General features: G+C 44.9%; 1 protein-coding gene across 3 annotated transcripts; it reads left to right on the top strand.

Moving 5' to 3' along the window:
• Positions 1-30,304: 30,304 nt before the first annotated feature.
• TRIM67 (tripartite motif containing 67) lies at positions 30,305-67,546 on the top strand. Of its 3 annotated transcripts, XM_040967897.1 has the most exons (12): positions 30,305-30,429; positions 30,541-31,057; positions 31,112-31,339; positions 51,076-51,171; positions 57,548-57,670; positions 58,799-58,909; positions 59,907-60,064; positions 61,946-62,093; positions 63,336-63,474; positions 64,951-65,254; positions 66,571-66,733; positions 67,481-67,546. In XM_040967897.1, the coding sequence occupies exons 1-12, from the start codon at positions 30,305-30,307 to the stop codon at positions 67,544-67,546; spliced, it is 2,178 nt and encodes a 725-aa protein (XP_040823831.1). The 3 variants fall into 3 exon arrangements, with proteins under 3 accessions (XP_040823831.1, XP_040823830.1, XP_040823829.1); XM_040967896.1 differs by having other exon boundaries at positions 30,305-31,339; positions 59,907-60,060; positions 61,948-62,093; XM_040967895.1 differs by having other exon boundaries at positions 30,305-31,339.
• Positions 67,547-72,089: the final 4,543 nt, after the last annotated feature.

The following is a 72,089-nucleotide window of genomic DNA, read 5'->3' as shown; positions in this document are numbered from 1 at the left end:
TCAAAGAAAGTATCTATTTCTTTCAATATATCATGATGACTGTGGAAAAGTCCTAAAACAGTTCTATGAAAGTCAAGAACATTAACTCTCACTATTATTGAACAATGTTTGAAGATATTAGGCAAAAGAAAGAGATGGTAGAGGAAAATGAGTTATAAAAATTAGAGATGAGGGGCAGTGCTGTGATGTAACAGGTAAAACTGCTGCCTGGCCCCAGCATCCCACATGGGTGTTGATTTGCATCCTGGCTTTTCCACATCCAGTCCAGCTTCCTGCTGCGGTACCTGGGAAGGCAGTAGAGATTATCCAAGTATTTGGGCACCTGCACCCACATGGGAGACCTGGAAGAATTGCTACCTCCTGGCTTCAGACTGGCCCAGCTCCAGCCTCTGCAGGCATTTGAGGAGTGAGTAAACCAGTAGATGGAAGATTCTCCACGTGTCTCTTGCTCTCTATGAATCTTTTTGAAAATTAACTAAAAATTTAACACAATGGAATAAACTAGTAAGGCAAACACAGAATTATAAAAGTAAGTCAGTAGACTGCAGATGTATCATTCATATCTAATTAGAAAATGCAACTGACTAGAAATAAGCTTAATTGGAAGTGAAAAATAATTATAGAAAGATTGAAGATACCATTGAATTTGCCCTAAAGAAGATTTGAATATATGGAAAAACTATCCTACATTCTTTTAAAAAATGTTCATTTATGTATAGGGTAAAATTACAGAGGGAGAGGGAATCTCAATTGATGATTTAGTCCCTAAACAGTCACAATAGCTGGGGTTGGACTTGGCCAAAGTCAGGAGCAAGCAGCCCTAATGAGAAGCCAGGAACTCCATCCAGGTCTAACACATGAGTGGCAGGAGCCCAAGCACTTATACTGCCTCTGTTGCTTTTCCAGATGCATCAGCAGGAAGCCAGGTCAGAAGTGGAACAGCTGGGACTCAGACTGGTACCCAGTTAAGATGTTGGTATTTCAGGTTATGGATTCACTTGCTGCCCTACAATGATGGCCCATGCACCTTATCTTCTTGAAGAGAAATTCAACTTCCTAAAGATGTCAGTCATCCTAAGGTAGTTTATCTATTTACTGTGATCCCAGCAAAGATAACAACATGGTTTGTATTAAGCTGAGTATAACCATCTGAAAAAATAAACAGATATGGAAAGCCAGATAAAATCTGCAAAAGAAGAGTGAAATTGAATAACCTGTCCCATAGATATCAAATGTGTCAAAGCCCTGGGTTTAGGACAGTGTTGTCTTGGAGCATGAACCAGCCCACTTGGATGTCTTTGTTTTTGCAGTCTTCCCCATGTTGTTAAAGCACCTCTGTTCCACATTTGCTCATTTCAGAAACACTGCAGCCATAGTTGTCACTCTCTTCCTCATTAGCCTTTACCTTACTTTATAGTATTACACTGTGCAAACTCTACCTGTAAAATACTTCAAACAACTGTGCGCATCCTCTGACATCACCAGCAGCCATCATTGTCTGGTCCGTGCCCGTGCTCACCTGAACCTCCCCTGGAGTTTCTTTGCTTCCTGTCTCCCCCACTTCCACATCATTTTGCAGGAGTTTTTCTGGGTCTCCCACATGGGTGCAGGGTCCCAAGGCTTTGGGCCGTCCTCCACTGCTCTCCCAGGAGAGATAGGATCTCATCGCTGTCCTGCATTTGCCCCAGTGACCTGTGAGAGGAAAAAGAGGACTGAGAGTAGATATCATGGAGACACACGTGTCCCGGCCTCTTGTTCTGAGCTGAGTCTGAGAGTGGGAAAGCACATGGCAGAGAAAAACTGGTCCTGTTTCCTTCTTGGGACTTCGAAATGAGACCCTGTCACTGAACTGGGGGCAGCTGCAGAAACACAGAGGGAGCCACTCAGCAACCAGGTGCTGGGTAACAGGCAAATGGATTCTTTCAAAAATAACTGGATTTCAAAGTGCTGGGTCAGACCAAGGTTAATGATAGGGATGATTTTTTCATTTTTATTTATTCAAGAAGCAGACAGACAGAGCTCTCATCTGCTAGTTCACACCTTAAGTGCTCACAATGGCTAGGACTGTACCAAGCAAAAGCAAGAAGCCAGAAACCCAATCCAGATCTCACAAGAATATTGAGGGGCCGGTGTTGTGATGCAGCATGCTAACCTCCAACCTGTGATGCCAGCATTCCTTGTGAGGACAGATTTGAGTCCCAACCACTTCACTTCTGATCTAGCATGCTGCTAATGACCTGGGAAAGCAGCAGAAGTTGGCCCAAGTCTTCGGGCTCCTGGTCCCTATGTGGGAGACCCAGATGAAGTTCCAGGCTTTTGCATTTTGTGACCATCTGGGGAGTAAACCAGCAGATGAAGATCTCCTTTCCCTCCACACCTCTGAAATTCTGCCTCTAAAATCAATACATAATTTTCTCCACATAAAAAGAATATGGGTATCTGACCACTTTTGCCATCACTGCTGCCTCCCAGGATCTGCATTGCTAGAAGCTGGAGTCAGGATCTATGGATGGGTACTGAACCCAGATACTGCCATGTGGAATGTGATGTCTTAAGCACTAGGGCCAAATGGCCTCACTGGAAGGGGTTTTAAATTGTCTCTGAGATGCAGCAGAGGGCTTTGGAGAAGGTCAGAACAGGTTTGAAAAATTATGCAGGCTTTTTGTCCCCCCCATGTCTGAGTACACAGGGATTTGTGTGATTATTTGTTTGAAATCTGTATTTCTTCCTCAGTTACGAGTTTCACTAAAAGAGGAACTGTTCCGTGGCTCTTGTGAATCCGCAAATCCCAGCTTGTGACAGGCACACAAACTGTTTAACGCAAAAACGAATGGATGCTTATAGACTCAGCTCTACATTTTATTAATGATTCACCCATACCTCTGTCAAATAGATTCTAGACACTTCAAGTGCCCTGCAAAATGAAAGGTTTCACTGGCTTTGCTTTTCAATGTAAAGCTAATCAAGCCCAGTGCTTGCTATTGTGCCATACATAAAACATAAATGGCTACTGACAAAACAAAGTCCACTTGCTACTAAGATAATACTACATGGGGGCATGCTTCCCAAGGTTGCGTTAGGAAGCCCAAAGCCTGACCTTCAACTGACTTCAATAAGTCATGCATCCTGTGGGTGAGGCAGCTCACAGTTTACAAAGCAGTATGGCAGGACAAGGGCAGCTGTGGAGGAACTCAGTGGTGACAGAAAATTTTCTTCTTAGCAGAAGCCATATGGACTGTGAACTGGCAACCGCCAAGCAGCCGCCTCTGCTCCACAGGAAAAAAAAAAAAATCACAAACCACCCCGAGGCGATGGAGCTTAGTTACAGAATCCAGCATGGCACAGACGCTGTTTACTATAAGAGCAGAGCTTCCCATCCAAGGCATGGCTGCCTACGCCTCTTGCTCTGTTCCTGTAGGTGAGTAGCAGTACCAACGCAGAGGAAGCGTTTCAAATGATGAAAATTAGTCTTTCTTATTTTTAAAAAATTTAGCAGTGAGTGCATACCCTTGCAGAAGACTTCTCAAAGATATGCTAGGTAAACGGTTTTGCTTTGCCTGTTAGCAATAGGGTGTGATTGGATTTTCATGAAATAATTGATATGTCTTTTTAATTTTAAGATTTATTTATTTTTATTGGAAAGGTGGACATACAGAGAGGAGGAGAGACAGAGAGGAAGATCTTCCATCCGATGATTCACTCCCCAAGTGACCACAATGCCCAGAACTGAGCCCATCTGAAGCCAGGAGCTCTTCTGGGTCTCCCACACAGGTCTCCCAAGGCTTTGGGCCATCCTCTACTGCTTTCCCAGGCCACAAGCAGGGAGCTGGATGGGAAGCCGGACTGCCAGGACTAGAACTGGCAACCATATGGGATCCTGGCACATGCAAGGCAAGGACTTTAACCACTATGCCATTGTGCTGGGCCAGATTGATATATTTTTAAGTTACTTGTATGCAAGGGACTATGCAATCCGTGAATAATAATAAAAAAATTTTGAATATCCTCTAGTTTGGTCAGGGGTCTTTGGGCTGCAGGTAAGGAAGATTCACTCAAATTAGTGTCAACAAAAACAAAAGAAATAATGCTGGAATCAAATACAAGGAATTGGACTTCCTATGGAACTGGAACCAGGCCCTAGAACACCAGAGAAAATTCCTGTTGCTTTTTGAAAGTTAGTTCCCCATTTCCTGAGTATCTCCTGAGTTCTCTCTGAGCATCTACTGAATTATTTTTTTTCTCCACCATCTCAGTTTCTTGGCTCCTGAAAGAAAACAGACCTTTCAGTCATCTTTGCATTCTCTCACTTCCACCAGTCACAAGGAAACCCTTTGTGCCAATTACACATCCCCTGGAATGAAAACTTGTACTTGTCCAGCCTCTTTGTCAATTTCCTTTGATTAAAGGTGTACCCCCAGGTCCATGTGGATTTGGTCAGTGAAACAGAAGCCATTCCATATATGCAAGAATGGAGGTCTTTATTAAATGCAACAGGAAGATTGCACATCCGTTATAAAGAATCATGGAGGGATGGTGGGGCTAGCAGTTGCCCATCATCTCAACCTGCACAGGCGACCTGGTAACCTCAAGCCATTGTGACTCCTAGGGACTTCTCTCCTTATGCATCACAGCTTGCAACAAGGTGACTCTCAAGAAGTTCAGTGAGAAGTAGTTTCAATGATCAAGAGCCTCTTGGAAGCTGTCACCCTGTGTTAGCCTTCACTCCTAGATACGTGGTTCTCAGAGTGGCTGCCAGCTCCATTAGTGGTTGCACCACAACACCGGCTCACAACTTACTTTTGTGTGTTGATTTTGTCTTTTATTAAAAAGATTTATTTTTAAATGTTTTTATTGGAAAGTCAGATATACAGAGAGGAGGAGAGACAGAGAGGAAGATCTTCTGTCCATTGATTTAGTCCCCAAGGGGCCAATCTGAAGCCAGGAGCCAGGAGCCTCTTCTAGGTCTCCCTTGCAGGTGCAGGGTCCCAAGGCTTTGGGCCATCCTCGACTGCTTTCCCAGGCCACAAGCATGGATTTGGAAGGGAAGCAAGACCACTGGAATTAGAATCAGTGTCCATATGGGATCCCAGCACATGAGAGGTAAGAACTTTTAGCCTCTAGGCCACCACATTGGGAAACCCCCTACTCTTAAAAAAAAAAAAGACTTGTTTATCTTTATTGGAAAGGGAGATTTACAGAGAAAAGGAGAGATAGAAAGATCTTTCATCCACTGGTTCACTCTCCAAGTGGCCACAATGGCTGGAGCTGAGCTGATCCAAAACCAGGAAACCAAGAGCTTCTTCTAGGTCTCCCACATGGGTACAGGGCCCCAAGGCTTTGGGCCATCCTCGACTGCTTTCCCAGGCCACAGGCAGGGAGCTGGATGGGAAGTGGAGCAGCCGGGACACAAACTGATGCCCACATGGGATCACAGCCCATACGAGGCAAAGATTTTTGCTACTAAACCATCCTGCTGGTCCCATTTTTGTGCCTTGTCACTTCACTGATTTTATTTGTTAGTTCTAACAGTATCTGATGGACTCTTAGGGATTTTCTACATGAAAGGTTAGGAGACAATTTCACTTCTTCCTTTCCATTTTTTTTAACCTTTTATTTCTTTTCCTTGCTTAATTTTTCCAGATGGGATATTCAGAATTGTGTTATATAAAAGTGCAAAAAGTGTATATCCTTGTCCTATTCCTGATCTTAGAGAAAGAAAAGCTATCAGTCATTCACCTTTGAGTATGATGATAATTCAGGTATATTGTACCTGGCGTTGTTTAGTTGATGTGACTTCTTTTTCTCCCTAGCTTGTTGACTATTTTTTATGATAAGGAGGTTTCCAATTTTGTCAAATTTTACATTTAATGCATCACATGAAATAATGAGGTTATTTACAACATCACCATCTTTTAATTCCAGGAATGTATTCCATGTGGTCATAGTGCAAACATATTTGAATGTGCTAAGGAATTCCCATTTGCTAGTGTTTTATCAAGGAATAATCTCAAATTTCATATATGAGCCAAGTGCGCTGCAAAGAAATAAGTATTTTTCTGTGTTCATTTATCTAACAGGTAGTTAAGAGTTGGGGTTTCAGTTTAAGTTGATACAATTCCAGACCTCATACCATTTTCAATATGCCAGCCTGCCCCATTATGATTCTACAGTAGGACAAGAGACAAAGTGCAGACAACCAGACACTAGCTCTTTGATTTTAAAAGAAAAGAAAAACTGAACAATTTCCAAACTTCATTTTGCTAATCTGTAAAATGGTCCTGGAGCATCATGAGCTTTTAATAAACAGTAGCTCTTGTAACCTTCAGCCTCATGTTGGGAATCCCACCTCAAACCGCCTTGCTCTGAGACTCTGACTAGAGACTTCATTTGCAGCCATTTGTGTAAACTAACAAATACTCCCAAACATTAAAGGTTTCAACAAGTTGCCCTGTGATTTTATTTGCTGACCAACAAGCAGGTTTTCATTTCCTCTATGACTCATCTTTTCCATTTTGCAGCTCCCTGTTAAATACCTCCAGCCACAGACATATCAAATATCCTTCTCTTCTGGCTCCCCTTCAGTTTTTACCTTCTTGTTTTTCTTTTTGACTGGGGCTGATAAATTAATGACAAGATCACTGCATCATTGCACAGGAGAGAGCATTAAGTATTTCTAGGAGTGTCCCTCCCTTCCACATTCATCAGAACAACTCTACACACACCGTTTCTGAGCCCAGTGGGCAGACAGGGTAGCTGGGATTCACATTGGTGAAAAGATTTTCCAAAACATTGTCAGGAGACAGAAATTGGCAAATTCACAAATCCCACTCTTACTTTTTCCTTTCCTTGGAAATGAGAAGCACAAAGCAACAGTCCTGAGAAAGCCTTCGCAGAGTTGCTGGTTGAGCGAGCTGTGTGCTGACCCTAGGAAGTAAGCTGTTAGCTTCCCGAGGAGGCAGACATCAGATCTGCTCATCAAACTGGGCTTTATGTGCTGAACTCTCACAGAGAGCTTTGTCCCAAGCTCCTAAGTTGACAGCCTGTTTCCCATCCAAAAGACCCAAATCCTTCACCAAAGTTGTAAATACCAGAGCATTTCATCTTTGAAATGCTGCCAGTCCGAGGACTTGCTTCAATAGCCTGGGGCTGGAACATACAGTGCATGTGTGTGTGGTGAAAGGAGCCTTTATGATTTGGCTGCTGCTCGAGGTCAAAGGAAGAGGGGATGGAATGTACTGGAATGTCTGGCACATAGCACAGGCAGATTCTGTGACTACACGATGCAGCAGACCCTGCACAGTTAAGTTTTAATCTCTATCACATGTGTGACTCCAGACTACCTACCTAATCAGCTTCTGTACTTGTCACCACAGCCAGAAAGAGTTGGCACGAAAGAGAGAACTCCCTTCAGCTGGCTGCTGCCAGAACATTGGAAGGTATGATCTGTGGTACCTGGAGGCTTTAAGCATTCGCAGCTCTGGCACCCTCCTGAATTTCAGGGAGGTCTCTCTTCCTCCCAGAGCCTGCCCCCAGCCTCCTGCTTATGTTCAACAAAGCAATTGGGAGCATCACACCAGGTGCTTCGACTCACTTACTTATCTGTCACTGATTCTCACACTCATTCTGTCTGCAACAAATGGTGTTGAGGACCTACTCTATGTGACATACACTCTGCTAACTTTAGGAGACAGAATCCTGAGTAAGACCAACCAGGTCTCTGCTTTCTGATCAGAGGGGAAAAAATAAACAATGAGCAAAACTATTGCAGACTGTGGAAGTTTTCTTCAAAGGAAACAAACAAACAAACAAGGGCCAGAACTGTAACTCTGGCACCTTGGCACCTTTTCAGCTACCGCCGATGAGTCTGGCATCCCTTATGAGTGCCAGTTCAAATCTTGGCTCCTTCATTTCCTGCCAGCTTCCTGTTATTGCACCTGGCAAAGCAGCAGAAGTATCTGAGCTCTCCCCACTCATGTGGGAGACTCAGATGAGATTTTAAAATCATGGCTTCAGCCTGGCCTAGCTCCAGCTGATGTGGCCATTTTGGGGAATTAACTAATGAATCAATGTTCTCTCTCCTCTTTTTTTCTCTATAATTCTGTCTTTCAAATAAATAAAATAAAACCTTTTAAAGATCTATTTAGGGGCCCGGTGCGATGGCGCAGTGGTTAAGGTCCTCGCCTTGCACGCCCGGGATCCCATATGGGCGCCGGTTCTAATCCTGGCAGCTCCACTTCCCATCTAGCTCCCTGCTTGTGGCCTGGGAAAGCAGTCGAGGACGGCCCAAAGCTTTGGGACCCTGCACCCACGTGGGAGACCAGGAAGAAGTTCCTTGATCCTGGCTTCGGATCGGCATAGCATCGACCATTGCGCTCACTTGGGGAGTGAATCATTGGATGGAAGATCTTCCTCTCTGTCCCTCCTCTCTGTATATCCACCTTTCCAATAAAAATAAAATAAATCTTAAAAAAAAAAAAGATATAGGGGCCAGTATGATAGCATAATGGTTAAGGCCCTCGCTTTGAACATGCTGGGATCCCATATGCTGGGCACCGGTTCTAATCCCGCCAGCTCCACTTCCCTTCCAGCTCCTTGCTTTTGGCCTGGGAAAGCAGTCAATGACGGCGCAAAGTCTTGGGACCCTGCACTCGCATGGGAGACCTGGAAAGAAGCTCCTGGCTCCTGACTTCGGATTGGTGCAGCACCAGCCATTGCAGCTACTTGGAGAGTAAATCATTGGGTGGAAGATCTTCCTCTCTGTCTCTCCTCTTCCCTGTACATCTGCCTTTCGAATAAAACAAATAAATCTTTAAAAAAGTAAAGATTTATTTATTTTTATTTAAAAGACAGACATACAGGGAAGAGGAGGGACAAGAGAGGAAGATGTTCCATTCATTGTTTCACTCCCCAGATGGCCACAATGGGCCGGTGCAAAGCTGATCTGAAGCCAGGAGCAGGGTCCCAAGGCTTTGGGCTGTCATTGACTGCTTTCCCAGGCTACAAGCAGGGAGCTGGATGGGAAGTGGGGCTGCCAGGATTAGAACTGGCACCCTTATGGGATCCTGGCACATGCAAGGCAAGAATGTTAGCCACTAGTGCATCATGCCAGGCCCCAAAACCTTTTTTTTTTAAACAAAGAAAAACAAAAAACCATAGAGTAAATAGTAGTAGATAAGTAAACATGTGGGTGTTCAGAGAAGACTGTTGTCCATCTATGAATGAGTGGGGTAGGCACAGGGAGATTCTAGGCAATGGAAATCTCGCTGTATGAGCAGAAGCTTAGAAAAGGGCTTGGGGGGAGAATCAAGATGGCGGAATAGGGTAAGGACATGTTCAAATGTACAGAGAAACATTTAATCAGGATGAAGCACAGAGGGCACATTCCAGAAAATAGGAGAGGACAGAACAACAGCAGAAGGATACCTGGAGACTTACAGACACAGGAAAGTAGCAGACACAACAGTGTGGTGTTGCAGTGACTGATACTACAGCAGCATTCAGCTAACAGCGATCTGAACTCCACCAACAGCCGGAACTCCACCAGCAACCAGTTGGGAAGGGACTTTCACTGGGAGATCGGGAGGTGAACCCAGACAAAGAACCATACATCCTGCTGGTATGTTTTACTTGAACAGGAGCAGAGACAGAGCAGCAGATCCCAGATGGGCAGTGTGAGAACAGGATGGATTCACAGCCCAGTCAGCCCCATAGAGCTGAATTGAGTGCCATTTTGCTTAAGGAGACAAAGGCAAGGGAAAGGACTGAGCATACGCTGACCTGGGAGTAAACTCATTTCTGACTCAGTGAACTGCATCAACATGGCATTCTACAGGTTCCACCCAAGACAGGTCTGGGTAGCCCTCAGACCTGACGGCCAACAGATCAAGAACTCTAGCAGTGGTATGTCAGGTGCCATTTTGTACACTGTGAGAAAAGATTTAGGACTGCAGGGGACAACAGTGAACTGAGCATGTGCTGAGTTCACAAGAACTCACTGAGTTCCGTGGATTGCACTGGTTCTGCAGGAAAATAATACCGGCTGTGGCATTGTACAGGTCAAAATAAGTCCATGCAGTACTCAGACCTAAATCCAACAGGTTCCAGCAAGATCAGCACCACCAAAAACCTAGCTATATAGGATACCCTAATCCTGGGACCTGCTCCAACCGAAAGTGGGAGAAAGGTTGTACAGAAAATAGTGCAGCCTCAGCAGATATCACAGGAGGTGGAGACTGATGAGCCAGGAGTTGGGGCTACGGAGTTCTTGGTGGAAATGTAACATAAGAACCTAGTCCTGGAACTCGCTGGAGGTTGTGGCACAAGTGGCTGCAAGCAAAGAGTTGTGTACCAACTGCAATAAGTAAAATAAAACTGTAGACCTGTGGGTGACACAGCTTAGAAACCTGCCCCAAGGAGAAGAAGTACTAACCAGAAGTACAATGACTAAGAGCAAAAGAAGAGACAAAGGCACAATGAGTATTATTGAAAACTGCCCCCTGAAGGAGCAAAACTCTTTGCTAACCTCAGAGTTAACTGAAGAAGACATCGAGAAAATGGGGAACACAGAATTTTGAAAACTCATTTTAAAGTTTCTGATCAACGATGAAAAGCACATACAAGAGTTCAAAGAATTTAAAGAATATTTTCACAAGCAATAGCAGCAATAAAGCAAATCAAGGCTGATATATCAGAAATTAAGAACACAGTAGAGCAAATTAAAAGTATAGTAGAGAGTCTCCAAAATAGAATAAAGCAAGCAGAAGAAACAATCTCAGAATTGGAAGATAGTGCCTGTCATCAGGGGGAAGCAAACAAAAAGCTGGAAGCAGAGCTGGATCAGGCCAAAAAAAGTATTCAAGAATTGAAAGACACTATTAAGAGGCCTAATGTAAGAGTTATGGGAATCCCAGAAGGTGTAGAAAGAGAAACTGGTTTTACAAATATATTTAATGAAATAATATGGGAAAATTTCCCTAATCTAGAGAAAGAATTGGGAAACAACATCCAGGAGGGGCACAGAACTCCCAACAGGCCTGACCAAAAGAGAGCTCCACCAAGACACATGATCATCAAGCTCTCTTCAATCGAACATAAAAAAAAGATCCTTAAATGGGCACATGAAAAGAATCAATTGACATATAAAGGAATTCCAATTAAACTCACAGGAGATCTCTCACAGGAGACTCTACAGACAAGAAGAGAATGGAGTGATATATTCCAGAATCTAAAAGAAAAACAAATTATTGGCCTAGGATAACATATCCAGCAAAGCTTTCTTTTGTCTTTGAAAATGAAATAAAATTCTTCTACAGTAAAGAAAAGTTAAAAGAATTTGCATCTTCCAAACTTGCCCTACAAATGATAATTAAAGATGTTCTTTTGACAGAGAAGAGGAATAGCACCCACCAAAAGCAAAGGCAAATGGGAAGAACACCCCAGTAAAATGACAACAGAAGACTAAACCAATGAACAACTCATTCCTAAAATGACAGGACCAAAGTACCATCCATACATATTTACCCTGAATGTAAATGGCTTAAGCTCAATTAAACATCATAGATTAGTAGACTGGATTAAAAAACAAAACCCATCTATTTGTTGTCTAGAAGAGACATTTCACCAACAAAAATCAGCAAAAACTATATCGCATGGGTTTTGATGTTTTTGGTTAGTTTCATCTCTTCAAAATAGTTTCTTCTGATTAAATTCTTCAATGACTCATAGATAATACAGTAGCATCATTTTCTTCAAGAAGGTTCTTGATTTTCATTTCTTCAGCTACACGTTAGTCATTTAATAGCATGCTATTTAACTTCATGGTGTTGTTGATTTCTTTTTTCTTCTTGATGTTGATTTTGTTTTGTGGCTTTTCATTTAAGGGGATGTATAGTAGCTGTGTAATGGAGACTGTGATATCTAGTAATGTGTTATTTAACTTCATGCATTGTAAATTTCTATTTTTCTTTCTATTGTTGATTTTGTATTATGACTTTTCATTTGAGGGGATGTGCAGTAGCTGTGAAATGGAGACTAACATATCCAGATGTGAGGATACAATGTAGTATGCATTTCTACTTCCAGACAAAGATGGACTTACAATGAAACTGTTTACTGTATTTTGAGAATAGGATTCTGGACTCTCTGCCATTGTCCATGCCCACAATGATGGACATATGACTGTGTATGAAGAACTATACTTTAGTAATGATATAGAGGAACTAGGTGGAGCGGGGGGGGGGGCGGTAATTGGGGCTGGGATAAGGGAAATGCCAGGAGCCTATAGAACTGTATCATAAAATCATAATAATAATAACAATAATAATAAAAGGTTTAAAAGGGGGGAGGGGCTTGGAAGATTTGGCAACAGCAAGGAGGTCAGTAGGGCTGCTACTGCAGAGCAAAGGGAGAACAAAAGCTAAATTTTGTTTAGGGGTGTGTCACACAAGGGGTGTGTCCTCACATGACTCAAGTTGGTATTTAATGGAAGAGAATAGGGAAGCAATAGAAATTTTTTCCCTTTATTTTTTTTATTTGAGTCATCACTATAAGCATAGGTAGTTATTATACAGCAATATTCTCAGATGAACAACTGTGCAGTTTTCTCCATTTGCTGAATAGCTGTAGACTGGTATACCCTTTAATTTCAATTCCTACTTTTTATATGTGTACTTTATTCTTTCATTATTATATTTATATTTAGCAGTTTATAGTATTCAAGTGAGATTTTATAGAACTTTGTGCATTTTAGGATAATCAAAACAGATTTATAGTTCTAACAAGCCATACATAAACAGTTGAGGAGTAGAACAGTCTTAGGTAGGTGCACAGAGAAATTTCCAACAACTTAGCTAGTGAGGAATAACTGAACTCTGCATCCTACTTAGTGAGTTCTAGGAAAAGACAAGTCGGGAGCCTGATTGGTAAGGTACAGACTGAGCAGTTACAGGCCAGCTGACTTTTTCCTGTCTGTTCAAATCATTCTATATTAGTCTCTCTCTGTCTATCTGAGCTAATTGTGGGGCTCTTGAGTGACCCTGATGTTCATTGCAATAGAGGATGTGGAACCAAAGTTGGAACTAAGTAAGGACCAGAGAAAGAAACAATAAAAATTAAGCGGCAGTTAGAGTGAGGTGCTGCTTGTGTGTGTGACATCACTGCAGCTGTTGATGGAGAATGGATTAAAGGGGCAAGAGTAAAAGAAGGGAAATCACAAGTGTATCAGAATAGTACAGGGAAAAAGACAATGGTAGCATATACTACAGGGGTGGGTTATAAATTGGAGAAGTGCTGATTAGAAATTGAGTCAGAGATTTGAGAGGAAAGTGGGAAATCCAAGATAAGTATTAGGAGTTTTATTTGAACAAAACTGGTAGACAGCACCAGATTCTGATGTGGACAAGCCTGGGAGTGGGAGGCATACATGTTAACAAAGCAGTGATAAGGTGAATAGCAGCTTTGGGGAGGAAGAATGACCGACAAGTCCTCTGTGGCTCCTCAGAGGGAGTTTCTTACTCAACGCAATGCAACTGTCCCCTCTGACCGGACCCGCGCACCCCAATCCTGAAGTGCACTTGGTCTGTGCCTTGGCCGGGCTCCTGCTCCCTGTCCATTCAGGGACTCCTCCTCATTACTGACGGCTCCTTCCCGGCTTCTCCAAGGGAAGACGGAGATTGTTGGCACTTACATGTGTTAATTATTTATTTTATTTTCTTTTTAGCCCTGTGCTGTCAGAACTGAGCAGATGAAACTGTTCTGAGATCTGGCAGTATACAGTGGAGAAGAAACCAGGGCCACAGTGCTAGCAGGCCTCTCCTAAGTGCAGCCACCAGCACAGCAGTTCCAGTCCTGAGACTGAGGGCTACAAATTAGCTAAGAGAGCTGGGGTCAAGATATAGTATGTTTACGGTCACCTGTGATAGTCTTATTGGGTAAAGAGTGTCAGTTATCAGCCACAAGGACAGGAAATGTAGTCTAACCTTAAGGGAAAATGAAAGGAGACCAGTAAAAACTGGGCAGGGCCCACAGCTACTATCATACTCAATGATTTTCCTCTAAAACTATGCACAAAATAAGAGTGGCCATTTCCATGACTTTTCAATACTGCTAGAAATTCTTACCAGCATGACTAGGCAACAAAAAGAATTAAGACATCCAAATCAGAAAGGAAGAAGTAAAACTATCTCTAATTGAAGATAAGAGATTTTATATAGATAACCCTAAAAACCCTACTAGAAAACATGCTAGAAACAATAAAAAATTAAGCAGAGATTAAGAACACAAAATCAACACTAAAAAAATTAGTACCATTGCTATACACTAAGAACCAACAATAGAAAAAGACAAGGGTGGATATGTTCCGCAGACATTATTTGCCTCTTGGGATACCTGACTCCAGTGGTGGCTATTCCAATTCTTCATTATTATTTTACTTTTTAAAAATTATTTTTATTGGAAAGTCAGATTTACAGAGAGAAGGAGAGACAAAGATCTTCCGTTTGCTGGCAACAGAGCTGAGCCAATATCAAACCAGGAGCCAGGAACTTCTTCTGGCTCTCCCACGCAGGTACAGGATCTCAAGGCCCTAGGTCATCCTCTACTACTTTCCCAGGGAGCTGAATGGGAAGCAGAGCAGCCAGGACACGAACCGGCACCCAAATGGGATCCTGGTGTGTACCAGACAAGGATTTAGCCACTCTCATAGTACGTCAGGGCCCAGCTCCTCTGCTTTCACACTGGAAAGTGTAACATGTGAGAGGAACTGAAGAAGACACAAATGTGAGGGCATTTCATATAATTTCTAGGAAATACAAAATTAAAAGGTAAGTTTATTCTGGCACATAAATTTTTTTGAAACCTAACCTATGGAATGGTAATAAAAAAACATTTTGAACCAAAAAAATTTTTTATTACAAAGTCAGATATACTGAGAGGAGAGACAGAGAGGAAGGTCTTCCGTCCAATGATTCACTCTCCAAGTGACTGCAATGGGCAGAGCTGAGGAAGATCTTCCCTTCTCTCTGCCCTTTTCTTTTTCTCTGTTACTGACTTTTCAAGTAAAATCAATAAATCTTTAAACAAGACCCAGCATGGTGTGGCCTAGCAGCTCAAGTCCTCGCCTCGAACACGCTGGGATCCCATATTGGTCCCAGTTCTAATCCTGGCAGCCCCACTTCCCGTTCAGCTCCCTGCTTGTGGCCTGGGAAAGCAGTCGAAGATGGCCCAAAGCCTTGGGACCCTGCACCCACATGGGAGACCCAGAAGAAGCTCCTGGCTCCTGGCTTCTGCTCTGCTCTGCCTGTTGTGGTCACTTGGAGAGTGAATCATTGGACAGAAGACCTTCCTCTCTGTCTCTCCTCTCTTTATATCTGACTTTGAAATAAAAATAAATAAATGTTTAAAAAATAAATCTAAAACAAAAGAAGGCAAGAAATAGAAAAAAAATTTAAATGCTCAAAGGATCTGAATAGACATTTCTCAAAACAAGATATAAATGTTCCACATATATATGGGAAAAAATGTTCTTCCTTACTAATTAACAGAGGAATATAAATAAAAACCACAGTGATATCATCTGACAACCATACCAAACAGTCCAGCTCTATCCTGCCCAATGATGTGTCTCATCCTTTCTTCAGCATTTTCCCACAGGCTACCTACCCAGCAGTCACCTAGCAGCTATCTAGATTATCCAATTGACAGTTGTGCCCTGGCAGTACTGGTATTGGAATAACCCCTATTTCACAAAAATGCCCCTCCCCCTCCCAGTGGCAGAAATGAAACAAGAGGGACATCAGGGCATGAACTATCGGGGGAGCAATTAGTTCTAGATCGATCCAGAACACCATGTAGATACCGAAATCCATGGAGGCTCAAGTCCTTTACATAAACTAGTATAATATTTGCAAATAGCCATTTATATCTTCCAGTGCACTTGGAATCACCTCTAGATTACTTACAACACCTGGTACAACATAAATACTATGTGAATAGTTGTTATGCCATCGTAATTTACAGAGAAACGGCAAGATAAATGTTCCTGTTTGGTGCAGAAGCATTCTTTCGGGCACTTCCATCCACAATTGGCTGAATCAGTGGATGCAGCCCTCTCGGTGGCAGAACCCATAAATACAGATGCTAACCTATGTGGCAACGCTGTAGGGAATGTGAGAAAACACAGGAACCATAAAGTTTGCTTTCATCCATGCCTTCCACAGGGGATCTTGGGATGCATTCCCCTTATCTAAGAGAGACTCGTACGCATCAAAACATCTATCTGCCAAGGGTCTGCAGCTGCTGGCCAGAATCGGGCCACTTCTCTCCCTAAAGCGCCTAAGAAGCCATCTACTGGGCAGCCGCCTGTGGCAGGAACACAGGGAAAGGCTGTTGCTGTGCACGTGCCCGTTAGAAGACCCTACACAGCCAGACAGCTCAGGCCAGTGGTCAGAGATAAGGACTGGGAGGCTTCCCTCGCATCTACTAACTGAGCTTCCTGCTGTGCCATTCTTCCTTTAAATGCACTATTCAGGTATTTGCCATGAACTTAAAATAAATCCACTGCCTATTGTTTCATATCTGATACACAGAACTTGTTTCTTCCTCCTTTCCTCCTCTATTCTGCCTCCCAGGATCACTGCCCGCTGTATTTGTGCCCATAGCTAGGTGCCTTTCATATTGCATTAGGACAGGTTGCTAGCTGCTATGGTACTAGGATCCCCAATTTGCCTAGAGCCTCTCAAAACTTTACCTCACACCTGCTATCGTACCACCGTGTTTGTTATTTCCCTATGGAAGTAAACACTACCACCAGTCCCATTATATGGATGTGGACGCTGAAACTCAGACAGGTTATGCTCAAAGCTGTCTGTGGTGGAATCAGGACAGGATCCCAGATGGTTCTAACTGGGAACTCTTACCCTTTCCACAACAACACCTCACCTTGGTGCAGCTTAGTTCAGGATAGGGTAGAGTTCAACATGCAGGCAAAGGCAGGTGTGCCAATGCCTGTGGGCCTTGCAGACAGGGGAGCGGGCAGTGACAGGCAGCTTTCTCGCTGTCCAACCTGCTCTGCCATCTGTTGGAGGGCCTCGCTGTGGTCTGCAGAAATCAGGAAGATTGTCACTGGCCTTTAGTGCTTCAGTACCTGAAACCCAGGACTTTGTCTAGGTACATCCTTCTGTGGGATAGGGTAGACCCCCACTGCTGCCCTGCCTTAAGAGGCAAATTCTGTTCTGCCAGGTGCTTTGCATTTCCCCCTCTTCCATGGAGTCTTACAACCCCTGTGCCAGCACTTCACAAACTCTTTTTTTTTTTTTACCAGATAGCATATTTTTAAAACTGACATTGGTAGAACTTGCAAGTGACACACTGGGCTGGAAGCTCTGTCTGAGAAGCCTCATTAGGAATCACTGATGCCTTTGTCTCTATCATTTCCCATTTGGAGTTTGCCTCTCCACTTGGCTGCGGACATAATGCCAGAAGGATTCAGCTCTGCCTCCTGACAATCACAGTCCCAGTTCTGCACATTGAAAATTGTGTCTACTCTTCCAACTCTCTCGGCTCCCTACCCTCTGCCATTTCCTTGGAATTGAGGGTGATTTGTGCTTTATATATGTAAAATGTCTAGCATGTGTCTGGCACATGGTTGACATTTGAAACATGCTGGCCAGGTCCCCCTGTGTCCTATCTTAACATATGCAGCAAGGCAATAACTAGATCATATGGCAAGCAACATAGCCAGCCCAGATTGTCTGGGACAGAACCAAATGCAAGTAAGTTACTCCTTTGCAAAAGGGTAACATTTTAAATGTCCAAATTGCAGTAAGTTTAACTTTTTAAAAAAGATTTATTCAGATACTATGGTAGGTAGAATTTAAGGTGGCCCCTGGGGAATCCTTGCTTCCACCACCACCCCGTGTTTTGCATAATGCCTATGATTGTATGTGGGAGGGAATTTACTCTCCTAATTAAGTTTTTCAGATGGTACAGTGAATTTAAGATGTGCAATTATCTAAATGGTGCTGAGTTCTGAAACAAGCCCTTGAAAGCCAGATTTCTTTGGCTTGTCACAGAAACATGAAGACCAGCAACGGTTCATTGTGCCCCTGTTGACGTGAAGATAAGAGATGTGGCCAAAGAATACAGGAGTTTAGGAACTGAGCCCATTCCCACTGACAGCCAAGGGGAAAGTGTACCTACATCTTACCATGGCAAGGAACCAAATCCTGCCAACAAGAACAAGGTTGGAAGTGGCTTCTTCTCTGGAGTGTCCAGCCAACAACTTGACTTGGTCAATACCTTGGATTCACCTTTGTAGCCCATTGGTAGAAGTATGAGCTCAGTCGCTGTATCAGTTTATTCTCTGTTGCTATAGTGATATACTAGAAAAGGGGCTAATGTTGTGGCAGATTAAGCTGCTTGCTTGCTGTGCTGGCATTCCATATGAGAGTGCTCACTTTCTAACCCAACTCCTTGCATGTACTTGGGAAGGAACAGAAAATGACCCAAGAGCTTAGGACCCTGCCAACCATATAGGAGGCCAGGAAGAAGTCCCTGGCTCCTGGGTTTGACTTGACCCAATTCTGGCTGCTATAGCTACTTGGAAGTGAACCAGTGGATGAAAGATTTCTCTCTCTCTGCCCTACTTTCTCTCTGTAACCTGCGTCCATCCTGCCCACTGCCTAGGCAGTTGTACTGCTTTTCAAATAAATAAATAAATAAATCATTCAGAAAAACATTTTAAAATCTTGAAACAGAAAAGAGGGTTCCTTAGCTCACAATTCTGGAGGTAAATGCATGGTCCCAAGCATTAGCTTCATCCTGATAAGGTCCTCATGGTAGATGCTGTCACAACAACATGCAAGGGAAAAAGATCACCAGACAAAAGGCCATGGGACACAGGGCCAGCAAGTTATTATCCTTTTACAGCACTCCTCTTGGGAAGCAAACCAAGTCCCATAATTCTAAGGGGAGCCCTCTCAATGACCTAAACCTCTTCTATGAGGCTCCTCCTCTTCAGGAACCCGTCACTTCTCAATACTGCCACCCTAGGGCCCAAGATGCCAATACATAAATCCTTAAGGTACAAACTCAAACCACAGCAGTGGACATTTTAAACTGCTGGATTTGTGTGATTCCTTACACAGTAATAGAAACTAACACAGGTATAAAATAAGTTATATAAATGCATAAACAGCATCTAACTTGTAATGCTGTAAGATTACTACTTTTAAGTGAGAAACTCAGTGCAATTTGACAAATATGTGCAGTCATACAATCACCATCTCAATCAGCATATAGAACATTTCTCTCACTCCAAATGTTTCCACATAACCCTCTGCTTCAATTCTCTCAGTCCCCAGTCTGTTTTGTGCTCTTATTCCCCACCCCTTTTTTTTGCCTCCCCCCCCCAAAAAAAATCATAAAATGAAACAGAGGATAAATAGTCTTTTTTTGCATATCTTTTAAAAACTATTTTATGATACAGTTCCATAGGCTCTGGGATTTTCCCTCACCCTCCCCAAACTTCCTCCCTGGGTTAATTCCCCATATATTATTACAATAGTATAGTCCTTCGTAAATCATAAGTCCATCATTCTGTTATTTAAGTATATCCTGACATTAGGTATGAACACTGGCAGAGTCCAGCATCCTATTGTCAAGATATATACAACATTCATTGGCAGTACGTCTTTGATTTGTTAGTAGAAATGAATACGACGTTGTGTCTTCACATCTGAATATAATAGTCTCTATTACACAGTTACTGTACATCCCCTTAAGTGAAAAGCCATCAAACAAAATCAACAACAGGAAGAAAAGTAGAAAATTTACAACAACATAAAGTTAAATAACATGTTACTGAATGACCTATGTGTCACTGAAGAAGTGAAAATCAAAAACCTTCTTGGAGAAAATGATGCTACTATATGACATAAGTGTCACTGAGGAAATCAATAAGAAAAACTATTTTGAAGAAATGAAAATAAAAACAAGAACTTTAAAACCCGTGAATATCAAAACCCATCTTTAAGATGAACATAACAAACTTCTAGCCAGACTAGCAAAGAAAAACGAAAAAAGAGCAAGTAAAATTAGAGATGAAAAGAAAACATTTTAAAAAATTAGTACGATGATCTCTTAAATGGATCCTTTGATCATTACGTGGTGTCCTTCTTCATCACATTTAATATTTTTCACATCAAAGTCTATATTATCTGATAAAGAATGGCTTCACCAGCTTGTTTTTCCTTTTCACTGGCCTGGAATATCTTTTTCCTTCATTTCATTTTCAGTTACTGCATAACTTTGTTGGTGAAATGTATTTCCTGTGGGTTTTGTTTTTTGATTCGATCCACTAACCTATGATGATGGCTTGATGAGTTTAAACCATTTACATTCAGGGTTAATATGGATAGGTAGCAATTTGGTCCTGTTGTTTTAACAGTGGGTTGTGGGCCCGGCGCAGTGGCGCCGTGGTTAAGGTCTTTGCCTTGCATGCCCGGGATCCCATATGGGCGCCGGTTCTAATCCCGGTGGCCCCGCTTCCCATCTAGCTTCCTGCCTGTGGCCCGGGAAAGCAGTCGAGGACGGCCCAAAGCTTTGGGAACCTGCGCCCGCATGGGAGACCTGGATGCATAACATCGGCCGTTGCGGCTCACTTGGGGAGTGAATCATGGGACGGAGGATCTTCTTCTCTGTCTCTCCTCTCTGTCTATCTGCCTTTCCAATAAAAATATAATAAATCTTAAAAAAAAAAAGTGGAACCAGGGCTCAAATTAAAAAAAAAAAAAAGAGAGAGAACATCTTTAAGTATTATTTGTAGTGCAGGTCTGGAAGAGGCTTTTTTTTTTTTTTAAGCTTTTTTCACTATGGAAGAATTTTATTTCACTTTCAAAGACAAAGGAAAGCTTTTCTGGATAAGTTATTCTTGGTTGACAATTTTTTGCTTTTAGAATCTGGAGTATGTCACTCCATTCTCTTCTGACCTGTTGAGTTTCTCTGAGAGGTCAGCTGTGAGTCTGATTGGGGTTCCTTTATATGTTAAATTAATTTTGTGTGCATATTTAAGGATCTTTTTCCTGTGTTCAACTGAAGAAAACTTAATTATCACGTGTTGTGGTGAAGGTCAGTTTTGGTCAACCCTATTGAGAGTTCTGTGCCCCTCCTGAATGTTGTTTCCCAATTCTTTCTCCAAATTAGGGAAGTTTTCCTTTATTATTTCACTGAATATGTTTTTAAATTAAGCTTCTCTTTCTGCACCATCTGGAACTCCCATAATTCTTACCTTCATCCTTTTAATAGTGTCCCTTAATTCTTGAATACCTTAATTAGTTTGACTCAGTTCCACTTTCAGTTTTTGGATTTTTTTCCTATTGTTGAAGGAAATGTTTTCCAATTCTGAGATTCTTTCTTGTGCCTCACTCATTCTATTATTGAGGCTTTCTATTGATTTTTTTTTAAAAAAATTATTTTATTTTTATTGGAAAATTAGATATACAGAGAGGAGAAGAGACAGAGAGGAAGATCTTCTGTCTGTTGATTCACTCCCCAAGTGGCAGCTGTCTCTTTTTTTGCTCGTTGTCATTGCTATTCTGGTTAGCAGATTCCTCTCCTTACGGCATGTTCCTAAGCTGTTTTTTCCACTGGCCTAGAAGTCTAATTTACTGATTGTGTTCAGTACCTGGTTCTTTGTTTGCAATTACTTGGGTCACTATCTCCAGCGAGTTTCAGTCCCAGGCTCTTGTGCTGGGCTTCCACTACAGTCTCCACTGTCTCAGCTCCTGGGTTACCAGTTTCAACACCCACCCGCCCCACTCCTGACCTCACCCCCCCCACCCTGTGATCCTGTGCTGTGGCTTCACCGTTGCCTGCACATCCTTCCTCCCACTCCTAGTTTGAGCAGTGCCTAGGTGTAGGGAGATGCCAGCTGTCCTAAATCTATGGGTTATCAGTGGTGCTGGTCTTGCTGGAATGGCCTAGCCATTAGGTCTGAGGGCTGCCTGAATTTATTTCGGGTGGAACTCACAGGATACTAAGTCAGAACTATTTTCCCTGTGAGTCCAGTGCAATCCATTGAGCCAGAAGTGAGTTCTCTCTTGATTCAGTGCTTGCTCAGTTTACTGTTATTCCTTCAGCCCCCACAGTTTTTTTTTCCCTCAGCACACAAAATGGCACCTGATGTGGCACTGGAGGGAGTCTGGACCTGCTGGTTACTAGATCTGGGAGCCATCCAGACCTATCTTGGGTGGAACTTGTAGGATGCCAAATCAATACTGTTTTCCCTGTGGGACCAGTGAAATATGTCAAGCAGAAAATGAGCTCGCTCCTGGCTTAGCGCATGCACAGCTCACTGTTGTTCCTCCAGCCCACCACAGCATTTTTCTCAGTACATAAAATGGTACCCAATGTGGCACTGGTGGGAATCTGAGTCAAGAAATCCACCCTCTTCCTGCACCTGCTTGCTTGGGCTCTGCCAGTCTGCTCGTGGTCCAATCAAGCAAATCAGCAGGACATGCAGTTTTATGTCTGGGTTCACCTTTTGAGCTCCCGGTGAACTCTCCTTCCCACTTGGCCACTGTTGGATTTCCAGTTGCTAATTGCCAGTCACGGCTGGGGTATCTGGTCATTGCAACACCACTCTGCTGTCTACTGATTCCCTGTGTCCATAGGTCTCCAGGTTTCCTTTTGCTGTCGGCCTATTCTCTATTTCCCTGGTTCACACCCTCTCTGCTTCACCCTGGCTCATGATTCTCCATCTGTTTAAATGTGTCCCTACTCTATTCTACCACCTTGATTTTCCACCAGGATATACAGCTTTTTATGTCCAATTTCTTCCATTCAACAGAGCGCATTTAGGATTCATTGGTGTTATTGAAGGTCAGTGGTTCATTGCTTTATTGCTTAATAATATTTTGTGTATTATAATTTATCAACTCACCTACAGATATATTCTTGGATTATATTCAATTATTGGTAATTATGAGTAAATGTTTCTTTCTGCAGTACACATCTTTACTCGTGAATAAAAGGACCCCCACAAATAAATATTTAGTAGATAAATATTTAGTAGAGATGCATACACATGTGTCATGACATTGCAAGATGCTTTTTTTGAGCAAATATCTAAATGCGTAATTGCTGGATTGCAAAAATTTTCACTTTTTAAAGAAACTACATTTTAGGGCTTGGCATAATGGCTCAATTGGCTAATCTTCCCCTTGCAAGTGCTAGGCTCCCATATGGGAGCTAGTTCATGTCTTGGCTGCCCCACTTCCCATCCAGTTCAATGCTTGTGGTCTGGGAAAGCAATATGATGGCCCCAGTGTTTGGGACCCTGTACCCATGTGGGAGACTCAGAAGAAATCTCCTGGCTTCTGGCTTCAAATTGGCTCAACTCCCACTGTTGCAGACATTTGGGGAGTGAACCAGTGGATGGAAGATCTGTCTCTCTCCGTAAATAAATAAACCTTTTAAAAAATTGTGTTTTTCTTTTGTTTGAAAGGTGGATTGACAAACACAGAGAGATCTTCTAATTGCTGATTGACTCAAATTCCACCCCCCGCCGCCCCCCCCCCCCAAGATCTGGGGCTTGGGCAGCTTGAAGCCAAAGAACTTGAAAGGTCTTCCACTTATATGGCAGGGACCCAATTAGCTGAGCCAGTGACTGACACTGCATGTGACTAATAGGAAGCTGGATCAGAAGCAGAAAAGCCAGAACTTGAGAGAGGATCTCCAATATGGGACACAGACCTCTCGAGGAATTTTACCCATGGAAGCAAATGAATACCTCTAGGTTAGTGTTTAACTTAACAAGAAAATTTTGAACTGTATTTCAAAGTCACTGTTCCATTTCACATTTCCATTAGAAAAGTATGTAATACTCTGTATTATCATCCTTGTATTCTTACACATTTTAACCAATCATGAGTATGTAGTAATTGTTTATGGGTTAAAATTAACTATGAAAGATTGTCAAAAATAAAGAAATAATAATACAAAAAAATGCCCTGTCTAGTGAAACCTGTGCTTCCTCTCTGCCCCACTCCTCAACTCTTCTGATAAAGAGCTGTTAGAGAGACGGCTGAATAAAGCTTTCAGGGTGTCTTTGCTTCCACATTCCACACCTTGTGTTGTACTGCCTGTTTCTTATTCCCATCTAGTAACAAGGAACTTGTTATCCCCTGCATTGCACTCTTCCATTAATAACCCTTGGTGTTCTGTTCTTCATTTTAATAAGGGAGGATGCTGGGTTTACAGCATCCTCCTACCAAGTGTGTTCTAACATCCTATTGATTTCCTGTCAAAGAAGATATTGAGTGGGGAGACTAAGCACATTGTGGAACCATGGCTCCTGTTGTGGTTAGAGAGAAAGAGAGAAAGAGAAGGCAGCAACCCAATAAAGGGGAGTAAACAGCCCATTAGAGCTTCTGTGTAAGACTGAAAGCACCCAGAGAAACCCAATGCAAGAGACCAAAAATGTTGGGCTCTGGATACGAAACAGAATCAAAGAATGCAGGGGGAACAACCAACAGGAAGGTCACAATTCAACAGATACTCTGAGATGCAGGACTATTTCTTTCTTATTCCTTTATTTTTGACAATCTTTACATAGTTAATTGGGGCACAAAAGGTTAAGGGCTACAGGAAAGTGGGTAAGACTATTGTTTCCACATTATTATTTTTTTTTTCTGTATCTGGGGTAAAGGAGAAGATAAAGGAGAAGCCCCACCGTCAACCTCCCACCCACCTCTGGTCCCCAATGTGGGGCATGCGCCAAGGGTCTTGCTCAAGTGGCTTTGATAGTTCAACAGTTCTGAATTGCTGTCAATCTTGCCATTCCAAGCATGATGAAGTCGTTGCAGAATCCAGTGGCTCACATGGTCCATCTTAGAGTCTCTGCTTGCCCAGTTTTTCATTGCCAACATATGGCTAGGGTAGTTGATTGATTCATTCTGTCCTCTGACGTGGTGCCAGGAATCCTCTGCAGGTTCTGATAGACTGCCATATCCTCCATGTGCACCTGATTGTGCTGTCCACCACTCTATCTGAGCCTCTGAGGAGGCTCGGCTCTGGCATTTGCACTCCATGGCAGACCATGGAAGCTGCACTTCTCTTCATGGTTGGGCTTCTGAGTCTGACAGTTCGATTAGGGGGATGGCCAAAGAAACTTGGTCTGAGGTGATCCCAGACCATTCTTGTGTGTACTTGCAAGTATAGGGCCCGGTACAGTCCACTGCCCCAATTAGCTGGTGGTGAGATGCAGGAATATTTCAGCACACAGACAGAGCGACAAAAGTATCCAGCTACACAGTTGTTTAAATACCAGATGTATCACCAAACCCTACTTTTCTGAATCACCCTCCACCTCTGCCAAAACTAGAAAATTAAGAAAAACACAGCCAGAAAAGAGAAAAGGAAGGAAGGAAACTGTAGACATCACACCTCTAGAAGGGTGTTTTATGAACACAGGGAAGCAATGTAGCTGGATCTCAGGAACATGCAAAGCTACGAGAACTTCAGGAGGCCTTCTGTCCCGTCTGTGCTGTTTATTCTACATCCTTTCTCTCACTTTTCTAGAACCCTTAACTTCTGCCTTAGAAACCCATTCAGGGCCCGGCGCGGTGGCGCAAGTGGCTAAGTCCTCGCCTAGCACGCCCGGGATCCCATATGGGCGCCGGTTCTAATCCCGGCAGCCCCGCTTCCCTTCCAGCTCCCTGCCTGTGGCCTGGGAAAGCAGTCGAGGACGGCCCAAAGCTTTGGGACCCTGCACCCGCGCGGGAGACCCGGAAGAGGCTCCTGGCTTCGGATCGGCATAGTATCGGCCCGTTGCGCTCACTTGGGGAGTGAATCATTGGACGGAAGATCTTCCTCTCTGTCTCTCCTCTCTGTATATCCGCCTTTCCAATGAAAAAATAATAAAAATAAATCTTTAAAAAAAAAAAAAAAGAAACCCATTCAGATCCTTCTCCTGGATCCCCATTCCATAACCCAGGAAGGAAAGAGTCTCGTCCATCAGGTGGTCACTGTGTGCAGGTTGGGCTGTTGTATTTGGCAGGGCTAGTCAGAGTCTGCCTTGTGGATGAGGACCCATCTTTTGGCTTCACTGTTTCCTAGGATAGTATATGCTGTTGTGAGGATCAAATCAAATCACATTTATGAAAGAGTGCCATGAAAAAGGAAAATTTAGTTGTAACTCATAAGACTAGAGTTGGTAACCCATGGAAAGAACATGGAATCCAAACTGGTTTTGCAGGTGTAGTACCTTCCATGCGATGTAAATTTTATAGATATCCTGGATACTTAATAAGCCCTATACATTGAAATCAATCATTTACCTTATCTGGGGTTTAATTCTAGAAGGGGAGGGCAGGTCTTTTTGAGACCAGGTCACCTATTCTGAAGAGAAGGTGTCTGAGAACAATGGTGGTCATTACTTGGTTTTCTAAAAACTAATACAGTAAACAGCTAGGACTAAACCAAAGATGTCTGAAGGGGAAAATGGCTGGATAGGATCTGTTTCTATAAAGTAAGAGTGCCTGTAAAGAGTGCCTTATGTTGCTAGAGATACTTTGTTCTCATTAACCTTGTCACAAAGAAGCTCTGATGAGTATACTAGATGTATGCATGCCATAACACTTGAGATCACGCTGTCCCTCAGCTGAACACATCTATTGAATTCCCTGCACCTTCCTGCACTATTAAAACAAGCATGCAAAGGAAAAATCACACACACAAAGGAAAAATCCTATAAACTTTCATTTAAATTTTTGTTTTAGACATTCTTGAGATTACAGCATCTATTTTATTCAATTAAAGCCTTAAATTACATTCTGTTTCAAAGGGTTCAGAAGGCAACACAGACTAGCTGTCTTAGTTCTAACCTGCTGTGTAGGCTGGAGTAAATTATTTAACTTATTTGTGCTGTTTTTGGAGGAGAAGTAACATGAGTCTGCTTCTTGAGTGTTCCTAGAACACTTAAAAACATCTTGGCATTCATTATCTAGAGTAACTCGTGGCTGAGTGCTTTCCTTTGATGGCAGTGGGCTTCAAGGTTTCAGTCACAAATGTTCTTGGCATGATTCTAAGTCACAGTGAGATGTACCATCATCTTACTAAGAATTTTTTAAGATAACAGTAGGGAGAAACAAAGTATGTAACAATGGTAGTATATCTCTGGATTCCAGCTGCACTAAAATGTGAAATATTTACATCTACCCATTGAGGAAATGTAGTGCTGCTTATCTCCTAGAGCTGTTGTGAACATTAAATGAGATTATATTTAAGAATATAATTGCATACTCTTAGGTGTTATAAATATTGATACTTGCTTGATCTGCTGTATAGCTCAGCCTTTAATAATGTACTAAAAAAACCTAGGTGTCACCAATCGAGATTAAATTTCTTAAGAGTAATTTTTGAAAGGTAAGATATGTCATTCTTAACAACAATTAGTCAACAGACTTTAGAATAAGCAGGAGATTGCAAGTTAAATGAACCCATCACTAAATTTTATAATGGAGGGAAATGAGGGTCAGAGATACAAAATGATTTTGTGTACCTATGGCCCACGGCACAGCAGCTGGGACAGAGAGGACTTTCCAAACAGTTATTGCTGACAGCAGCTAGTACTTGCAGTTAGATACAGTGAGGCACCAGAGCTGGCTGTGTGATAGCGCCAACACTGCAGCTGGGGGATGCCGATCCTCCAAATGCACAAACATAGCCTTAGCTAAGTCCAGGACAAGCCTAGACCAATTTAGGTTGTGGCATTGGGATGGTGGGAATTGAGGGCAGGTGAAAAACGTACAGATGTAGGTTAAACTGGCTTCCTCCCCATGGAAAACAGAATCAGGCTTGGCCTGAGTGAAGGACTGGCTGGAATTCCAAGTCCTCAGACCAGGAGGCCACTCCATCCTCCAAATAGTTAATCTGGATCTGCAATTGACAAAGCAGAAAGGGTCGGGTTCCTGGGAAAGTAGCTATGATTTCCCTCTAGTCATCAAGATGTTGGGCAGGGTGAGGTCACCCGTGGAGCTACAAGAAATGAATCTGAGTGCATTCATCTGTACTCATTTGGCTGCATCTCAGACATGACACCAGATCCCCTAACAGTTATCAAAGCTTTACAGGCAGAAGCTGGCATATGGTAGTTTCATAGGAGGTAGATGAAGATGGGGTGTGACCGTCTCCCACCCTATCCTGTTCCTGCCTGGTCAATCAATGGCTCTAAGATCCTGGGCTGAGGGTAATCACATCTGGTCTCTTCACTGTATGCTCCACCTGGCATTAGGCTGGTCACGTCTTCAACTGGAAACCGGCTGCATGACACAGGCAAAGCTGAACTAAAGAGGATAGGTTTTAAAAATAGGATGTACCCCTCACTCTCACACATCAGTATGGCAGCCCTGGCCCCAGGCAGGCAGGCACTACTAAGTCTATTTCTTTAGGCACCCAGCCTCGTGCTGCAAGGACTAGCCAGCGGGCATTCTCTATTTGCAAACAACCTAGGACCAAGAGGCATGACTCCAATCTTGTCTTGGCCTTTAAACAAATGGTGTTCCTAATAGTTAGTCTGTTTCTTGCCACTGTGAAACTTCTGTAGGCTGAGCATGCGGTGCTAGAGCCCACCTTCTGCCTGCCACCCACTGGACCTCCCACCCCGCGGTTCCCTGGGTGGCGCAGAAAGAGCAGCCAGTAGATTTCCCACCGCCGCGGGTGGGAAGCTGCTCCCTGCCACTGCAGTAGGGGGAAATCATCCCATTCATAAAACTCACACCGCCCCCCCTCCCGGCTGCTTCCTAGCCTGCAGCCGAGCAGCAGCGTTGGGAAGTGAGCGCTCACCTCCCTGGGCCTGGGGCCCTACACACCAAGGCGTCCACGGGGTGGGCCGAGAAGCCTGGGCTGGCAACCCCTCCGGCGCATGTGCACCTTCGGTCCCCACAGACCGCTGAACTCAACCGCAGACGAGCATCCTGGGCTGGGACATAGAGACAAGATGGCTTGCGACTCAGTTCATAAATAGAACCCCATCCAGAGTTCAGGCTGACCGACATTTTGTGACTTGCATTTGTAGGGAGGAGGGTAGCACAGGTTTCAGAAACGACTGCCCAACTTGACTGCTTATCCTTTTCTAAACGCCTGGCTTTTAGTGCCCTGTTCTTACGGGCGGCTAGTGGCAAAGGGGTGGGAGTGGGGGCGGGGAGCCGGGTGAGGGGTGAAGGATGGGGAGGGTAGCGACAAAGGCGGGTAGGTGTCCTAAAGCCAGACTCGCTCTCCATCCCAATGAAGGGTGGTTCTTGTCCTCCTTGCGAAATCCTTAACGCTGCCGCTGCTGCTGTCTTCCCTAGTAGCAGGAGACGAGCCCTCATTCGCCGAGCTACCGCCTCCCCGCCCCCTCCCCACTACTCTTGGCTCTGGAAATTACAACTCCGGGCGGGCGCGCTGAGCAGGCAGGCGGCGGTGGCGGCGGGGAGGGGATCCCCGAGCCTGCCTGGCCCTAGCCCTCCGCCCGCCCGCTGCAGCGTCGCTCGGCCAAGGTCAGAGGCGCTGCAGGAGCAGCAGCTGCTAACCAGGGAAGTGGGTCAATCCCAACGGCAGGAAGAAAGCCCCAGAGAGCAGCTGTCCCACACTCGTCGCCGCCTGCGAGGAAGGCTGGTCCGGCTTGGCTGCGGTGGCTGCTACGACCTGGCGGGTGGCGCGGCCCAGCTGTTGGCAAGCTGGGGAGCTCCCGCCCCAACAGCTGCTCCGGGCGCTGTCCACCGCCGCGTGGTGCTGAACCAGCGCTCAGCCGAGCCTGCGCACCCGCCAGCTCACCTGCCGATCAGCCAGATAGGGGGCAGGCGGGAAAAGGTGGCAGTCTCTGGGCAGCTGCCCTCCGCAATCGAGGACTGGATGCCGAGAGCCCGCGGGTAACAACACGGTCACTGGTCCTGGCGTGCAGAGGAGGCACGCTCTGTTGCCAGCTGCGGAGTGAGTGCTGATTCATCACCTGGAGCGCCTTGCAGGCCACTGCCAGGGCAGACGAGCAGCCTCAGACTGGTCTCAGGTGCAGGAACCTCGAGAGCAAGAGGTGAGGACCCCCTCCCTTCTCCTGCCCACACACACCCTCCCCACCGTCTTAGGGCGGTGGCCACAGGACAGAGAGAGGGGCGTGCCCTCCCTCCCCCGCCCCCCTCGGTATTGAAGCGGTATTAGTGCCTGGGTGATGCTTCGGATTCCATCCCACCGGCGCTAACCGCGCTTGCCCTCCTGCGCCCGTTTCCGGAGCTCCGGCCTGTTTTCTCCAGCTCGGGCTACCGGCATCGCCATGGAGGAGGAGCTGAAGTGTCCAGTGTGTGGCTCCCTGTTTCGGGAACCCATCATCCTGCCCTGTTCCCACAATGTCTGCCTGCCTTGCGCTCGCACCATCGCAGTGCAGACACCAGACGGAGAGCAGCACCTGCCCCCGCCGCTCCTGCTTTCCCGGGGATCCGGGCTGCCTGCAGGCGCCACCACGGCTGCCCCGACTCTGGACCCAGACGCAGCGGTGGGGCCAGCCTGCAGCGGCGCAGGCGGGGGCGCAGCGGGAGGCCTGGGCGGCGGCGCTGGAGCTGCAGGAGACCACGCAGACAAGCTTAGCCTGTACAGCGAGACAGACAGCGGCTACGGCTCCTACACACCCAGCCTCAAATCTCCCAATGGGGTTCGAGTGCTGCCCATGGTGCCGGCGCCACCGGGCTCGTCGGCTGCCGCGGCCCGTGGTGCCGCCTGCTCGTCTCTGTCCTCATCCTCAAGCTCCATCACGTGCCCACAGTGCCACCGCAGCGCCTCTTTGGACCACCGTGGCTTGCGTGGCTTCCAACGCAACCGGCTGCTCGAGGCCATCGTGCAGCGGTACCAGCAGGGCCGCGGGGCCGCGCCCGGGGCCTCCGCACCCGCGCCCGTGGCCATCTGCCAGTTGTGCGATCGCACCCCACCGGAGCCCGCAGCCACACTCTGTGAGCAATGCGACGTGCTGTACTGTGCTGCCTGCCAGCTCAAGTGCCATCCATCCCGGGGGCCCTTCGCTAAGCATCGCCTGGTGCAGCCGCCGCCGCCGCCTCCAGCTCCGTCCGAGGCCTCCGGCGCGGTCCAGGGCGCCTCTAGCGGAGGCAGCGGCTGCAGGAGCCCCGGAGGTGCGGGCGGCTCAACGGCTGGCGGCAGTACGACCGGAAAGTTCCCCACGTGTCCGGAACATGAAATGGAGAACTACAGTATGTACTGCGTGAGCTGCCGAACCCCAGTATGTTACCTATGCTTAGAGGAGGGCCGGCATGGCAAGCATGAGGTGAAGCCGCTGGGGGCCATGTGGAAGCAGCACAAGGTGAGCGAGCGCGGTGCCTCTAGGAGGGCGCAAGGAGAAGGGGTGAAGCCAGAAGTGCCTCTGCATGCACCACCCCCTTTAGTCCTTTCACAGACACTTGCTGAATGCTCTTCAGGTGCTCTCAGCTGGTTAGGGGCGAGGTGGAGGGGAGAGAATGGAAACAGGTGACGCCCAAAGTTCCCTTTCAGCCCCTCCTATTGTTCTGCATTTAGTGTCCCCCAAAATGAAGCAGAATTCGTTTACTCCCAAATGCTTCCTAAAAACCCCTCCTGCTTTGACCTTTGCAGTCCCCCTTCTCCCCCCCCACCCGCCCCCTTTTAAGTCTGTTACCAACTGGCTGCAGGAAAATATCTAATGTCTTCTCTTACCCTGCTAATCAGCAAGGCATCTCTCTAGCTCTCATGAAGGGATACCCAATTTCCTGCTACAAATACATACACACACTCACACACTCCCCCAGTTCGCTTCTGGAGCAGAGATTTTCCGGATCTTTCTGTCAGTCTCCCAGCCTATAGGAAAGATGGAATTCCTTCTGGGCCTTGTTTGAGCCTCTGGTTCTGTGTGCACCGCCACAAAGGGAGCCTGTTTTCTCCAGAGCCCCCTCTCTTGCCTGGGACTCTGCCCCGGGGCCCTGGGAGAGTGAGGGAGTCCCTGAATGAGCTCTTAGAAGACAGCCAGGCACACCTGCATCCCCAGGCTGGCCACAAGCCTTCTGCCTCTGGAACTCGAAGGGTGGGGGGTGGGGGTACAGCCCCCAACAACTTCTGTATGAAATGTGTCTTTGTATCTGATGCTGGCAGAGAGGGTGGGTGGGAGGAAATCTGGTCAGGCCCTTGACTTGGCCTCAAGGAAAAACTTGGGGTCAGTTTTTCTCACATTCACCTAGATTTCCTTTCCGAAGATCTGAAGAGTGACTGGGCTCATTGCCCAGGGCTATGGGTTAGGTCTGGCAAATTGGTGCCCCTTCTTCAAGGGCCCCCAACTGCACCTGCATTTCGGACAACACTGATTCAGTGAACTCTTTCCAGGAAATGCTCACCCAGAAGAGGCAGGAAGTCTCTAAAACTGCCTGGCTAGACATACAGTGTGTATTGGGACGAGGAGGAAAGATACAGGAAAACAAAGCCATTGCCAAGGCCATCTTCGGCCATCTAGCTGGGAATCAGTAAAAAAGAAAGCACAGAAGGGAGGGAAAAAAAGAGACTGTTCGTATGTAGATTTGCTGTTCGTATATATAGAACAGATATAGTTTTACTATACATAATTTCATTTGCTACAGTGAACATTTTTTTATTGTAATTTAACATTTTAAAATAAAAATTATGATAAAAGCAATTTGGGAACACTTTAGAAATCCACCTTGGCATAGCAGACTAGAAAAAAGGAACAAGGAGGGCAGATTCCTAGTTTTGGAGCAATTGAGGCCAATTTCTATCTGCCACCCTGAACCTCCTAAGGACATTTGGCAATATCTGAGACATTGTCTCACCTAGTGGGTGCCACTGGCATTTAGCGGGTAGAAGTTAGTGGGAGAGGGCTACTTAAAACCCTACCATGCATAGGGAAACTCAAACAATTAACTAGTCCCAAAAGTCAACGGCACCTCTGGTGAAACCACACTTGCAATGATTAAGAGCTGGCTCCAGCTGACAGTGTCTGCAGTTTACCAACTGTATGAATTAGGCATACATTTCAACTCACCAAAAATTACATTAGGGATTAGACATATAAAACTGCCTGTTTAGCTTTTAGCACAGTATCTGGCCCATGAAATGTTGCTTGTTATTTTTATCATTATGATACTTAAAACCACTAGATTCACAGAAATCTCTAGGGCAGCAGCCAAGACCTCTCCTGTGGCCTCAGTAACTTGGTTGCCTGGAGAAAAGGATAAGCTGGTAACCTTTGGTATTGTTAATTCTGATTCCTAAAGTAGTTCTCAGAATATATATCTTGAATTAATTATCATTCATATGACATTCTATGGCATACTGCTTCATGTTAATGGTAGCTGCCTTACTTAGCTCATCTTTTAAAGTAATTAGATGACATCTTACAAGTTGAAAAATCCCATTTATAAAGAGACTGAGATCAATCACCAAGGCAAGAAGTTCTACATCTCACATTAGTATTTCACAGTTGTTAACTTTTCACAGCAAGGGGGGAATAAACTAAGCTTAGGAGTGACCGCTCAAATGTTAAGAATTAGGGACTGGTGTGGCAAAATGGGTGAAGCTGCTGCCTACAACACAAGCATCCTATCTGGGTGCTGATTACAGTCCCGGGGTGCTCCATCTCCAACCCCACTCTCTGCTAATGCACCTGAGAAGAAGTAAAGGACCACCCAATCCATGGGTCTCTGCACCCACATGGGAGGCTCTGATGAAGTTCCTGGTTCCTGGCTTCAGCCAGGCCCTAGTCATTACAGTCATTTGGGGAGTGAACCAGTGGAGAGAAGATCCCTCTCTCTCTAATTTTGTCTTCCAAATAAATAAAATAAATATTTAAAGAAGAATTAGTGAAGAACAGAAACTGAAAAGAGTTGAGGTAAGGACTTGAAATCACAAAAAAATAAATATTTGTCTTACATGGAAAAATTGAGTTGGCTAATACATCTTACTTTCAATAACCACTGTCGCATAGGGATAAATCATTCATCATCCATGGCTTGATATTGAGAGCAGTTTTGTAGAATTTCCATTCTCAATGAACAATTGCAAAGTTATACAGAAATATGGAAGCACATGTGCTTTCTGACGTTAGTAAGATAGCCTGGGGGATAGGACTACACAGGACCTGCTGTTTTCAAGTGTTGTTGCTTAAGGGAACTAAGGCAACCTCCTAAATTCAGAAGGAATGTCACTTAGGTGGGAACCTGTTTCCAAAAACTAGCAAGAGATCTCCTGTGCTCTGTCAGCACGTGCTGCTGTTTTTCTACAGAAGGGGAAATGCTGAGTGTCTATTTTGAGCATCTCAAGTGGGAGCTGGAAAAGACAAGACAAGCAAGCAAGCCCTGGGCAGCCTTTGATGCATAGGCATCCAGACCACCACGTAAACTCAGAGAGGCTACTTGAAAATATTCTATAATATTCCATCTCTGACTCCTACTAGGCATGTTAAGTTCTTTAGTAAATCTTAAAATCTCTGGATTGTGTTTGTGTGTGTGTTCTTTTGCCCGAAAATCCCAGACTCCATGACAAAGCCTACTTGTGCTAACATTCCTGTGGTTGGAGAAGCCTTCGCCAAATCCTTGCTTTAACTCCACTCCGCATACCTGATTATGTGATTCCTAGGTAAAAAGACATATAGGTGACACTGAAATCTATTTTAAAACAAGATTGATTGTCACCTTTTGAAAACAGTGTGAAAAAAATTTAGTCTGGCTAGACACATTTTTATATGATTCTTCTGGAAGATAATTAACCATTTCAAAGAACTTCTGATGTGAAGAAATTCTGGGTGCTGTGAAAAGCAGGACAGTGAAGGGGAGCTTTCCCAGGATGGTGTTTGCCTTTACATTTTTTAATGTATTTATTCAAGTGGGGGAGAGAGAGAGTGAGAGGGAGAGTGAGAGCGAGAGAGATAGACAGAGGTGAATGGAGTTGCCTTAAATGTGCAGGGCTGAAGCCACCTGAAGCTATAAGCCAGGTATCCCATGTGGGTGGCAGGAACCCAATCACTTGAGCCATCACAGATTGCCTCCCTTGGAAGGAAGCTGGCTAGAATCAGGAACCAGAATCAGGTATGGAATCAGGTACTGTGATGTGAATGTGAAATTTTACCCAGCACCTCTAAAAAGGTATTCATTTGTCTGAAAAGCAAGGTTATTATTTGCCTATTTGAAAGGCAGAGTTGGAGAAAAAGAGAGAGATCCCCTTTGCTGGATCACTGGTCATAAAAGGTCTGGGCAAGCTGAAACCAGCAGCTAGGAACACTATTCTGGTGTCTCATAGTACACAGGGTTAGGCCACAGCTTGAGACACTAGCATCCCACACTAGCATGCCAGTCCAAGTCACAGCTGCCGCACTTCTGATCCAATACATACATAAATTAAATACTTAAAAAGGCATACACTGGAGTAGGTATCTGGCCTGATGGTTAAGCCAAGGGGCAGGCACTGAGGCACAGTGGGTTAAGCTGCCACTTGGGATGCCTGTATCCATACAGTAACACCAGAATGGAGTCTGGTCTCTTGTTTTCCATCCAGCTACTGTACCTGGGAGAAGGCAGATGATGGTCCAAGTTTTTGGATCTCTGCACCCAAATGGGAAACCCAGATGCAGTTCCTAACTTCTGGTTTTAGCCTGTCTCAGTCCTAGCTGCTGTAGGCATTTGGAAAATAAACCAGTAGATGGAGGATCTGAATCTCTTGCCCCAACCACCCAACCCATCACTTTGCCTTTCAGATAAATGAATAGCTTTTTAGAGGTGCTAGGTAGGAAACCATGTCCATATTGGAGTACCTGGGTTCCAATCCTGCTTTGAGTTCCATACCTGATTCTGGTTCCTGAATACTAGTGCCAGAAATAATGTTTAGGTTTACCAGTTGTGAGTACAGAGACAATATGGTGCTCAAAGAGTGCATGGCCCAGAGATGGGCAGTAACCTCTGAGGGGTTACAGCTTTAGGGGCCTGATGAGAAAGGGGCTCTAGAAAACTGCTTTTTGCTGCTTCCCTCGGATTGAAAAGGAACTTTTTCATTGTTTGGGTTTCCTTTTAGTTTGTGTTTCATAAAGAAGCAGAGAAAATGTCTTATCTAATTCTTCTCCACTTTCTAAGGGGCTGTCCAGGCAGTGGTAGAGATGATGACAGTCATGCCAGGGATCCCTTCAGAGGGTCTGGCTGACCTTGGCAGGAGTTTCAGTACATTCATTCTACTCTGTTTAGAATTTCCCTCTGCTTTGCTCTTCATAACAAAAACTGTAAGGGACTTAAAGTTTTGTTTTTAAAGGTTGGCTCTTTCCCAATAGAGGTTATAAACTGGAACCTCCTCAATTTGTAGATGAGGAAATTGGGATGGCAATGCTTGCACAGCATGTTGTGAAATAATTTTGTAAAATATGGCCCCTTATTTTCCCCTGATGACACTTTGAGTAGCTATGAAAACAAGATAGAATGCTATATTTCTACCTGAATAAAATCAAATGCACATAATATCACTTGAAGAATCATTATGCATGTAAGGAACATTCTAGGAACATTAAAAACACAAAGAGATGAGTCTAACCCATTCAACTGAAGTGGAACAGTAGTAAATGGAAATCACAAGCAGTGGGGTGGGGCAGGCACTTGGTGCAGCAGTGAAAATATCACTTGGAATGTTGAAAGCTCGTGTTAGAATCCCGGTTCCTCCAGCGCTGCCCTAGCATCTTACTAATACGTGCTCTGGGAGGCAGCACTTGGGTTGCTGCCACTGGTGGGAGACCCAGAATGAGTTCTGAGAAACTGCCTTCATCCTAGCCAAACACTGGTTGTTGAAGGCTTTTGAGGAGTGAAGCATCAGGAAGATCTCTCTCTTTTTCTCTCCCTCTGAATTCTTTTTTTTTTTTAAATATTTACTTATTTTTATTGGAAAAGTGTATTTACAGAGAGAAGGAGAGATCTTCGATCTGCTGGTTGATTCCCCAAGTGGCCACAATGGCTTAAGTGGAGCTCAGTCAATTTAAAGCAAGGAGCTTCCTCTAGGTCCCCCATGTGGGTGCAGGGTTCCAAGGCTTTGGGCCATCTTCTACTGCTTTCCCAGGCCATAAGCAGGGAGCAGGATGGGAACTGGAGCAGCCGGGACATGAACTGGCACCCATACGGGATCCCGGTGCTTGTAAGGGGAAGATTAGCTAGTTGAGCCATTATGCCGGGTGCTACCTTTCAAATGAAGTCAAAATAAGTAATTATGAGTTTTTATAAATTAGGGAGTTATGTTGGGAAGCTGAGGTGCTCTGTTTAGAACAAATAGGATTTAAGAGTTTGAGGAGCAGAGGAGACCTAACAGAACAACAGGCATGGTTTCTCCATCCCACATGTGGCTATAGAAGAGATGTGATCTGGAGGAAACAGGGCAAGGAAGGATCTGCCAGGACAGGGCAGGGTGGGGTGGGCAGAGGAACCAGGATAGCGGACATGTCTAAACAGCATACACATTGGACAGGAATGTGGATGCCTGCCAGTACTCCCTCCAGAAGGAAGGGCTGGGCCATGGTCACACGCCATCTAAAAAATCTGTCCAGATGGCAGTCAAAAAAATTAGGTCAAGGTTGTGTCAGAAAATTCAGGCAAATACTTAATGTTTACTCAGTTCACCAACCCTTGTTTGTAATTTGTGTCTGGGTAATAGCTGTAAACAACAGAAATCAGTGACATAAATAATCAGAAATGACAGGCTGCCTAAAATAAAGAATAGATGCTTACTATCAGCAAATTATTTGTTGTCATAGAGTAATTTTACACATCAGATGACTATGTACTTATACAAGTACAAGTAATCTCTAACATTTTCATTAATGACTTAAAACCGGATGCCTCCTGACCATGACATCCTTTTTTGTGAGCTTATATATCTAATGAGTATTTGGTCTTCAGTTCACCTAATTACTTATTCTGTTGAAAAGCCTTGAATGCCTATAGTACACTAGGCACTGTCTTAAACCCCTAAGCCTCAGAAGAAATTATTCTCTGTCCTCAAAGAACAGAAATCTAGTCATAGGAGAAAGAAGATGCATGAGTAAACAAATACAGCAATAAACTTGATAATTTATGATGTGTAAGTGTCAAAGACATGTGATAAATACCAAGGCAGACTTCTTTGGTAGGAAAGAGTGGAAAAACACCTTTAAGGAGGATGTGCTCAAGTTAAGACTTGCAGACTAGACATGACAGGACAGGCATGCTCAGGTGGGTATGAGGCAGCACATTTCATGAAGGAAGCCAGACCCCAAGGCCAGAGCAGGGAAGATCACTCATGTGTGAACCACAGAAATGGGTCAATGTGTTTGTCACATTATAGAAAGATGAATTAAGAGGCAGAGGCAGAGAAAGAGAGACAGGGACCAGAGGACACAGGATTTGCCAGGCCGCAGAGACAGACAGATTTTAAGGTAAACGCATGAGAATTCACAGATGACTTTATATTTTGCAGAGAGAAGGTGATCCTGATTGCTGTTTGTAAAATGGTTAGGAGACAATAGAGGAAGGAAGACCAATTAGAGACTGTTGTGAATTGGGCTATAAATGTGGAGACTTGAATTAGGAGTGATGCTGTAGAAATGAAGACAGTTATGTATTAGTTTCCTGTTGAGGGCACTCTAAGTTCTGAACTCATGGTTTGATGCGTTTTATTGTTTTTGGAAAAGTCTTGTCTATATTCTCAATACTTCTGCTCAATTCTGTCTCTCTCTCACACACACATTCTTCTGAGACTCCAGTGACATGTGTGCTGTATGACATCCCACAGTTATTGGATACCCTGGTTTTGTTTTTTACCATTTCTTTTGCTTCTTCCTGTTACAATACTGATGGTTTTTATTGACTTCTCTTCAGGCTCACATGTTTTTTTCTGATTAGCTCCTGTCCATCTGCTCTTGGCATCATCTTTTCCACTGTCCTGCCTCCATTGTCTTTTTCCAGTAGCAAGGAGCCCCAAATGGCAAACATCAAGGGCAGTTTTGGGTACCTCACCCAGGAAGAATTTTTTCTTTTCCTTTGCTTAGACGGATCTTCTCCCTGCTCAGGGTAGCGCCAGAGAAATGGTTTTCTTTCATTTCAATGATGCTGTCTTCAACTGTATAAACCCTTACAAGATACATAGAGGCACTAATGAAGTAAATTGAATAGAGAATAGGTAGTTATCTTGAGTAAAATTGAAGAGAACTATACTCCTGTTGAGAACTGCATTTAAGATACTTCCTACTTCTGAGTGGTGCCCCAATCATTGTGACAAAAACTAAATGCTGCTTGGAAATGAGCAGGAGTCTTCCCAGCTGTTGGGACATACTACCACTCCCTCTTATTCCAATATAGTAAGTAGACTCCAAAACAAAAATTGTGGCTGGTATAGATAGCACCGTCAGCCATCTCACTGCACAACTTCCATGTGAACAGCATGTTTGCAGGCTGTGATTTTTACCTCTCTGATGTTTCCTTTAGCAAAATATCTGCAGTCCTCATGAATGAATGGTTGTCCTCCACATGGCCCTGCCATCCTGGCATTCTACATATATTGGAATCTACTGACAATATGAAGATATAGAGTGGGGGACATCAGGGCACACTGAAGGCAGGAAAACTCCACTAGGTGCTGTCTAAAACAGTGAGGGGTCTGGGATTTCAGCCTACTCACAAGCCAATCACTTAACCTGCTATAGTTCATGGGTACAGCAAGAAATGAGAGTCCTGAGTCAATAGTTTCTTTTCATCTTAAAGATTAATGAATGTATTTATTTGCAACACAGTTACACAGAGAAACAGAGATCTTCTATCCACTAGTTCATTCCTCAGAAAGCACACTGGCGGGGTTGGACCAGGTCAAAGCCAGTAGCCAGTAGCCAGAAGCCTTGCACCACTGCACTCAGATGGGAGACTTGGAAGAAGTTCCTGGTTCTCCCCTTCAAATTGACCTAGCTCTGGCAGCTACAGTTTGGAAAGCGAACCAGCAGATGGAAGATTCTATCTCTTTCTCTCTCTGTCTCTGTCTTTCCTTCTTTCTGTAACTTTGTCTTTCAAATAAAAGTAAAACATTTTTAAGGGCCCGGCGTGTGGCCTAGTGGCTAAAGTCCTTGCCTTGAATGCACCGGGATCCCATATGGATACCAGTTCTAATCCCGGCAGCTCCACTTCCCTTCCAGCTCCCTGCTTGTGGCCTGGAAAGCAGTTGATGACGGCCCAATGCTTTGGGACCCTGTACCCATGTGGGAGACCTGGAGGAAGTTCCTGACTCCTGGCTCCGGATTGGCACAGCACTGGCCATTGTGGTCACTTGGGGAGTGAATCATCAGATGAAAGATCTCCCTCTCTATTTCTTCTCCTCTTTGTGTATCAGACTTTATAATAAAAATAAAATAAATCTTTAAAAAATATATTTTTTTAAAAAAATAAAAGAAGTGGAGTGGCTGGGACATGAATTGGTACTGATTTGGGATGCTGGTGTTGCAGGCAGTGCTTTACACAGTACTCCACAATGCAAGCGCCAAAGACTGAAGTGAGGATTACGCTTGAGCCAGGGTCATGAATGGTGAGTAATTTTCTTGGGGGAGGGGGGGGGAAGAAAGGGTGTAAAACTGCAATACTGCACATGGTGTTAAGAAAAGTGTTGAAGACCTGATTCCTACTTTTTCAAATGCTTAGCCTGTGCTGATAGACTAGCAGAGATTAACACAATGCAGAAGGATGCTGAGAAATGTGGTGTTGTGTTTCACAAAAACAAAACATGAGTCATATATTCTTTTAACATCTGAGATTTTACAGAAAGCAAACGAATCTGTCAATAAAAGGAAACAATGATGGGATTAAAGAATTCTGGAAACCACATTAAAGGGAGCATGTAATTTCATCTAGAAGAAATTAAGCTGCATTTCAATTTCAGTGAACAACCTGGGCCACACTATCACTCTATAAAAGATTCTTGTAAAATTTCACCATTTCTGAAACCTCTTTAACATCTTAGTTCAGTTTGTTAAGTTAAAGCAACAGAGGCAATGAGAGATGAAGTAGAAAAAGAAAGTGAGGAAAGTGGCTAAGAAAAGAGTTTCAGGAAGAAGGCTGCAGTAAAAGGGGATTGCAAATGAGGTTGGTGAAGAAGTTGCTATGGGGTTAGTCATCACCTCTAACCACTGAAAGGCAGGAGGATTTATTTTCCCAGAAGAAATCCAGAACAATAGCAGAGCACAAATAATTGTTGCTAAAAGTGTGTGGAGAGCCAAACTCACATGTGAATGAGTGTGGAGAAGAGGATATTAGAGATGGAATTGGGTTGGGTTTCAAGAGATGAGATGAATACGGATAGTTGAAAAAAACAAGTCAGAAGGCAAGTATTCTTTTTTGTACTTCGACTAAGAAGAGGCAACTCTGAGACAGATTCTCAACAGGCACAACTGTCACAGAAATGGTTCTGCTCTGGTTGTCAGAGAATGGAGTTGGCCTTGTCAGGATGCAGAGGTACTGTTGGTTGCTCAGTGCCAGGGTTGATTGGCAGTCCACCTGGCTTTGCTCACTGGATGACTTGGGTGACATTGGAAAGCTAGGATCCTGGCCAGTGAGCTTCATGCACCTGTCAGTCTGTCCCAAGCTTATTCTCAGTATCATCAGAGCATTGGCTGAGTTGATCCATGGTGTCTGGTCTTTCTTTGTGCAACTATGACTTGCTGTGCCCAATTTGTCTGCCAATGGATAGTCTCAAGGACATTTAAAGTCTAGACAGCTTTAAAAATAAAATCCCCAGGTTGATTAGACTTTCCTTATTTACACTCAAGATGTCTTGTAGCTAACAGAGAGTGACATGAGTTCTTCCTTTTATAAAAGCAGCTTTTTTCATTACAAGCATAAATAAGTGTACTTTGAGTATCTTGAAAACAAGGACTGTGTCTTTCACATCTTTCTACATCCAGACCCAGTACAGCATCTGGCACCTAGTAGGCTGCAAAGAGCATATATTAAATAGGACTTAACAGTAAAACATATTCTAACATCGATCCTCTAAATGATTATTTCAGTGCAGTCCCTATGAAGTACATGTTGAATCACAGATGATTCTTCATTAATTCTTTTCTTAAAGATTTATTTACATTTATTGGAAAGGCAGATATACAGAGAGAAGGAGAGACAGAAAGAGCTCCCATCCATTGATTCACTCCCCAAGCGGCTGTAATGGCCAGAGCTGAGCCAATCCAAAACCAAGCAGGCCAGAGTTTCTTCTAGTTCTTCCACACGGGTGCAGGGTTTCAAGACTTTGGGCTGTCCTCTACTGCTTTCCCAGTCACCAGCAGGGAGCTGGATGGGAAGAAGGGCTGCTGGGGTTAGAACCTGTGCCCATATAGGATCCTGGTGCACGCAAGGCAAGGACTTTAGCCACTGGTCTACTACACTGGGCCCTAAATAAATCTTAAACACACACATACACAAACAAGCCAGAAATTTGTTGTCTGATAGCTCTGAAGCCAGGATGTCCAAAACTGAGACACAAGTCCGGGCTCCCTCTTAAAGCACTAGGGAGGCTGGCTGGGTGGTGCCACACAGCAGAGGGTGCCAACACCTGGGTAGAGTTGCAGAGAGGAGGTAGAGAAGAGATGGCAGCATTCAGAGGGAGTCTTTCCACTCTTTTAACTTTCCCCTATGCACTGTGGAAATGGCCAACATAATTTTATTGAAAGAATTACCCATACAGAGCTACAACAAGAAAAATTATTGTTGTGTTTGACTTAAGGTTGAGGTTTAAATGTTCTCAGCAAGAGGACTTTTGGAAGGAAGAGTAGCATGACTTTTAGTTGCCAGTTGTGAGACTGCTTAACCATGCAAGAGTAAGAATTTTCAGTAAGACACCGAAGCACCTTAGTTTTTAAAGAAAATTTTGTTTTAAAGGGCATGAGCAACCATCTACTGGTTCACTCCACAAATGCCCATAATGACTGAACCTCAACTGGGCCAAAGCTGGCAAGTTAGGATCTCAATCCAATCTTCTCATGGGGATGTCAGGAACTGAACTGCTTGAGCCATCATTGCTATACATCACACAATGTGCACTAGCGGGAGCCTGGAATAAGGATTCAGAGCTGGGAATTGAACCCAGGCACTCTGATAATGAGATGCAGGCATCTTCACTAAGCTAAATGCCTTCTTCCAATATTTGAAATTTTAAAATGAGAGTAGTTTTATTGTTCTCCTGCCCTGATTTCAGCTCCAACAGATTGTGAAGGAAAGGAAAATTTTTCAAAGAAAATTCTGATACTGTTAAGCAAGAAAACCAGGTGGTTAACAGTTGAAGCTATGGCAGGCAGCCCCTCTGGAGCACCAGCCTATGATGGAGGCAGAGAAGGATGGTGGTGCCTTCAGAGATAACGGATACTTCTGTGTTGAGTCAAGGCCTTGGCCACCTTGTAAAGTTTCAGCAAGTTGGAAGCAGCTTTGTTGTGCTGCACAGACACTGGACTAGCACCGAACAAACCCCATTCAAATCCACCTCTCTTCTTCATTGATTCTTGGACCAAATGCAAAGAGTTGGTGGACAGAGGCTCATTTTCTGAGCTGCTTTGCTTCAAGGGATGCCCAACTCTGGGCAGCTACTGAAGAGAGAGGCTGCTCAGGTCAACTCATGGCTCCCAATTATTTTGCCAAAGACCCTTTCTTCTTCTGGTGGAGATCCCCATAGCCTGTAATTCACAGGCTAACATGGCAGGAGCCTGCCTCCATCAATACTCCCTACGTAGCAGATACCAAGCCGATGGCTCCTTCTGTGGACTTCTATTCAGGGGCTCATCCTTCTCCTTCTCTTGGTGTCAATCCCCTGTAAAGTAGTGAACAGTCTCCATATCTTGATACTTAGGAGATTGGAACCTGGGAGCTAACTGGGAAGGAGGACACTTGTGGCATTTGGGAACCCAGGAGGCGTGGCTGCCGCTACCTCGTGAGAGAAGGGTATGTTCCAAGTCCTCCTTTACAGGTCCTATGCAGCCCTAATCTTTCCTCACTCCCAGGACTTTCACATGTTGGCCTCATTCTCGTATCCCTGTGAACTGTTTTCAAGGGCCCTGTGGATTCCTACGTTGCCTCCCTGGATGGGGACCACTGCTACATCTGCTTTAGTCATAAGGACCACCAAGGTTCGGATGTAAATATGAGAGCCAATTTAGGCTGGCATGTTATCAGGATCTTGGAGCCCAAGGCTGGCAATTCGAAGAAAACTATAAAACAAAGCTGCTTCTCTGCTGGCTGAGGTAGGGTTCTTGCCTCGGCTGGCAGCTTGTTCACCAGGGCCTGAGGAAGGGGTATCCAGTCTTCAGATAGAGATAGGGAGTGATTGGCTTTAGAAGTACTGTCTAGTGTGGTGACATTTTGGGCCAGGGCAATGGTGGCAGTTAACCTAGAAATGGTTTAATTCCAGAGGTGGTGGAAAGCATGTCAGTCCACAAGGTAGGATCAGACTGCTAGTGCCCAGCACCACATGGCTCTTTGTGCCCTAAAAACAGTGGGTGGGGAGTGACCATGTGGTCCTTTCAATTATGCCTGGTGTGTGAGAGGATTGAGACTTGAATAGTTCAAGGGGATTAGACAAAAATATAGAGCTAAATCAACTGCCTGATGCAAATATTTATGCAGCACATTCCCGGTGTTGGGCCCCACACTGCTTACTGAGTGGTATTCACAGAGGCTCAGAGCAGTGCCTGGGATGGGAGTGGGGGTGAGGCAGGCCCCAGGACAGGGGGCTGATGCAGGCCTTTTGCTAGGAGTTCAAGGGGCACCCTTCACTTGGGGAGGATTGCAAAGCTTCAAGAGGAGGGAACATTTGAGATGGGTCTTCACAGTTGGGTGGGATGATAACAGGCAATAATGGGCAAAGCAGAAAAGGAGAGCATTGGAGGCAGAAAGAGCTACAAGAACCTAAGCAGGGGACTGGTGCAGTAACCAAACTGAAGTCCTCACCTTGTATGAGCTGGGATCCCATTTGGGCGCCGGGTCTAATCCCAGCAGCCCAGCCTCCCATCCAGCTCCCTGCTTGTGACCTAGGAAAGCAGTAGAGGACAGTCCAAAGCCTTGGAACCCTGCACCCAAGTGGGAGACCCGGAAGAGGCTCCTGGCTTCGGATCAGCACAGCTCCAGCTGATGCAGCCGCTTGGGGAGTGAATCAGTGGATGGAAAATCTTCCTCTCTGTCTCTCCTCTTCTCTGTATATCTGCCTTCCAATAAACTTAAAATAAATATTGAAAAAAAAAAGAACCAAGACAGGGAGGAGGACAGAACGGAGTGGCCCGATGGAGCCTGTTTACACAGGGTGGAGACCACAGGGACAGGCTGGAGAGAGGAGCTGCCGGAGAGAGAAGTAACTTAAGAATCCTTTGATGCAGAGCCAAGCATCTGGAACTCGACCCTGCTGGGAGAGGACATAGCTGAGTGGAGAAACGACTTGATCAGGAGATTATTTGGATGTGCAGACTTCACTTGCCTGGAGTAACCTTTAAGCAGTGGTCACTGAGTGATTGGACATTGTCTCCATTAAGGCATGCAGAAAGGCTTGCTAACAAGATGTGATAGTTGTGGGAGCTTTGAGTCTATTGGGAGCCTTGTCTCCACTAGTTTAGCTGTGCCTTTTATATACCCCAAAGAAGAATTTTATGGATGATAAATATTCCCACAAACATTAATAGGTGCTGTTAATTGCACATAAACAGCAGATAGCATATGATGAAGTCTTATTCCTCTTCGCCCTTCAAGGAATAGTTTGGACATTTACCCCCATTTCTAGCCCTTTCACATTCCAAGATTAAAGGTTTTTAAATGAGCTGTATCTTCTTGGACAAGGGCATAGAAACTCTAAGCGAGAAGAAAATGTCTACAAACATTTCTAAGGATCAGCTGTACAATAATAAGAATTCTTAAAAGTATTTTGCACTTCTATGTTGCTTTACAGCTACACATTTTGAAAGTACTTTCATATTTTAAAAGTGTAAGATTGATTTGAAAAGCAGAGAAACAGAGATTCTGACTATCAACTGAAATTTTCCTAGATGCACATGTTAGTAGAAATTTAAGTTCCTTGTTTGTAAAAGGAGAGAATCTGAATTATATCTTTTTAAGGTTCTCTGTCTTTATGTTTTTAAAGATTTATTTTATTTTTATTGGAAAGTCAGATTTACATAGAAAAAAGAAGAGACAGATCTTTCATCTGCTGGTTCATTCCCCAAGTAGCTGCAATAGCCAGAGCTGAGCTGATCCAAAGCCAGGAGCCAGGAGCTTCTTCTGGGTCTCCTACATGCAGGGTTCCAAGGCTTTGAGCCATCCTCTATTGCCTTCCCAGACTACAAGCGGGGAGCTGGACAGAAAGTGGAGCAGCCAGGATGTGAACCAGCGCCCATATGGAATCCTGGGCATGCAAGGTGAGGACTTCAGTCACTTGGCTACCGCGCCAGGTCCAAGGCCCTCTGTCTTTAACATCCTGTATTGTGCTGGGTAATCTTACCTTTACAGAACAGAGACCAAGTTTATAAGTAGTTGGCTTAAAGCAGGCATGTGATGTAGCACTTAAGAACCACTTGGAATGCCTGTACCCATAGCAGAGTCCCTGGCTTGGGTTCCAGTTCCCCTGCTTCCAGCAGTTTCTTGCTGATACCCATCCTTGGGTGCAATAGATGAAGATTCGAATATTTGGGTCCCTGACTCCGACACAGCAGCCTCAGATGGAACTCTGGGTTCCTGACTTCAACCTGGCCCAACCCTGGCTGTAGTGGGCATTTGGAGAGAGAACAAGTAGATAAATGGTCTCTTTTTATCTCTCTACCTTTCAAATAAAATGAAAATTAATACTTCTTTATAAATTGACCCAGGAACTTCTCCACAGATACCATGGCAAATTATGACAATCATTTAAGAAGCTGTATAAATTGAAAATTAGGTAAATTCCAGGTGGTTTAGATGAACTGATAAATGACCTGAACAATGAAAGAGTTGTTATAGAATGCTTGTGTTACATGGCTAAGAATAATAGTAAGTATTTTTATGAGGCAGAGATTATCATTTCCATTTTACAGGAGTGGAGTGATCCCTATAGAACAAAGAGATGAAGTATCTTTCTAAGACACACAGTTAGCAAGTGATGGAGCCAGGATTCAGACTATGCTAACCAGAATCCTCTCACTTAATATACTGTCACACCATGTGCTGTAGCACCATCTGTATATACATAGAGGGCTTTAATGGAATTTTAGTCCAAGTTCCTAGAATATGTGTGAGCTGCTTCTGTTAGCTGTTTGACTAAGACCATGTGCTGGATTATTCAGATCTTTGGCTTGACCAGTGAGGAAGTACTGAAGTTTATAAGTCATCTGTCCAAGCTCAGACTCTTTAGGAACACAATTCTAACTTTAAAAGGTCAGGGATGTTTACATAATCTTATGCTTTTTACAATACAGATTAAAAGCTATTTGCCATTTTTTTTTCTTCTTCTGTGTATTTCCTTTCTTTCTAAGAGTGTGGTACAGCAACACCTACAAGGACAGACTCACCCATCTCATTCCTCCATTGCAAGCATCTCCTTCAGACCAGAAAGGGACACTGTTATTCTCTGCTGACACTCTTGCCAGCTGCCCCTAGAGAAGGGAATGCGTGTCTCAAAAAGCTGAAGCAGAATGGAATATATCAGAACCCCATTCCATTGCTGAAGAGGACATTAGTTAGTTGTTTTTTGCACTAAAAACCTCTGCTCCCTTTCCTCTGGAATAAATGGGTCCAGTTTCCACAAGGTTGATAGCTGTGTGAGAACACTTAGGTCGGATCTGGCTTGGAGGTGAGGACAAGCATATACAAATGAGGACAGCCCTCAACTATGCCTGGCCTTCACACTGCCCATCAAAGCTCCTCCATGGCTAGTAAATCAGGACACAGGAGCCCTAGGGCGGCTGAGCACACTGCTGGTTCTGGTGCAGATGCACTCAGAAGATCTCTCCAGATGGACATAAACAGGCAACAGAAGGCAACCCAGGTGGAGAGTCTGTGGCCTGGGAGCAGTGTTTCCCAAACATTTTTATGACCTATTTCTTCTTTCATTTAGGCATCTGCCTGAGGTCACATATCTCCTTCAAAACCACTCCCATGTTTGCCAAGCTCCTTGTCTTTTGCCAAGGAGAAGCAGGTCCAGCAGACTGTGGGGAAGGTTGGACTGCTGAAAAGATGATGTTGGCCAGGCAGAACCATGTTGGTCGCTACTACCGGGCAAGTGGTACATGACCCTCACTCATCCAGCCTCTTAAGAAGAACCAGGCTTGTCCCTTTTTTCGGGAAGGTGCTAGTAGAAGTGATGGATCTTCTGGGATCTGGCCCACTCAGTATGCACTCTAAGGAAGTTCTTACTTTGTTTTCCATTTACCAAGGAGCACTTTTTTTTTCCTGAGTTTCTATTTTCATATAGTACTGTTAGCTTGAAATAGAGACCAAAGAAAAAGGCCATCAAGACATATACAGGTTAGGCAATGGACTGAATGTGTGTGCCCCAAAACTTGTATGTAGAAGCTCTAATCCTCAACATGACATTAGGAGGTGAGGTCATTGGGAGATGACTCAGGTTAGGTGAGTGAGATGGAAAGGAACAGGCCCAGTCTCAGTAGAGACGATTTCTGTTTCGTCCCAAACAACTTCAAAATCCCTGGCACTGGGGATAGCCCTAGGGTATAGTAGGTTAAACCTCCACCTGCAGTACCAGCATCCCATATGGGCACCGGTTCATGTCCCAGCTGCTCCACTTCCAATCCAGCTTCTTGCTAATGTGCTTGGGAAAGCAGCAGAGAGTGGCCCAAATACTTGGGCCCCTACACCCACAGTGGGAGTCCCAGACGAAATTCTTGGTTTTTGACTTTGGCCTGGCCCTACTCCAGCCATTTAGGCCATTTGGGGAGTGAACCAATGAATGGAAAGTCTCACTCTCTGCCTCTCCTTTTCTCTCTGTAACTGCCTTTCAAATAAAAATAAATAACCTTTCTAAAAGAAGAAAAATAAAACCGCTGTTGTTACAGGTATTCCTCAGAGCCTCTGAGGGAGGCTAATAAACTCTGTTTCAAGAACAAGAATCTTGGGACAGGTGAAGTTGCCACAAGCCCTGTACCCCTCAAAGCATGGGTATAGTGGTCTCTGCTATTTCCTGGGCACATATGGTCACTGAAATTTAAATTAAGTGTTGGTCACTATCCAGTACTCAGAAGCTGTCGTAATGAACAGAGCAGACATAGAACTCAGCTGGCTGGCTATTTGGGCTTCAAGTAGCATTGGATGTCTTACTGCCTGGAACTGGTGGTAGTTGGAGTGAGAATACCACGGTGAGTTATGTAGGGAGGAAGCAGCTTCGACAAGCCGAGGCAGGGCTGGGGATGGCAAAGCCCAGGGTTAGGTTTAGGGTTAGGAAGGAAAGCCTCAGGGTGGGGTTCCCAGTTCTCTCTGAATAGGACGGAGACCAAACCTTGACCTCACCTTGCTTGTTAGTGCTTCTTAGCCCTGAGATCTCTTCCTTCTCTTTCCATGTATCTCCCTGTGGCATCTCACCTACCCCACAGCTTTATTCACCTCACTTCCAGAGATTGTTCAGCGGAGGGTCCACTGGTATAGTCTAGTAGCTTTCACACTGCATCAGAACCCCAGCAGGGCTTTGTTAAAACACAGATTCCTGGGCTTCATCATGGCTTCTGTCAACAGATGTGAGGTGGAGCCAGAGACCAAGCATTTTTACCAAGATCCTAGGGACTGCTGCTACTGCTGATCTTGGGACTACATTTGGAGAATCATTGGTGTGGTTTTTAGATTTACACTCAGAGGCAGGAGTTCTAGCATAGTGGGTTACGCTGCTGCTTGAGAAATCCCATATCTTAGGTCACAGCCAATTCACGTGCAGTATGGGGAAGGGCAGAAGCTGACTTTTCTGGTACTGCTTTGTTCCACCCTCAGCTTTTTTATTTGAAAAATGAGAGTCACGGCCACACATTTTATCTAGTGGTTAAGAGACTTGCTTTGATTTGATACTCCACTCTGGGTCCGGATTCCACCTTCTTGCTGATACAGACCCTTTGAAGCAGCAGTGATGCCTTCAATAATTGGGTTCCTATCACTCATGTGGGAGACCTGGATTGAGTTCTCAATACCCAACTTAGTCCTCACTTCAGTCTCAGTTGTGTCCATTTGAAGAGTGAGTCAGAAGACAGGAATTCTCTCTCTCTCCATCCTTCCCTTTCCCTTTTTCTCCCCCCCCACCCCCACGTCTCCCCTCTGCCTCCTAAATAGAAACACAGACACACACACCCCACACTGGAAGTCATGCTAAAAGTCAAAGTTATCAAAGCCAGAAAGTTAGCTAGGACCTAAAGGCAAATTTGACAACGTGAATATGATTAGAAGCATGATGCTGAGGGTCAGAGGTTGAAGCTCAGCTTGCAATACCACACTTGTCCCCAGCAATTGACCCTCATGCTTTATCATTTCCCTACTTGGGCTTCAAGAGGGATCCCAAGAGCTAATAGGACTGACACTAGGAACTTGCATTCTCCTTCTATAGGCTGCCTTAATCTATAGGCTTCTTCCTGTCCATGCTGACTCCAGACCAAAGGCAACGATATGAGTGTGGAATAGAAAGTGCTTGGCCTGGAGTCTGGGATGTTTATAGGCACTGACTGACGAGAGATAATGCTACTGTAGTAACTGATGAGGTAAGGGTGGGGGTGGACAGGGAGGGCCATAGGCTCTCTTTGCCTTCGTCTTGGTTCTGTAGACATCAGAGGCAGACCTCTTGGCTTCAACCAATCAGTTAGTGCTCCTTATCTCTAACCAGTTTCAGAGTCCACACAGAAGAGTGTATGCTGATCAATATTTACCTGCAACTGTTGGAAACTTCAGTATATGCTGGAGAGACCCTTGGTTAGTAGCAATCTCTTCACCGAAGGAAGACCATTTGTGTGTGGGATCATTTCTGTCCCCTGCTATAAACACAAGTCATTCTGATGAAGTGCAAATTGTGTGCCTTTAACATCTAATGCCTGTTTTCAATGTGTGACACCTCTTTTAGGCACAACTATCTCAGGCCTTAAATGGAGTTTCAGATAAGGCAAAAGAAGCAAAGGAGTTTCTCGTTCAGCTGAAGAACATCCTGCAGCAGATCCAGGTGAGCACAGCTCTGACATGGGGAGGTGCAACCAGTTCAGTTAGCTTGCAGAATGTTTCAGGTAGCCAAAAAGAAAGGAAATGCCTATAGCAAGCATTTTACAGTGATGTCCATTAGAAAGCTACTGTGTCCCACTGTACCACCTTGGACAATGAAGGTGTCATATACTTAATCTATTTACCCATCTGTGACACCTGGTATGGAAAAGGAGTTTTATATGAAGATAGAGAGAAATATATAATCTGGCAGTGGAAAGATGGTATCCAGCACTATACATGGCTCTGTAGTCATAGGGTCCCATGCAATGTCTGTGTATGGTGCCTCTGTAAACAATGTAAACCATGTAAACAATGCACCAAAACATAAATGTGTCATTTACTAAGTAATGGATGGACTAATAATCTGTGTAATGTCAGGTACTCAACCCAACACATGATCAGTGAGGCACAGCTTCTTACATTAGGGAGCTCTGTCCCTAGGGGCCAGAGAGCATACATTTGTGGTACTATGTGATTGTGCACATCAAGAGGAACTATTCATATAGATAAGGAACCCATCCATAAGGCACTGCAATATCTGTATTGAGAATAGGGGCTAAGAACCCTTGACAATTTTTAAAAATTTATTTGTATTTATTTAACAGCCAGATTTACAGAGAAAGAGAATTTTCCATTCATCAGTTTTCTCCCCAAATAGCTGCAGTAACCATCTGGGTCTTGGGCTGTTTTCCATTGTTTTTGCATGTGCATTGCAAGGAGATGAATAGAAAGTGGAACAGCTGGGAATTGGTTTGGCCACCATACAGGATGCTGGCATCACAGGCAGCAGCTTAACCCATTACACCACAATGCCAGCTCCAACACATGGAATTATTAATCAGTCCACAATAACTATTCTTAGTAACTTAAAAGTGCAGAGTTAGCCATGGGACACTTAAGAATTATTTTTATCTCATCTGGAAGTCACAGAGAGAGAGAGACAGAGACATTCAATGATTCACTCCGCAAAAGCCCTCAACAGCCACATTGGGCCAGGCCAAAATCAAGAGCTTGGGACTCAGTCTAGGTCTCTCATGCTGTTGGCAAGGACTTAAGTACTTGCGTTACCACCTGCTGCCTCTCAAGGTGCACATAGCAGGAAGTTGGAATCAGGATTTGGATCCAGGCACTCCACTATGGCATGTAGGCATCCCAAATGGTGGTGTAAGTGCTACATCAAACACCCATTCATAGGGCATTTGAAGCCCTGCTACTCTCAATGTTTCAGGTATTGTTCTGTGAGGGGTATGGTAGAAACTGGTGATCCGAGCAACAGAAAGTTATTGACTCCTAGTTCTGGAGACCATTTATATGACTTATACAGAATGGGCAGAAGATTCATAATAGCTCATGACTGTACGTGGATGAATAACTGCTAATAGGCATGAAGATTTCTTCCATGGTAGTGAAAATATTCTCATTAGATTATGGTGTTTTTTGCAAAACTCCATGAATACATAATCAAATCTGTTGAACTATACATTTAAATGTATGAGGTATGAATTATAACTCAGCAAAGCTATTTTTTAAGTGGTGTTAGAGGTAAAACTGGAGGAAGTCTGATCTCAGGGGATACTTTGGAACTTTCTTGAAAAAACCTTCTGCAGGGCCCGGCGCGGTGGCGCAAGCGGTTAAGGTCCTCGCCTTGCACGCCCGGGATCCCATATGGGCGCCGGTTCTAATCCCGGCAGCCCCGCTTCCCTTCCAGCTCCCTGCCTGTGGCCCGGGAAAGCAGTCGAGGACGGCCCGGGGCTTTGGGAACCTGCACCCACGTGGGAGACCCGGAAGAGGCTCCTGGCTTCTGATCGGCATAGTATCGGCCCGTTGCGCTCACTTGGGGAGTGAATCATCGGACGGAAGATCTTCCTCTCTGTCTCTCCTCTCTGTATATCTGCCTTTCCAATGAAAAAATAATAAAAATAAATCTTAAAAAAAAAAAAAAAACCTTCTGCATTACTCTTGGGGCGGTGAGGGTATATCATTCAGATGTATCATGACTTGACTTGCAAAAAGATAACCACTTGGAATCTAGATTTTTGTTAGAGAAGAGAAGGAGAAAACAAACAAAAAAAAAAACAAAAAAAGAGAATGAGAGAGAAGAGCAACTTAATGAACAGACTAAGTACTTACAAACAGAAAAGGAAAATCTTTATGCAACTTCTGGATACAACTCTACAACTCTCATGATTACTCTGACATCTACATGGAAAGAAGTAAAAAAAAAAAAAATTAAGGAAGGTTTCATACATTGGATTCTCTTCCAGTGATGGGGGGAAAAGAGTGATTTTGAAGACTATAGCAAAGACAAATACGTCACAACCAAGCTGACTTCTGAACATGTTTATAAAACAAAAACTTCTAATGTACAATTAACTTGATGAGAGTGAAAACTGAAGAAACATGCTGGAATTGACAGTCCCACAAATGGAAATCTTCTGTTCATCAACAGAACAGAGCTAAGCCCACCCTTGAAAGATGACAATTTTTCAGAATAAAAATACTAATAGTCCCAGACCATGTACTAAAGAAGTATATCAGTTAATGCCTCAGATTGGTTCCCGTGGCCTCAGAGCCCACAAGACAAAATAATTTTGAATGCTATTCCATTGGTGTAAACCAAGCCATGTATGCCTCTGACATGTAGTGCCTGCATGAACCCATTTTCTGTTTTATATATATCCACCTTAGTCAACCTATTGCAACAATGATCTAACAAACAGGAAAGGTATTTGTGAGCAATCCCTGAACAAAGACCACTTTGGAAATATTTATTTTCTCTGTGTAGCACAAGCCACACAAATACTCAAATACAGGCTGCTTAGCAAATCCCAAATCCAAAGAATAAAAACATGATCTTTTTATGAGGTATAAAAATTAGTGGTTTCATGTTCTTAGAGTCATGTACATGGATGTCTTAAGGATTATTTGTGGTTCAAATGTGCAAGATGCCAATATTAGTCTCCAAGGAAACCTAAGATGGAATTTATATTTTGGATTTTAAAATAGATAAAATATTGAAAATTGAATTATTCACCAGAGGCTGAGATTAATGCAATATGCAGGCTTTTACCTTTATCTTCACTTACATGCTTTGATTACTGCCTCTGAACCACAGGCCGTATTTTGCTCTTTAAGAGATTTATTTAGAAATGTCTTCTCAGGAATGCAACCACAGTCATTAAGAACAGAACAGCAGGGGCAAGCTGGTACAGCACAGAAGCTGATACTTGGATTGCCTACATCCCATATTGGAGCCCCTGGGTTCAATTCCTGGCTCTGCTTCCAATTCAGCATTCCTGCAGTACATACCCTGGGAGGCAGTAGATAATACAGCTCAAGTGTTTGAGCTCCTGCCAGCTAACATAGGAGATCCAGATAAAGTTCTGGGCTCCTGGCTGTAGCATGGCCTAGCTGTGACTGATTCTCTCGCTCTCTCCCTGCTGTCTTTCAAATAAGAAAAAAAAAAACTAAAAAGGAGAAGAGAATTGTTTATGAAACACATTTTATTCATCATGAATGGGTCTTTATCAGTGTTCTACATTACACAATAAATCACCTTTATGGGTGTTCCCTGAAAGCTGTACGAATGTTGAATTTTTGCTCTGTATTTAAGATATTCAAATGTTTAGATATTTGAAAAAAATAAATCCTTTAAAATTATAAAATTTTTAAGTGCAAAAACTTAGTAGCATAAGTGACTATGGATATTTATTATATAACAACTTAATTCTCCTATATCATTCTCCCCTTTTTAAAATGTGCCATGTTAGGGCCCGGCACGATAGTGTAGTGATTAAAGTCCTCGCATTGCACGCATCAGGATCCCATATAGGGGCCAGTTCTAATCCTGGCAGCCCTGTTTCCCACCGAGCTCCCTGCTTGTGGCCTGGGAAGGCAGTTGAGGATGGCTCAAAGCTTTGGGACCCTGCACCCGCGTGGGAGACCCGGAAGAAGCTCCTGGTTACTGGCTCCGGATCGTCATAGCACCAGCCATTGTGGTCACTTGGGGAGTGAGTCATCGAATGGAAGACCTTTCTGTCTCTCCTCCTCTCTGTATATCTGCCTTTCCAATAAAAATAAACAAATCTTTAAAAAAATAAAGTAAAATCATTAAAAAAAATGTGCCATGTTAAAAGCTTTAGATTCATCCTATAACCACTGCTGTGGCTGACAGGTGACTTTCTAACAACTGAGTAAAGCAGAATAGTCAGAATAGCAGAATAGTTCCTACTATTTGCATTATTTTAGTCATTGCAGCAAGACACCATTATGAGAGGCAGAGAGCCAGGCTTACCTAAGCTATCTTGCATTTATGGAATAAGCAGGGAAGATAATTGGTAAAAAACAAAGGGAATCAGGGGCTTGTATTGCGGTGCTGTGAGTGAAGGCGCTGCTTGCAATGCTGGCATTCCAGATGAGTCTCAGCCACCCTTTCTAATCCACTTCCCTACTGATGTGCCTGGGAAAGCAGTGGAGGATGGCCCAAGTTCTTGGGACCCTACCATCTATATGAAACACGTGGATCCCAGGCTCTGGCTTCAGCCTGGCCCAGTTCAGCTGTTGCAACCATTTGGAGAATGAACCAGCACATGGAAGATCTCCCTTTCTCTCCTTGACTCTAACTCTGCCTTCCAAATAAATATATCTTTTTAAAAGTAAACAAAGGGGATAATTCTAAATATATATTTGAGAACAGCTGTATTATGTAAAATAAAATCCAAAGAGGATCAAAAGCATATTTTTCTTTTTTTTTAAGATTTATTTTATTACAAAGTCAGATATACAGAGAGAAGGAGAGACAGAGAGAAAGATCTTCCATCCGATGACTCATTCCCCAAGTGAACGCAACGGCCGGTGCTGTGCCAATCCGGAGCCAGGAACCAGGAACCTCTTCCGGGTCTCCCATGCGGGTACAGCGTCCCAAAGCCTTGGGCCATCCTCAACTGCTTTCCCAGGCCACAAGCAGGGAGCTGGATGGGAAGTGGAGCTGCCAGGATTAGAACCGGCGCCCATATGGGATCCCAGGGCGTTCAAGACGAGGACTTTAGCCGCTAGGTCATGCAGCCGGGCGCCAAAAGCATATTTTTCACTGTGCCAAACTACAAACTCCCACAGATCATTTCCTTGCTTGAGTCACATATCTGAGAAATTATATCAGGATTATATTCAATTTATTGTTTTTGTTTACTGAAAGCAATAAATCACTTTAACCACTCTTAATTGTATTTTTTAAAGTGCTCTGCTATGTCTTTTCTGTTTCACGGCTTAAAGGTAATATATTTACATTAATTAATTGTACTGCTTAAGTATAATTACAAACCAGAGATTGGGGAGGGCTGGCATTTGGCACTGCAGGTGGCTTGCGGCTCAGGATGCCTAGTTCCTGTATCAGAGTGCCTAGTCAGAGTGCTGGTTCCTCTGCTTCTGAACCAGCTTCTTGCTAATGTGCCCCCTGGGAAAAGCAGGTGTTGGCTCAAGGACCTTGGTTCCTGCCACCCAAGTAGAATCTCTACATTTAGTCCCAGTCTCCTCACTTCTGCTTATCTCAGCTCTGGTTACCAGGCAGGAAGCCAGAGGTTGGAAGATTTCTGTTTCCTCCCACCTCTCTTTTTCTCTCTTTCTCTCTCTCTCTCTTCTTCCCTCTCTCTTTCACTGACTTTGAAAAATATGAAAATAAGTAAATTACAAAAAATGTCTTAGGTCCCTGTCTCCAAGTACAGTCACATTCTGAGGAACTGGAGGTTAAGATATCAACATAACAATTTCAGGAGACATAATTTTCAGCCCATAATGTGAGATCTGAATGCATAGTGGTCTTAGAGACTCAGACAATTCTTTATTAAAACTCAGCAATACAGATCTTACAGCAGAACACTTTTCATTTAGTTTATTTCTTTCTCGTTATAAAAACAAACATAAGGGTTCTAGACGTTTTTGTAACTAGGAAGAAAAAGCTCACCAATAGCTCACTATGTGAGGTGACACTCTCCCAACATTTAACGTGTGTTCTGTTAGACACACACACACACACACGTCTAAGACTGCACTGCGTACAGCTTGCTATCTGCCTTTTTTCCTTCCTCAAGATCTTTCATGAGCATTTCCCATGGCATGAAGAGCTTTTTAAACAAGGTTTGAATGACTACAGATTTCTTCACCATACAGACATGCTGAAAGTCACAGGATATTCTCCTAGTCCACATTTACTTTTTTCCAACTTAAGACCCTTATAGGCAATGCTGGGATGAGATTCTCCATTCTCTGATGATATAGTTTTTTTGTCAGCAACACTTGCCAGATTCCATCACCTCTCTAAAGCTCTCTGCTTCTCCCTGCAGGAAAATGGCCTGGACTACGAAGCCTGCCTGGTGGCTCAGTGTGATGCCCTGGTTGATGCTTTGACCCGACAGAAAGCCAAGCTGCTCACCAAGGTGACTAAAGAAAGGGAGCACAAGATGAAGGTAGGCACCTGTTTAGGGGACTGGCACACCTAACGCCTGGGACATCCTCCACACCCAATGTGGAGTCCAACGTACAGTAGGTGCTAGATAAATCTTAGTTGAGTGAATCATTGAATGAGGCAAGAAAGGCTAGACTAGTTTGTTTAGTAACACTCATGTGATTGGAAAGGATCCAGCCAACAACTTTGCCGTTTGCAAGTCAGAAGCCCACCTCTCCCGCCTTCTCTAAGCTCTTCCATCTTTCTAAGAGACTCCTCAAGGTCTCATTGTGCAGAAGTGAACAAAGACAATGAGGAGGCCTAGCTGTGCTCAGGTCTGAAACACGTGAGGTTCCCTCTGATGTCACATACATATAATCAAATGTGCATGCACACACACACACACACATGTGCCACAAAAGGAAGGTGAAGTTCACCCTCTAACACTGAGAATCTGGTACGGGCAGGCACCCATAAACACTACCAAAGGAGAAAGAATTATCATTATATGAAAAGCTCCATCTATGCTAGAGACATTCCCAAACTGCATCTGAAAACATCACTTTCAAAGAAAGAAGTAATGAGAGCCTGGCACTATAGTTTAGTGGCTAAAATTCTTGCCTTGTAAGCACCAGGATTCCATATGGGCACTGGTTTTAATCCCAGCTGACCCACTTCCCATTCAGCTCCCTGCTGGTGGCCTGGGAGAGCAGTCAAGAACGGCCAAAAGCCTTGGGACCCTGTACCCACATGGGAGACCTGAAAGAGGCTCTTGGCTCCTGGCTTCAGATTGGCTCAGCTCTGGCCATTGCAGCCACATGGAGAGTGAATCAACAGATGGAAGATCTTCCTGTCTTTCCTCTTCTCTGTATATCTGGCTTCCAATGAAAATAAAATAAGGCTTTCAAAAAAAGAAGCAATGAGAATTGGACAGGATCCATGATTTCCAAAGGAAGTGGTTAAGGCTACTGAGGTTGTCTTCACTTATTTCCCAGTGACAAGGACACTTGGAGCTGAGGAGCAGAGCAGGAGTGGGTGCAGGTTACTCCAGGGAGCACCTCCTCAGGGCTATCTGTACACTGAGTCTCACTGCAGCCTGGCTGTTCTTCCTCTGATGGGATGGTTGCTTAGAGGAACTGTTTTATTGCAGATGGTTTGGGACCAGATCAATCACTGCACACTGAAGCTGCGCCAGTCCACAGGGTTGATGGAGTACTGTCTGGAGGTGATCAAGGAGAATGACCCCTCTGGATTCCTACAGGTGAGCCAGCCCCACCAAGACTGGTGCTGTTCCCCCAACTCTAACTCCATGCCCTAAACCAGCTCAAGTTTTAGGAAAGAGTCCTCCTTGCCTTGGAGTTGAGCAGATTCCCCTCTGCTCAGTGTTTAAAGGAGTCCTAGCCTCTGACCTTGGCTGATTCTTACTAGCTGTTACCCTAATCTTACATCAGTCCATTCAACAAGGAGGTGCAATGAGAAATCTTGGGGGCTCCAAAGGCTGTGCTTCAACATCTCCCCCACAAACAGCAAAGGACCATTCTTGCCAAACAAACTGGACAGAAGTGAACAGCAGACTCTACCTGGCCCCTTAACTCACTGTGCAGAGCTCTGCAGAGTTGGTCAATGACTGGCTATCCGTGCAGACAGTGTGGCCTTCTGAGTCATCTCACAAGCTTTCAGATGAAGTTAGAGTCATCTGTAGCTCTCAGATCATAGCAGTGATTCAGCCATGTTTATGGGGGAAATGATGAAACCTCTTGCTTATTCCCCAAGAGGGGAACATGGGATCAAGGCTCTGCAGGGTACAGTCAGCTTGGAGCAGAAGCTATAGAATCCAATGGAAAATGAACTCCTTTCTTCAGACCCTGAGACAAACTCCTAACATGTTTCACTCTGCAAAATACTAGATCTATTAGAACGGATATAATGAAGGATGTTTATGTGTACTTTAGAAAAGCATCATTTATGTCACAAAATGTTTTAGTGCATGTCTTTAAATAGCAAGTGATTCTTTATATCTAACCTGATTGGACATGTCAAATGTGCCTGAAAACACTGAAATTCATTTCTGTCCCATTGGTGTTGCAAAGACAGGGGCCGTGCACTCTCTGCCATGACTCTGAGAGCTCACAGTGAGTGCAGCCCCCCCAGGCCCTGAGCCTTGGAGAAGAGGCTCCGATCCACCCCTACGACCAACACAGTGCTGCACAAAATTCCCTTTGCAGATTGCAACTCTAAACTCTGTGGTTCCCTTTAAGATCTCGGATGCTCTGATCAAGCGTGTGCAGGTGTCTCAGGAGCAGTGGGTCAAAGGAGCCCTGGAGCCCAAAGTGTCTGCGGAGTTCGACCTGACCTTGGACAGCGAGCCACTGCTGCAGGCCATTCACCAGCTGGACTTCATTCAGATGAAATGTAGGGATGAGCCGTGGTCGGCCCCAATGTAGTCAGTGCTTCTTTCCAAAGAGGCACCCAGTCTGAAGGTGGCAGGCTTGGGCCACAGAAGGTCTGTGGCACCCAGAGTACAACACAGTGGGACACTAGGGACACTGGATGGTTCAAGACCCAGCTCAGCCATCATGGACTGTGCAAGTTGGAACAGAAACAGTCCACCTGAGCCTGAGCTTTCCCATTTGCAAAGCCAGGGATGTGTGCTTGTTTAGAGACACTTAAGGAGTATCTGCCATGTGCCTGGTACCCTGGGGGGCAACAGAGGACAAGTCTGTGAACTCCTATCTGAGAGTAAGCTTCTATTCCACAGAAAGGAGGTAGAATGCAAAGAAACCTATGATATTAATGTCTGAGAGGGGCAGATGTTAAGAAAAAAAAAGGGGGGGGGATATAGCAGATATTGAGGGTATATTAAAATGCAGAGAGGAAAAGGAGAAAAGTAGGAGGGGAAAGGGAAAGAAAGGAGCTGTAACCTGGGAAAGAACATTCCAAGTAGTAGAGAGTTGACAAGTGCAAAGGCTCTGAGGCAGGGATGTTTTCACTCAGAGAGCTAAGGAGGACACCCAGCAAAGGCTTAATTCAAGTTTGTACAACTTGTTGTGGTTACAACACCAGCAAGTGGTGGCCAGAGCCAGAGTCCTGGTCTAGGTATTATCTCTTAAGGTATGCCCAGGAAACTCTCAGGAGGAGGAAAAAATCTGCTTGTCTTTTTGTGGGCTAAGGACAACCCCTGCAGCATTCCGTGAGCTTGGGAAGTCCTTGTCTGCTGAATACATGGCCATTTAAAGGGAAAACAGGCATATTGCACATCTTCCTGCTCACTCCCACACAGTCTGCAGCTTGAGTGAGGCTTGGAAGCACCACTTGTTCCAGGTGTGAATGAAACATGGTGACCAGGGAAGAAAGGTCCTGGATGTGTTCAGGGAGCTGCAATGGAGGGGTTGGCCTGGAGAGTGGAGCTGTGGTGGGAGGAGGCTTGGGACTGCTGCACACACTCCTGACAGATGGGGATTTCAGGGAAGAAAAGGGGAGCGGTGAGAGGAGCAGCAGAGCGCAAGAGACAGAAAATACTCCCATAGTTTGTCAGCTGACATTCAGTCAGCCCTGGGACCAAGTCAATGATGAAGTCAGGGGCTTCACCCTGCCAGTTAAGCCTGAAAGCTGACATCTTAATTCTCAGAGCCACATTGAAATGTATAGCTTTTACAAAAACCAATGTTGCCATCTTTACTCAAAGATTAAGAAAGAGAGTATGTGGACTTAACTGTTTCTAAAAATCTCCTGAGCCTGGAAACACATTTTTCCTACAGCTGGAAACACATTTTTCCTACTTTCATTCTAGTAAAAATTGTCATGTACCTGATTCCTGTCCCTGTGTACTTAGGCTAGCTGTCCCATACACTGCAGATGCTTTCCTGGCCCAAATCTAGTTTTTTGACTTTCAAATGCTTCTGGCCATAGGCCCACACTCCAAGGTCAGAGTAAAGCTGTCTCGCTTGGTTTGGTGGCCCTGCAAAGAGGGAGCACACAGGCTGGCCAACACGTGGACTTGAACCCTGTTGGAACTCTTGTGCTTCTCACAAATCAGGGTTTCTCGGTGGGTGGGTTGGAAAAAGGGTGTCTTTCCCTAGGGGTACAGGTTCCAAGGGATAGGCCCTGGGATTTCAGGACACTCCAGACTTGGAAAGCACACAGCACAGGAGTGACCAATTAGGGTCACGAGGGGGAGAAACAAGCCTTGTTATTCTTTGGTGGCCAGGTGCTCCTGCAATGGGGGGTGATGGGAGAGATTGGGCAGGAACCTTGGCGGGGGCACTGTCACTAACCCCTGGCAAGCTCTTGTCACCGCAGTGCCACCCGTCCCCCTGCTGCAGCTTGAGAAGTGCTGCACCCGCAACAACAGTGTCACCCTGGCCTGGAGGATGCCTCCCTTCACCCACAGCCCCGTGGACGGCTACATCCTGGAGCTAGATGATGGTGACGGGGGCCAGTTCCGGGTGAGGACTGCTGCTTGTCTGCAGTGGGGGTAGGGGGAACGTTGAAAGGGAGGAGTCCTTAGTCTTGGTTCCATTTCAAGAGATACCTCAGAGACAAAGATGGCTAGCTGCCCTGGGGTGGTGGGATGTGCGGCTTCCCTACTGAGGGCTGGGTCTAGCTGGGGCTGACAGGTAGAAGGGTCCATTGTACAGAATATTCTGGATCACTTTCCCATGGGCCTAAGGAAGAGCTCATAGAATGTGTCCTCTACATGCACGTCCTTCCCCAATGCCTCCCAACCCCAGGGATCACAAACACTCTTGCATTTCTTCTCTAAGGAGTTGTACCCATTACCAAATCTTGCTAAAGGTTAACATTCTTTTAATTTCTATCAAAGGGATATATGTACATGGTGTTTCCTTTTTTTTTGTTTGAAAAATCCAAGAACATAAAAGTTTGGGAAATAACTAGTTAGTACTCCCTGACCTTATGTGCCTGTGTGTTGTGTGTATTCATATGAAGCCTGACACACAGCTACTATTGATAACTTCCAGTAAGTGAGACACATGCCCTTGGAGAAGCAGCTCGGGTCCAAGGCAGAAATACCTACCTGGGCAGTGGCCTGAGCAGGGGTAGGACATTCCTGAGTAGTGTCCCAGTTGACTGCTAAGGTGTAGTCCTTGCTTCCCTAGGGTCCACCCCAAACCGCCCTGTACCTCTAATGGTAAAGGAACAGGGAAGCTGCTAGACAGGGCTTTGTGCCATTTTGAACAGTCTGTGACCTAGACACAGCTAATTAGAATTTCCCTTATTTAACAATTTTATTGGGATAATAATATTTTTTAAAGATTTTTTTAATTGTAAAGTCAGATATACAGAGAGGAGGATAGATAGAGACAAATATCTTCCATCTGTCGACTTACTCCCCAACTGGCCGCAACAGCTGGAGCTGAGCTGACCTGAAGCCAGGAGCCAGGAGCCAGGAGCCAGATCTCCCAAGTGGGTGCAGAGTTCCAAGGCTTTGGGCCATCTTCAACTGCCTTTGTAGGCTACAAGCAGGGAGCTGGATGGGAAGTGGGGCCGCCAGGATTAGAATTGGTGCCCATATGCAATCCTGTCATGTACAAAGTGATGACCTTAGCCACTAGGCTACTGTGCCAGGCCCAATCACAGTTTTAATATCAATGTGACTTCAGCAACCATGTGCTAAGAGGAATTTTCCAAATGGTATAGCCTAATTAGTAGGCTTGACTGTCTTTCAGGAAGTGTATGTTGGCAAGGAGACCCTGTGCACCATTGATGGTCTTCACTTCAACAGTACCTACAATGCCAGGGTCAAGGCTTACAACTGCTCTGGTGTTGGGCCTTACAGCAAAACTGTTGTCCTGCAAACGTCTGACGGTGAGCATCAGAATCTATTAGTGGTCCAGATGGGCACCTACAGTAGTCATGATGAATAGGTGATGTTGGGCATGGCAATATTCTCCAGGCTATGGACTACTGGGGCCATGGGTAGACCTACAAAACAGGAAAGTGAGTGCCCAGGCCCAACCTACATATTATCCTTTAGACCAGGGAAAAGCTAACAGCTGCTTAAGATGGAGAGGAACTGGAGGAAAAGGGGCCAGATAAGGCACATCCACCTGCTGCCAGTCCTGTCCCTGCTTCTTGCCTGCATCCTCCTCCCTGCCAGCTACCATCCATGCACCCCATTTTGCCGGACCTGGGAAAGGAGACTCATTGTGGAGTAGCTCAGAGACAGACAGACTTCTACTTCTGAAGGGCTAAGCAATGAGCCACATGTCTGTCAGGGTGGAGACCCATGGGCCCCTCAATTGGAGCCTTTCTTGCAGCAGGAAACATCCCTCACACTGCTAGCACAGCAGCTCAGACCTGATGGTTTGCACACTCAATTGCATGCCTGCTTTAGGAATTTTAGGCAATGAAAGCCCATAACAATGCAGAGGATGCCTCACTGTTTGCGTCCTTTGCAGGCAGCAATGACAAAAATACAATATAAATTACAAAGACAGTTTTATACTGGGCATGGCCTAGTGAGGCTACAGAGACAAAACTCCTACCCTGCTACTGCTGCTTCCAAGGGCAGTGCTAAGCCTACATTTCTTGTCATCCTTTGCTTGAGTTTGTCATCTGATCACCATGAGAAAAACACAACACACCTCTGTGGCCATCCAGAGGCAGGAAGGAGAATGAGCCAGAGTAGACACCAATGCCAGCTAGGGATGCTTTATTTAAAATGGTGTGGTCTGCAGACATTTTATACACTATGTTCACTAGCTTTCTGTCCCTGGGGCTCTCCAGCCTAGAGAAGTCCCATCCTTTGCCATGCATGTTATGGTCACAATTTTAGAGTAGAATCCTCACTTCTCCACAGCCTGGGAAATTTGATGAGTAGAAGGGGGTGCCACATGATGAGTAGCAAAATGGAGAATTTTGCTTTATGAGCTTGACCATATCACTTTACCGTTTTGTGCCAATCTCCCACCTGTGAGGTGCGTCACTGATTTCTACTGTCTCCTTAACTCATAACAGTGTCTGAGCATTTGCAAGGAAAAGTATTAGGAATCAAGACTCAAGGAAATGCATCTAGAGCTGAGGCTTTGATGACTGAATATCTGTGATCTTCAGGCTAGTTTGGCTTCAAGATATTGGAAAAATGGATGAACTCTGAGCAGCAGGGAGTGCGCATGTACATATTAGTGCATGCATGCTTGCATACCTGTAGTAGCCATATAGGGAAGACCATTCAATGCTGCTGCCTTCATTCTGAATCTACCAGTCTGCCTCTGAGCACCTTAGAGACTACCAGTGGATTCTATCACCTGATCCTGCATCTCTCCCTTCCCTCTTTCCCAGTGGCCTGGTTCACATTCGACCCCAACTCTGGGCATCGGGACATCATTTTATCCAATGACAACCTGACAGCCACCTGCAGCAGCTATGATGACAGAGTGGTACTGGGTACAGCTGCATTCTCCAAGGGTGTGCACTACTGGGAGCTGCACGTGGACCGGTATGACAACCACCCCGATCCTGCCTTTGGAGTGGCCAGGGCCAGTGTGGTCAAGGACATGATGCTGGGCAAAGATGACAAAGCCTGGGCCATGTACGTGGACAACAACCGCAGCTGGTTCATGCACTGCAACTCTCACACTAACAGGTGCGCACAGCCCTGCCCTCTGTGGACATGCGGTATTTAAAAATGAGGATCCTGTGGGACAGTGTCCCTTGTGCTTTTTCCAAGCCTAGGCATCAGAAACTGTGGTCTCCAGTTTCCAGGTGGTTTTGCCTGTGATCACGTAGAAGTGGTCATTTACCTGAAGCCCAAATGAGAGTATATAATGAAGATAAAAATAGCACCAGCCCAACTAGTTCCCCACACTACCCAGGAATTCTACTGGATACTTCACTAGCAATTTTCTTCCTGCTTCCTCTTAACTTCCCTTTACAGCCATCGACCCAAACTTGAGTCACTTAATGGGCATTCCTGGAAGGAATAGATGTGTTGGAATTGCAGGTCATTGGCCCAAATTGCTCCCTGCCCCTGCTGTGGTCTCACATGGGCTTTGAGCCTTGGCAGAGTCCTCAACAGGGTGAGCCTGGGATGGAAAGGTGTTATCGGTGTTCCCTGTGAACGAATCTGCCAAGGGTGCCCTCAGCTGCTGCTTTACTCTGAAGGGAGGCTGACCCCAGGAGTAGTGGTACCAGGGTGGACACAGGTGACTAAAATGTCATAATTGTGCCAATTTGAGTCAGCTGCTCCACTTCCCATCTCACTCCCTGCTAATATGCTTGGGGCAGCAGCGAAGGATAATGCAACTGCTTGGGTCCCCGTACCCCATGTGGGATACCCAGAAGCAGCTGCTGGTTCCAGCTGTTGCAGCCATTTGGGAAATGAGTCAGCATCTCTCTCTCTTTCCAAACAAATAATTTGTTTAAATCTGTCTTCACCTAGTGAACAGGGATGCAGTATTCACATTCTCAAGGTGACATGAGCTGGTGACTCAAGAGACTCACAATTCAGCCATGAACTACCTTCCAGGGGTTCCTAAGAAGCTTCTGCTAAAGCAGGGTGGGGGGCTTTACATCTCCTGAAGGCCTGGAGTTCTGCATCACCCTCAAGCAAAGCATCCTCACTAGGCTAAAATAAAAAAGGGCACCAAGTGAGTCCTTGTCCTGGGCAGATCAAGGTGACTTCCTTCCCCATGCTCCACAGCTTCAAATGAAACCTACTCATGTAAGCCCAAGTCCCTTGGTGTGTAGTCTGAAAGAAGGAGTTGGTCAGCCTGGTTCCTCTAGGGTGAAATTTCATTAGTGGCCGGCTTAGAGGGTATGCACTGTAAATGAAGGGCAAACCCTCAGAAAATCAGCACCCTGCCACCTACCACCTCCCGGGTTCTGTTTTTGGGTAAGGGTGTTTCCTCTGCATCTTGGACTCCATATGGTAATGTGTTTTCCTTGGACTTCTCTTCCTAGAACGGAAGGTGGTGTATGCAAGGGAGCCACCGTTGGCGTGCTGCTGGACTTGAACAAGCACACTCTGACCTTCTTCATCAATGGGCAGCAGCAGGGCCCCACAGCCTTCAACCACGTGGATGGTGTCTTTATGCCAGCCCTCAGTCTCAACCGTAATGTGCAGGTACCACATGCCCCTCCAGGCCAGAGCTGGTTGCTCTTGCTGCTTGCTCTGGGTCCTGGCAGCCAGACCACCTATTAGCTGTCTTGGGCATTCTCTGGAGATGGATGCTCCCTGCTGTTGACTTGTTCATCTGGATCAAGCAGGGACTCTAATATGGCAGCTAGTGGAGAAACAGAACTCAGGACTGCATCCAATGCTAGAGTTCTGATGGCACAGAAGCCTACAGAGAGACAGACCTGAGGGCGCAAGGGGATAGAAATGTGGAGATGCCATCCTTTGTCATGAGCAGATTCCCCCCTCTGCCAACTGCTTAGGGTGGGAGTGGGGTGAGGCAGGGTCCTGTTTTGTGCCCATTACATGCCCATTACATCACTCACTCACTTCTGGATTCTACTGGCCTTCAACCCATTTGCAAACTGGATTTGAGGCAACCTGAAATATGTGCTGTGAATACAACGGCACTAGATGAAGGAGGACCATGGGAAGGAAGTAGACATAAATCTGCAACCATGAAAACAGCACCTGTTATAGCAGGTGTAGTAACTTTACCTGGGCTCCTGCAGCTTCATATAACTCCAGTTAGCTGTGTGATTCTTATTTCTGCTAGTGACAGTGGCCTGATGACAGCACAGTGACAAAATGTCAACAGCTCTCAAGCAAGCAGTGGACACTATGATTGGGGTGCTGTAGACACTCAGGTCTTGGTGATGGTTTTCCCACCTTTGATTATCCTAACCTCTTTTACAGGTCACCTTGCACACAGGATTGGAAGTACCAACCAACCTGGGACGGCCAAAGCTATCAGGCAACTAGTTTCCCAGCTCCAGCCAGGCTCATGAGCCCTGCCATTCTCACTAAGCTAACAATACCCACGAGGGCAGGGCAAGTGAGTCAGGGGTGCAACCCAGTAGCCACTGAATGTTGTAGAAATACATTTGCTTTAGGGCAATGTGTTAACAGGCTATGCCCATAGCTGCCACTATCAGTCATAAACACGGGTGTGTGTGTCACTTTCACTTCACCTAGATGTTGCAATACTCACAAAGAAGCATCTTTCTCAAAAAAACGAGAAATCAGTTGGGCTTGAGGTTTATGTTTCCTACTGTAAGTTTCCAACACTTCTCTTTATTTGTAGGGAGAGAGGAAGGTAAACTTGGAGAATGGCACCTTGTGAACAGATTTGGGGAGCTGTAAGCAACCCCATCCCTGAGTGCTAAACCTTTGCAGGAATGCCCTATTCCTTCAGAGTCCCACAGCTGCAGGTTCTCCTCTTTGCTAAGAAATAGAAGCCTTTAATTTTTCATTCCTGCTTTGGGATTGCTAAAATGGAACATTAATCATTCATGTTTGATTGTTGGTTCCCTCATCGAGCTTTTGAGGACTTAAAATGGCTTTCTTAGGGGCCTTTAACAGTCAACCTACTATGTTGCTCACTCTCCTGTTTCCTTCCTTCCTCTCTCTTTTACACACCCACCCACCCACCCACACAGAGGTACACATGCACATAAATGAATGTGTGACAGTCTACTGGAATTCATGCATTCAGTTCTTAGTTCCTACATATAAATGCAAACACTGGGCTTTTAAAGTCTGTCCAATGAATCTTCACTTGGTGGTGGTACTTCTCTGGAGTAGATGCCCCAAGAAGTGAACTGAAAACCTGAGTTGCCATTCTGAGCTGCGCTATTCCAAGACGCATAAGAATGGAAGATGCGAGGCATAGGAAAACCTTTTACAGCATGTCTACCTTTTTCTCTGAGATCACCTTACTGCCATCACAAATGCACCACAAATGCAAGAGCTGGCCCAGATGGCAGGCACTCATGGTAGAGTGGGTGTGACCTCTGAAATGGGCAGGAAATAAATGGGTACATCCCTTGCCTCCCAACTTCCCACAAGCCCAGTTCTGCTGGGTCCCGTGTGTACCAGGGCAGGGCTCTGGGGTCAAGTCCTCCCCTCCTTCCTAGGAACACCATCCTCCTCCCTTGAGTCATCCCCACTTCTTGGAGAGACCTTGTTCCAGAGGTCTGTGTGATCTGTTCCCTCTTCTCTTCCTGTCATTTTTAGTTCCATCTGGTAGCAACCTCTCTCCTTTTGAGATTATATTTTATCAAGTCTTTTACTTTTGAGGTTGAGGAGTAACTTCTAAGTTGCTGGGTTGGATTTTTTATAAAACTGGCCCTTGCACTAGCATCAACTGTGCTTCCGTGTTCTGCCTCACACCTGCTTTCTGGGGAACCATTGCCAGGACTGAAAACCCTCCTCCTTGGTCAGTGGGTCCAACAATCCTACCTCAAAGCTCAGATCACAACCCACCAGGCTGCCTGGGCCATTGTCTGCAGATGGGACCTGCAAGGGCAGCTACCTGGAGTTGCCAGGAGCTGCCCGGTGCTGAGTCTCAGTCTCCACTGCAGGGCCCTGGAGCTACCTGCTCCTTGGCTCCCCTCTTCATCCTTATCCCATGAATGGTTCTTGGCTTTCCTCCTGCTATCTTAGAACCCTGGCCAGAACTCTTGGGGTAACACATAGGACCTGGGCGACCACATCCTTGCCTACACAACAAACTCCCTGCTCTTGGCAGCTTCCTTCTAATCCATAGCTCCCTGGGGGCCCCTTGGGTCAGAGCCTGAGGACCATCTCTAAAGAATGAAAAGCACAGAGTTTTCCAATTTCCTGAGGCCAGGGAAGCTGTGGAGGCAGGGCCAGCAGGTCTGGCTGCCATCGGTTCTGGGAAATTTCTCGCCAAAACAAGAACAGTGTAGAGAAGGCAGGCTGGACAGGGCCATCTGCAAGGAGCATCTTCTAACAGAAGAACCCTAAGGGAGAGGCTGTACAGCCTGCAGAATCATCACGGCCAGGTCACCAGAGGCCTCAGCTCTTCAGGGGGAATTACCTATGGACTCTACACCCACAGGAGAGCCAGCACCCGGGATGGAGAGACATGGAAAAACACAGATACAAAACTCACAATTCCAGGTGGCTTCCTTAAGAAGGAAAGTCCCTGCAGTTCAGAGTAGCCAGGCCCCGCACCCCGCAGCACTGAGTGTGGGGGACTGGGGTTACTCTCCCTTTTTTGATTCATCCAGGAACCCAGAAGCAATAGGCTGATACCAGAGGCAGTGCCAGGCTGTCCTTCATAACCACCTGTCTACAGCACATAGATCCCCTTCAGGGCCAAGGAAGAACTGAAGACAAAGGACAGGTCTGTACCACATACTTGTGTTTTTGAGAGGTTGGAAGAGTAAAGAGAGGATTTATCTGCTCCACAGGGCCTGGAAGACCGAGGGATTCAGGGTAGAAATGACAGGGTCATGAGATTATCGTCTGCCACTGAATTCCCTAACACTTCAAAATGTGGTAACACTTTTGTACCTAAAAATGATATCAAGGGATGCTTCTCTTGAGTTAGCTGAGGAATAACTTGGGGTGAACCTCCCAAGCAGTACAGTGAAAAAAGAATTTCAAGTTCTTTAAAAAGTTAAGTTCCAATGCATTGTAAATAATGCCTCTGTAATGTAGTTCTGCAGTTTGTTCTTTGCTAGTGAGTAAGTATGGTCAAAGTGTATGCCCTTTCCTTTCAAAACTAACCTCTTTTCAAAATACCTAACTAGTACTTACTTCACTGCATAGCACCCCAGTTCTTAATTCAAAACAGGAGAAGACACGCCCATGACCTGGGTTTTTCTCCTCCTCCGTCCTCTATGGGAAAATAACAATACAAGTTAAAAGGATTGCCAGTAATACTGACCTGAACTCTAAAAAAACGTTTCTAGTTCTAGGCTGTCTCTTGCCATTGTGTGTACTGTATAGCTGTGGTAGCATTCTTAGGTGCCCCATGGCCAACAGCTTTGAGGAGTGTCCTGCTTTCCAGAGTAAGCCTAGGCTACACTGTGCAGCACCCCAGAGAGACAGGAGACCATGGTCTACTTCAAGCCCTTTCTCTTGCTCCTGGCGCCCCTGCCTTCTGCCCCATCAGAATACTCTCAGGGAAGGACCAGAATGCAGGTCTCTATGTGAACTTCTTCCAGGGCTATTTGCATTTAAGCCTTAATTCGAACTGCAAGTAGAATTGGTCCTCCTGCGTAGGCACAGCTCACTGATGGATGAGGCACTTGCCAGTCCCATGGCCACCTGTTGGCTGTGTAGATCAAATCCTTTGAGAAACTCAACATATGAATGCCAATTAACACTACACAGGAATTCTCACTCCCTACTGCCATTTGGGAGGTAGGGCCTGCTTAGCAACATCCCTGGGCTCTTCCCACCAGATGCCAGTAGTGATCTCTAAGTTAGTCATGATAACATGTCAAATGTTTCCAGGAGGCCAGTCCCAGTTGAGGACCAGTAGAATAAGCTAGTGCTTTGTCATGTACCAATATGCAGACAGATGAAGTACCCCCTTTTCATGTTATAAGAAATCCTGTATACAAAACTGCTGGCCTTCATCTTGATACACAAGATCAGAATTTTCCATGGTCTTTAGTGGGACTGGGCAAGATATGAACAGAGGCCAATCTGCTGGTCTCACACTGCTATTCACAAAAGATGCTACCCACATTCCTAGAAAACACAGCTGAATTGTCTTCATTTCCTTGGTCACTTTTTACTGGAAGCAACAGTGATCTATTAACATATCTGTGGCTTTCAACTGGTGACAACATTTAACCAGATATTATTAAAAGACATTCAAGTTCTACCTTTAACATGGAAAATCAAAGGGCTTTTCTTTCGCCAGTGAACCAATGCTATATTCACTGATGTCCTTCCTAAGTGCTTTCCTCTGTGAAGACAAAAACTCCTGGCATGTTTGTCATGTAAGTGGACTGTTAAGAGGAAAAGGGAAGACGTAGGGCACGATGTATGGATTAGACATGGTTCAGCCCTCTGATGCTCAACTCTTAACCTGGCTTCAGTACCCATGTATGGTATGGGTGGGGGCAAATCTCTTTCATCTTTCTGTGCCTCTGGATCCCCACCTGAAAATGAGACTAGTTATACTAACCTACCTCCTCTATTATACTGTGAGGATCTGAGAATAACACTTTTTAAAGAAAGTACAGGTTTTGATCTCCTGAGTCCAGGCTAATGGGTCACAATGAACCAGACCCAAGGTGATTTTCCAGAGTGTTCTCTGGCCACAGCATCTTCCATTCAAGCCTCCGTGTGTACCTGGTACACAACTGCCTGACATTGAGGCGGTCAAGCCAAATAAACATTTAAGAGAGATTTCTTGTGACGCCAGAAAATAGTACTACAAATGTTCCCAATCCTTATGAGGCCTGTTTCAGTGGCACTCTGCGAGTGCCAAGAGCAGGACCCTCAGCCAGCAGTGTCTTTGTTACCCCTAAAAGCATCT

The sequence above is a fragment of the Ochotona curzoniae genome, unplaced genomic scaffold (assembly GCF_017591425.1).
Source record: "Ochotona curzoniae isolate NIBS_2020 unplaced genomic scaffold, NIBS_Ocur_1.0 scaffold_4683, whole genome shotgun sequence".
NCBI classification, from domain to species: domain Eukaryota; kingdom Metazoa; phylum Chordata; class Mammalia; order Lagomorpha; family Ochotonidae; genus Ochotona; species Ochotona curzoniae.
This window is presented reverse-complemented; position numbering and strand designations above follow the sequence as displayed.

Bases quoted from the DNA above. Each gene is read 5' to 3' on its own strand.
- TRIM67 (XM_040967895.1), top strand. From the start codon at position 30,305: ATGGAGGAGGAGCTGAAGTGTCCAGTGTGTGGCTCCCTGTTTCGGGAA. The intron at 31,340-51,075 runs GTGAGCGAGCGC...CACCTCTTTTAG, and splicing joins CCATGTGGAAGCAGCACAAG to GCACAACTATCTCAGGCCTT. The intron at 51,172-57,547 runs GTGAGCACAGCT...TTCTCCCTGCAG, and splicing joins ACATCCTGCAGCAGATCCAG to GAAAATGGCCTGGACTACGA.